Source organism: Miscanthus floridulus, chromosome 2 (assembly GCF_019320115.1).
Source record: "Miscanthus floridulus cultivar M001 chromosome 2, ASM1932011v1, whole genome shotgun sequence".
Classification (NCBI taxonomy): Eukaryota; Viridiplantae; Streptophyta; class Magnoliopsida; order Poales; family Poaceae; genus Miscanthus; species Miscanthus floridulus.
Window position 1 is genome coordinate 18,026,333 of NC_089581.1, and position 71,152 is coordinate 18,097,484.

The 71,152-nt window shown below is 47.4% G+C and overlaps 2 protein-coding genes, 1 long non-coding RNA gene and 3 pseudogenes across 4 annotated transcripts; 3 read left to right on the top strand and 3 right to left on the bottom strand.

The window, feature by feature from the left end:
* Positions 1–25,211: 25,211 nt before the first annotated feature.
* LOC136536168 (uncharacterized) lies at positions 25,212–25,880 on the top strand. Its single transcript, XM_066528548.1, has 3 exons — positions 25,212–25,254; positions 25,504–25,662; positions 25,741–25,880. Exons 1-3 carry the CDS (start codon positions 25,212–25,214, stop codon positions 25,878–25,880), a joined length of 342 nt encoding a protein of 113 aa, XP_066384645.1.
* An 8,964-nt stretch (positions 25,881–34,844) lies between these two features.
* LOC136518768 (auxin-responsive protein IAA13-like) lies at positions 34,845–37,441 on the top strand (annotated as a pseudogene).
* Positions 37,442–37,800: 359 nt separating this feature from the next.
* LOC136518761 (protein transport protein SEC23 G-like) lies at positions 37,801–41,746 on the bottom strand (annotated as a pseudogene).
* Positions 41,747–46,884: 5,138 nt separating this feature from the next.
* Positions 46,885–55,989, top strand: LOC136518775 (magnesium transporter MRS2-I-like; annotated as a pseudogene).
* On the bottom strand, positions 47,855–51,279 carry LOC136518787 (uncharacterized). The gene is made up of 4 exons (XR_010774615.1): positions 50,093–51,279; positions 49,065–49,776; positions 48,844–48,932; positions 47,855–48,424 (listed from the first exon to the last, which is right to left on the bottom strand). It is a non-coding gene; the product is annotated as an uncharacterized lncRNA (long non-coding RNA).
* Positions 55,990–56,314: 325 nt separating the features above from the next.
* On the bottom strand, positions 56,315–58,004 carry LOC136538071 (two-component response regulator ORR41-like). 2 transcript variants are annotated; one of them, XM_066530062.1, is made up of 4 exons: positions 57,543–58,004; positions 57,243–57,401; positions 56,972–57,079; positions 56,315–56,800 (listed from the first exon to the last, which is right to left on the bottom strand). In XM_066530062.1, the coding sequence occupies exons 1-4, from the start codon at positions 57,609–57,611 to the stop codon at positions 56,747–56,749; spliced, it is 390 nt and encodes a 129-aa protein (XP_066386159.1). In that variant the 5' UTR covers positions 57,612–58,004; the 3' UTR covers positions 56,315–56,746. The 2 variants fall into 2 exon arrangements, with proteins under 2 accessions (XP_066386159.1, XP_066386158.1); XM_066530061.1 differs by having other exon boundaries at positions 56,319–56,800; positions 56,972–57,091; positions 57,543–57,988.
* Positions 58,005–71,152: the final 13,148 nt, after the last annotated feature.

The window sequence follows — 71,152 nt, forward strand, 5'->3', positions numbered from 1 at the left end:
CAAAGACAACCAGATCTTGGTAATCACCACTTCATGGACCCAGGTTTTTATTGATTACATCAAAGAAAATAAGTTGCCAGCAGAAAAAGAAGAAGCTACCTGAGTTGTTTGCAGAAGCAAGAACTATGTCCTAGTAGGAGACAAGCTCTACAGAAGAGCCGCATCATCAGGAATACTCCTAAAATGCGTCTTATTTGAAGAGGGCAAAGAGATCTTAGACAAAATACACTCAGATTGCTGTGGAAATCACACCGCCTCAAGAACACTAGTCGAAAAAGCATTCCACACCGGTTACTACTGGCCAACCGTTTTGAAAGACGTAAAAGAACTCGTTAGAAGATGCAAAGGTTATCAAATGTTCACAAGATAGGCTCATGTGCCAGCTCACCACCTCATCTGCATCCCACCTGCTTGGCCTTTCTCCTGCTAGGGGCTAGATCAAATAGGACCCCTCAAGAAAGCAAAAGGCGGCTTCAAGTACATCTTCGTAGCAATCGACAAGTTCACCAAGTGGATCAAATTTAAACCACTCGCAAAATACAGCGTAGCCAAAGCAGTCGAGTTCATCCAAGACATTATGCACCACTTCGGCATGCCCAATCGAATCATCACGGATTTGGGTTCTCCCTTCACAGCCACAGAATTCCAAAGTTGGGCACAAGACTACGGTTTCTGAATAGATTACGCATCAGTAGCACATCCAGAGGCCAATGGACAGGTCAAAAGGGCAAACGGACTCATACTAGCTGGATTAAAACCAAGATTATATGAAGAACTAATAGACTATGGATCAAAATGGATTGAAGAATTACCCAAGGATGTATGGGGGTTACGGACTCAAATAAGCAGAGCCACCGGATACTCACTTTTCTTCCTGGTGTATGGATCAGAAGCAGTACTACCCACAGACTTGATCTGGACGTCACCAAGAATAGAACAATATGACAAAGGAGAAGCAAAACACACCCGAAGATTAGAACTCGACAGTACAGAAGAAGTCAAAGTAAACGCTACCCTTCAATCAGCAAGATACCTCCAAGGACTAAGACGCCACTACAACACGAATACCCAATCTCGATCATTATAAGTCAGAGACCTAGTACTAAGAAGAATACAAAAAACCAACGGACGCCATAAACTACTCAGTCCATGGGAAGGTCCTTTTATCGTCACAAAAGTCACTGGACCAGGTACATACAAGCTGATAACTGAAGATAGAAAAGAAGTCAACAATACATGGCACATCAGTCAGCTATGAAGATTCTACGCATGAAAACAACTCAAGGAAAAATATGTATACAAGACACAAGAGATCAACGTTCATGATCAAACAAAAATAGCGCTCACCAACAACATATGTACCATTGTGACCTATCAATATTCATGATCAATAAAGATGGTTCTTTCTCGACAAACATATGTCTCATTATGGTTCTCCTTGAGTTGTTTCCAAAAAGAACAAAACAAAAAGCAAAATGGCTGAAAAGATGCCTGAGCATACCAGCTGAGAGCAAAATAGCTGAAAACATGCTTAAGCCCGCGGATGAGGGTAGCTAATAAGCTAACACCCGAACAAAAAGCAAAATGGTTGAAAAGACGCCTGAGCATACCGACCGAGAGCAAAATAGCTGAAAACATGCTTGAGCCTACCGATGAGGGTAGCTAATAAGCTAACACCCAAACAAAAAGCAAAATGACTGAAAAGACGCCTGAGCATACCGGCCGAGAGCAAAATAGCTAAAAACATGCTTGAGCCCGCCGATGAGGGTAGCTAATAAGCTAACACCTGAACAAAAAGCAAAATGGCTGAAAAGACGCCTGAGCATACCGGCCAAGAGCAAAATAGCTGAAAACATGCTTGAGCCCGCCGATGAGGGTAGCTAATAAGCTAACACCCGAACAAAAAGCAAAATGGCTGAAAAGACGATTGAGCATACCGACCGAGAGCACAATAGCTAAAAACATGCTTGAGCCCACCAATGAGGGTAGCTAATAAGCTAACACCGAACAAAAAGCAAAATGGCTAAAAAGACCCCTGAGTGTAACAGAACCGACCAAATCATAAGAATGTAAGTACAAAAACAATCACCGAAGTGATCAAATTCCTGTACTTAAGCTCCCATAATCCTGGTAGTCCGAAAATCACGAAGGATTTCAACCAACTCTCGACATACAAACCAAGACCATAGTGATTCAACACAACACATCATTCGTTACAACATTTCACAAGTAGCATTCGGATTACATCCATCAGAGTTCAAATAAAATATTACAAACCAAGTTCAAATTTGCGGAAGCAACATAGTTTAGTACATAACTTCATAGTTTCAAATACATTGCCAGATCTTAGTCATGTCCCACAAAAGCATCTTCAGGTACGAGAACTAGGAGAGACCGCGCCCAATGGTCTAGTCTTCATCCCTAGCCAGGAGAAGGCAATACTTGCAGCAACCAAAGTAGAACTGGTCATCTACAATAGGTGGGAGATAAACCCTGAGTATGAGAAGGTACTCAGCTAGACTTACCTGTCAAAACCAGAAATAAAAGACACCAAGGGTCATGCAAGGCTTATGATGTGGGCTAGCTAGACACAGTTGCATAAAAGAGCTTATGAATATAGTAACCAATTTAAACTTCGCATCAAGTTTATCATCATTTACCTATCCACTAGATTTGCACCTATACTAGAGCACTCACTTATTAGGAGCAAACAATATTAACCATAGCAGGTATAATAAGGCTATCATCATCATATCATCTTTCAAAACCATTATGTTATTTAGTGTATCTACTTTGGAGATAAGACCGTCAAGTTCTCACTAACCGGGAGAGACGGCGACTCGAATCGAATTACAACTCAGCTAGGGGGTATTCCTAACTCTCACCCTAGCATACTTTGCAAGGGTAGCCGTGGGTCACCTTTGGGACAACTCATGATCCAAATTCGTGGGTTCGATCAGCGCCAGCACTCTCAGGGATTACCCTTCTGCCAGGACGATTAGGACTTTTAAATCACCTACCCTTGGACTCACGCCTATGGCTCCCTTCTGAGGCGTACTTTATACTTATCGACTCCCGGCCTGAGGTGAGCTACTCGGCTTCATGGTCGGTCTTTGGACACGGCCAACTAAGAGAGAGGCATGCGTTCAACATGAACAGGAAAGGCTCCAAGATTCAGTCCTTAAGCGACATAGATGGAGTCACTACAAACCGGCAAGCCTCCACCCAGTCTTCATTTCAAATTAAGACAGGTTCTTTTCCACGATAGCAAATATAGCCAACCGTGCCATATGTATATCCCTATATCTCGCTGGTGATAGGAAATCACCTGACTTCTACCACGTTTAAGCAGGGCTAAGCACTACATGAACCTGAGCTACATAGGATTTAGGGTATCAATATCTGGACAAGGATTGGATAACCAATGCAGCAAGTGTTTGCATCCAACACCTAAACTTAATGCAACAATATATATATGTAACAATAATACTTTAACTGCATTTTGGAAATTAGGAGGCTTAATATGCTCTGGGGCTTGCCTTTCACAAAGTTGCATGGATGGTGATCCGGGCACTCAACGGCGACCTCGTCTGGCACTTCTCCCGAGGGCTGCACCTCCTAAACCTCCGGTGTTGGCTGCTGCTGCTCTCCGCTCGGTTCCTCGAATTCTAGCAGTGTCACACCTTCCGGTACACCTATTGCATGCCGATGCACAAGATAAATATCATGGATGCATAAGGAATGACATGATGCTCATGATGAATGGATCACAGTAAGTGTTTAACGAAATATCACTGGACACTCGTTTATCGATTAAGAATAGCTCTATTCAAATCACTTTAAAACATGTATCTAACTTAACTTGAAGAACGAGATCTACTTACCTAACTTGCATAACCTAAGATAAAGATGCTCATCTTTAGTTAAAGGCCTAACACCTAGGAATATTACCACAAGCTTAGGAAATAGTAAAGGCATACTTAAATCAAAGTTAAAGTTTTACATGCAAACGAGTAGTTCCTTAATTCAATCATAACTAGAGTTCTATAAATTCAAATGACTTGCAAGAGGACATTCTGGAAAGCTTATGAAATTATCTACAAATCATTTGTAAACATCAAAGCATGATTCTTACGTTAACCAAATCGAATTAAGGTAAACATAGAATCTGTCCAGAAATGACAGGTTTACTAAATTAATTATTTAGTGATGATGCAAAAGCATGATTGGACCAAACCAAGTTTACCAACTTGTTGTACATACCAGAGGAACATCAGAAAATATAGTGCCAACCTCTAATTAAATTATTTAATGTCCTTTTCTAATTTATTTAGTTAATTAGGTGATTAAAGCAACATATAGTAAAACAGTTCAGAAAAACCTACAAAAATTACAGTGGCTATCTTATGCATCATGTAGACTACCATAAAAATTTCAAAGCAATTGGTCAAGCAGAACTTGCGGTATCAAAAATAACAGATGGCAGGGCTATTTCTTGCATAATTAGGAAACCCTAATGAAAAGTGTCAAGCAATAGATTTCACATTTTTCCTATCATCATTCTAGCATAAGAATAGCACTCACCAAATTTTACCTTTACTAGATCTATAGAAAAATTATGAAAATTCACACAAGATCCATCCATGCAAACAAGAGAATTTCCTAACTCCTACATATAGTGTCCAAAATGTATGAAAATTTAACTACAAGCTATTCATGATATGAGCAGTACACCATAAAAATTTCATGCCATTTGGAGCTACATAGAAAAAGATATAATTACCCCTATTTCCCTCATGATTAAAAGAGATAATTAGCAACTCCATTTTTCATAATAGAACATGGCATAAATTATATTTTTAATATAAACTAGACATTATCATGAACTCAACAAAATTGGAACCACATCATTTGGATGTACCAACTAGGAGATACACATTTTTTAATATATACACAAATCTGTGAAAAGAATAAAACAACCAGAAAATGGAAAACCTAATCCTACGGCTGGGCCAGCCCGGAAGAATACGGCGGCCCACGAAGCACGCGCTGGCGCGGCCCAGAACTCAGCACGGCCCAAGTCAGGCTCCCGCCTCAGCTCAGCGACTAATGCGCGGGTCCCGCACAACAGAGAGACAGACAGGGGAGGAAGAAGGGACGACGGCGTAACTCATCGTCGGTGACAACTCCGGCGAGGCCATTGGTGTCAATGTGTTCACCTCACCCGTGCGCACCTAGAGGTGCCATCAATTTCAGCTATTACTGCAGCTAGAGGAAATGGCGACGGCCATGGCGGCGCACGGCCACGGGTTGGCCGGCTCTGGCAAGGCCCGACCCAGAGGGTGCGGCTAAGCTCGGTACGAGCTTCCGGAGTTCACTACCAAGCTAACCAAGCAAAGAGGAGGGGATGGGAAGGCTGCGGTGGCCGTTGGCTGCGTGGAGTGCCAATTCCGGCGAGGTCCCACCATGGCAGCGGTGGAGGAAACGGCGCATACGCCCTTACCAAGCCCCAATCGACACAGCTGAGAGGTGGAGGAGGTGGAGAGGAACACGGCGCAGCTAAGGATGAACTGGCCGATGCATTTTTGCAGTGGCGAGCACACAAGGCGATGGCAAAGCTCGGTCGGCAATGGAGGAGCTACTGCAGCTCTGTCGCTGCGCGTGGTGGAGGCGAAGGAGATGCAAATGGAGCTAACAACCCAGTCGGGCAGGCGCGCGGGGTGTTGCTCAAGTTGTGGCCGGCCGTGCCAGGGCATCCACAGCATGTGGTAGCATGAGCAGGAGACCTGCGACGAGTGTCACCCATGCGGCGCTCGTTGTCTGATGGCTGTCAGGTACTGTAGCTCGTATTCAGATAACTTGAACCGCCTGACAGTGCAACTTCAACGCGTTAAAACGACTAAACCGTTGATCCATCGCAAAAACCGTGTACATGAAAATTGTAGGCCTACCTTCCATCTCCAACTTCTATTCAAGGGTCATCATCTAATTCACCATGGATCAGAAGTTATATTAAGCCAAAGTTGGCTCGATCTAACTAGAATGGCATCTATGACTTAGAAAAATTCTTAAGTATGAAATCAGTAGGGAATTATGACTTGTGGGCCTTGTTTGAACATGTTCTAGCCATTTTCATGAGATGGTCATATTAATACTTTTGTTCCTTGATAAATTGGCTACAACTTTGGTAAAGAGTGCATAGCCATGCAAGGTCTCTAGGTTAGTCTTTTGAATCAGTCAAACAGTGGCACTTTATAGGTCATTCTAAGTCAAACCTCCACTAGAGGGCATTTTAGTCATTTTGTTCCACATGAATAATGTCCCATCAATTACCCTAAGTGTAGTTAAGGTGTATTAGACCATGATTAACCACTCTACACAAGTGCTACCCCAACTTCTAATGATCACATGTGATGAAGCAACAAAACACTTCAATTTTACTCAAATGTTGCAATTCCATGTTTCACATGTTTCATGCCTTTGTTGCAATTTTAACTTGCCACATTCCTACCATGTTGCCATGTTTTAAGGTATGAGAAACTCTTGTTGCATTCACATGTTTCACTACTACCATTCACAAGCAATCAAGTATGAAACAAACATAATTGTGAATGTTGCATATGCATGTTTCAGTGACAATGGCATGATGAGATAGATGATGCATATGTTTATAAAATGAAATGCACTTTTGTGGGAGCCAAACACCTAGGGTGTTACACTGAGCATACCGCCCGAGAGCAAAATAGCTGAAAACATGCTTGAGCCCGCTGATGAGGGTAGCTAATAAGCTAACACCCGAACTAAAAAAGAAAAATGACTGAGAATAAGCCTGAACATAAATCAGAGCAATTTCAAGACAAGACCCTCTAGCTCAGAAGATTCTAAGAAGCGCTACATAGTTTTGCTCAAGAAAGCACTCGAACAACGCTTGTTCCCGCTCAACAAGACTTGAAAAATATATATATATCAGACAAGGCTTCCAGAGCTCTACCATAAAGTGCTTGGGGGCTTACCGGTCCGAGGATACTTTCGCAACCAGAGATAGGACCAGATGCTGACCACACTTTGAGCTAAGACAAGAAGAAGAAGCTGGAGATATCCTAAATATTTTTAGTACTAACAAGAACACAAAGTTTGTCGACACAACAGGCTATACCAAGTTGTTTACAAGTCATAGACAAAAGCCAGACAAGTACTCGACAAATCAAGAAAATTTATCAAAATACAACGATCTACATACAGCGAGTGGTTTATACAACGCAGACAAGAATCAGAACAGATAGCTACCTAGGGAAAATTCTGATCAATTGGACAACACATTTAAAGAGTAAGCAAGGATTAGACATCCAGACAAAGAAGACATAGACAAAGATAAAGGATCTTCATTCAAGAAAGAGTATAACTATTCTATTACAAAAGCTGGAGTATAGAGGTCGATTACATTCAAGCATTATCATCAGGAGTAGAAACATCAATATTGAGATTATCTATAATCTTCCTGGCTAAGTCATCGACCTCGGGCTCTAACCTCTCAACAGCATCAAGGTACTCTTGGCTTTGGCTTCATCAACCACCTTGGACAAAGGAAAGTCCAGAGAAAGAACCTGGACCTGGGCAAGGACATTCCTGGTACACAGATGGGCACACCTCTTCACAAACCCCCAGAAACGAGTTGGCACTTGGGGAATAAATTGAGCCCAAGATTGACCATCATCCGCTGGAGTTTGAAGAAGGCTGGCTATTGACCAAAAAGACTTCCATAAAGCATTCCAGTTATCAGTAGCCATTGCCAACCTACTGGTCAAGTCTTGAATAGTCTTTTGGGCCTACATAAGATCCCTGTCAGCTCCACGCCTAATCAACTTAGCAAGCGCGAGTTCTTCTTTAGCTCAAGTAATTACCTCCTCAGCTTTGTTGTGGTTAGTGCAGACGAGTGTCTTCACCTCTTCGATACCCTTTGAGAGCTTCTGCTTTTCAACTCAAAGAGCTAGGTGAAGCAACAAAAATAAGTCAGCAAAAAAGGAAGTCAAAATATGAAAGGAAACAAGCAGAACCCGCAATACCTTTGCACTCATTCTTCATGGACTCCACCGCAACATCCTTCTACTTCTCTGCCTCTACCACCTGGGCATGAAGGGCCTTCTCCTCCTCTTGGTGCGTTTGGCGCTCAGTCTCCAACTCAGCCTGGAGGCGGTCAAGATCGGCCTTCAGGGCGCTCACCTCAGAAAACAACTTTTTCTCATTTTCAGACGAGAAAAAGAAGCCAGTGTGATCATGAGAAAAGGACTAAGCAAAAAGAGACAAAGAAAAACATGACATAAAGATAGAAGAAAAATGAACATCCAAAGAAGGAATGGCAGAAAAACTTACCTGGAGCTTTTCCCCAAAAGAAGTCGCAAGGGCCGATAAGCTTCCCCAGGCGACAGTTAACTCTGATAGCCGATGAGTGGCATCAAACTGCTGCACCACGTCATCAGCTAAGGACGAACCACCAGAGGTAAGAGAAGGAGAAGGAGAAGCCAGCTGAGGCGAAGAAGGCACAACCAGAGCAATCTCCTAGGAAGCCAAGGCCAATCCCTCAGATGGACCCACCGCTATGGCCACGGTCACTTCGAGAACTAGCAAATCAGCAGCTATAGACTCTGTCCCCCTCACGGCCACCTCGGCGCTCATGCGTTTCGAGCCTTGAGACTCAACACGCAAGGGTGCACTAGAAGTTTGACAAGAAGTCGACTAGAGGCTCGGGGAAGATGAAGGCCTAAAAGATGACAAAGAAACCCGTCAAGAAAAGAATAAGAAAAAAGAAGAACAGAAGCAGAGAAATAAAACCAGAGTTCACTCACCCAGCTATCTTCTTCCTCATTAAACCAAAAGAAGACCTCGCTAGGGGAACCAAGGCAGCAAAAACATCCCCGCCACTCAGTGGCAGGAGCGGCGTAGCGGGAACCGGAGCCCTAGAAGAACTCGGTACTAGAGCTATGGAAGAACTCGGTACTAGAGCTACGGAAGAACCCGGTGCAGAAGCTTCAGAAAAACTAATATCTGACGATCGCTTACTACAAAGAGATCAAGACCAATGTCAAAACAAAAAGAAGGTTTCAAGTATAGGGAAATAAGAAAACAACTCACCGCCGCATGATAAGGGGCACATCATCAACCTCTTCTTCCTCAGTCTCGACCAAGGCCACCATAGCGCCAGCTAAAAAAGGACAAAAGTACTCAGTTAAGGATGAAAACAAGCAATAGAAGGACAATGCATATTAATGTGCTTACCTAAGAGCATGCTAGCTATAACTTGAGTACCTGGAGAAGTACTCAACTGGCGAGCTTTCTTGGCAATGGGCACACCAGAAGAAGAACCAGCCACTCACCCTCTCTTGCCAACGCTACGAGTAGCTCGGGGAACTAAACGAGGAACGTACTCTTCATATACGTTAGAAAATGTGGAAGAAACACCAGGGAGCATTATGGTGGTTTGCGACTTACTGGTTAAAGAAGCCCCAGCAAGACTACTCCTAGCCCCAGATGCCTACGAAAAGAATAAGACAAGGAAGATTAAGCGAAAGTAGATACAGCAAAAATAAACACAAAAAGTACCCACACAAAGAGAAAACAACTTACAGCTGGAGGTGGGTTCTTTGCACAGTACTCAGAGATGGTAAGCGAGACGATGCTTGCTCCCTTCAGCGTCTTCTGAAGGCACTCGAGTACCTCTTTGTCAGTCAACTCAAGGGTAGGGACCATGCGTGAAGGATCCTCAGCCCTAGAGTACTCGAAGCCAAAGTTCTCTCACTCCTTCAGAGGCTAAACACGACGGCGAAGAAAACTAGAGATGATTCCAAAACTGGTCAAGCCCTGCTGCTTTAGAGTGCTTATCTGCTCAAGGAACGGCTGGATCACCTAGAGCTCGTCTAGCGTTAGGGAGTTCTTTTCCCACCGGTCGTTAACTGAGGGACAAGATCCAGAATGTACAGCAAGAGAAGGAATCAAATTGGTGGCATAGAACCAATCAGCACGCCAATCCCTTACAGAATCAACTAGGTCATAGTCAAAGAACTTGCTTTTAAGACCCTGGCGAAATTGAATCCCGCAGCCGCCAAGAACATTGGTGTCTTCACGGCAGGGTTGAGGCTTTAAATGAAAGAAGTGACGAAAAAGAGAAAGAGAAGGAGGAATTCTAAGGAAAGCTTCATAGAGATGTACGAAAACAGAAAGATGGAGGATGGCACTGGGAGTAAGATGGTTCAGACTAACCCCAAAATAACCAAAAAATTGATGAAGGAAGGCGAAAGCAGGAAGGCAAAGTCCGACATGGATGAAGGAGATAAAAAGGATAATCTCACCAGGACCTAGAGTAGGGACCTGATGCTCGCTTAGAACTCTCCATTCAGTAATGCCCTTGCTCTAGATTAGACCATCGCTGGCAAGCTCGCGAAGCTGGTCTTCAGTTGTTGTCAGAGCCGACCAAGCTTTCTAGACAGCCCTCATGGACACGAACTTCTGGTTCTCAATCATGGAAAGAGATGACTCCTCATCCACGAAGGTTGCCTAGGACTTGCTCGCAGCTTTCTTCCTACCCATGTACTAACGGAAGCAAAAAGAACTAGGAAAAGAGAAGGCTCTGACGGCGGTGCTCAGATGGCGGCGGCAATGGCAACGGCGGAGTTGCAAAGGCTAGGGTCTTTTCAAGGCGAAGGCAGGGTACCAAAGAAAAGGAGGACAAAGGCCTTTAAATAGATTTTACACCGGTAAAAATGGGGCCCACTAGGCCCTATTAAAACATGGTGTGAGAACGCAACGGTCCATTTACTAACACAGCTAAAATAATGGAAGGCACAAATCCACACAATAGTACAGTTCAACGGGCAGATTTTGGACTTATCCATCCAGCAAAATGGTAGAGTTACCATAAGCCAGCAGAAAGAACTCATCAGCCATGAAGTAACAGGAGGTTACCTCATAAGGAACATAACAACCCGGTTCTAACATAAAGAACTCAGGAATCTCATAAACAACCAGAAAATCAGCAGAATAAAGAATGACAACTCAGAAGACAAGATTCTCTCTATTACAAATGACTTCGAAGGATACAAGATTACACATCTTACAAGACCCAACGAACTCGAAACTACGATAGGCAAGTAGCGAAAAGGAACTCGGAAACAACTAGGCTCTAGAACAACTACGTGTTCCAAATCACTACTTGGTAGAACAAACCGCATTCGGCTACACTATTTTCTTCAAAGGACGGATGTAGTGCACCCAAGGCAGAAATTAGTAGAATGGTAGGACAACATGGAGCAGAGAAGGCCAGCAGGCATCTGCCTACCCAAGTCCGATGTGATGCGTGATATGGTGTTGATCTGCACCGGACAGTCTCAAGACAAGCGGCGAGGATCAACCCAAAACTGCCAGATGAAGAAACGAAGCCCACATCACAAGACTCCCTCCAACTACTGCTATGTATATCCTAGTACATTGCTACTGTGGGATTAGCCTACCTCTAATCCCTATCACAAGACTCCCTCCAGCTACGGTAAGACACACAAGAACTGCAAAATAAACCCGAGGGCTGCTCTACCTCACAAACTACCATATTCATGACTATAGAGACTTCAGAACAAGCAACAAAATGCCTAATAAATCAAAACAACACTCTAGGAGGGTATTTATAGACCGAAAGAGCGGTGCATATGGACTAGGAGCACCAATGGAACAAGCCTAACAAAGGACATAGTAAAAAGACAGAACTCAATAATAAAAGGGAACTCAGGCATGAAGGAATAGTACTCAACAACAAGCATATTCAGGAGAATATACCAACACAGTACAACCCATGAACAAAAGGCATTTACACTCAACCACCACCATACAACTACATCTGACAACAGCAGACTACCAGCGAATATGCCAAGATCCTGTATCCGAGCTCTTTTTGAACAATGCTCGAGGGCTGCATCAGGGGAAGTTTTTCAATTCGTTGAACAACTCAAAGTCAAGACCCTAGCAAGAGGCTCGAGGGCTACACTCAAAAAGGAATTTTCAAACAGCACAAAGATTCAAGACCCTCCAACTTTTTGTTCCAAATAGCAAGAGGCTCAGGGGCTACACTCAGTGAGTGCACTTTTTTAAAAAAAGCGCACATCACTCAGAAGACTTCTTCAAGATAGACAACTTCAAGGCCACATGATGAAAAGAACCCAGAAAAAGCTATATTCGAGCTCTTCTCGACAAAGAACCTGGATACACGCTCGGGAGCCCTTCAACAAAGAATCAAGGCGATCTTAAGAAAAGACCCTCAAGCTTCTTGTGCCAAACAGCAAGAGGCTCGGGGGCTACACCTAGATGGATGTCCTTTTTCTTCAAAAAAGCACTCACCACTCGAAGATCCCAAGAAGTGCTACATGGTTTCACTCAAGAAAGCACTCGGACGATGCTTGTTCCTACTCGATAAGACCTGAAGGAACAAAACGAGGCTTCCAGAGCTCAACCATGAAGTGCTTGGGGGCTTGTTAGTGCAGGACCCATGGGATACCCTGCACGAAAGGGAGAACTAGTCTAACTAGGATTCTTTCCCTGTAATCTTAGTAGTAGTATTACTCTGTAATCCTACTAGGAACTCTCATTGTAAACCAACTAGGACTTTGGCCTCCTGACTATATAAAGGAGGGCATGGCTCCTTGGATCAGGCGATAGAGATAACAATTGTACAATACAACACTTTATAATCAATCCAACGCAAAGGCAAACACCGACTAGACGTAGGGCTATTACTCGATCAAAGATCGAGGGTCTGAACCAGGATAAATCGACTGTCTCTTGCATTTATCGTCGAGTTCCACATACGCTGAAACCCGAACATACTGCCTCAGGGACCCTGTGGTAGGCTATCGGTGGTCAAACATCGACAGCCTCATCGTGGTCATGGTAGGACCATAGGGGGTAGCAACAGTGCAGTAGGCAAAGATGTTGCTAGAGATAAGGGGAGGAGAGATTAGATGATCCAGGATGAGGAGTACCTAGAGAGGGCTGGCCGCACCATTTCTCCAGGTGCTTGCCCACATACTCCACCTCATCTTGAGGAATTTCATAGGAGCTACATCAAAGAGTATTCTGAGGATGCAGTCATAAGGCATCCTATTGACACACGTGCTCATTCCATGCTCAGCTATGCAGGAAAGCTGAAGATGGTGGAGGAAGCACATGAGAACAATCCCTATGAGTAGCCAAAGGATTTGGAGATAGACTACAGTTTTAGAATGAGTTTCATTCCAACTTCTATGCATCTATGAACTTCAACTCCAAGAAATCCAAAGTTGTCAAGATGCAGTATGTTGATTGGGAGGAGATGAAGGCAAAGAATGAGCCAGAATTCAATAAGGTGATCAAGGCTTGTGAGTCATTTAGCCTCACTGATATTATGAGCTTTAGATATAATTGCAATGAGGAAGTGCTAGCCCAGTTCCATGCCACTTTTTTCTATAGCATCTATACTAATGAGATTCATTGGATGACTGAGGGACGACATTATAGAGTTGATTTTATGACTTTTAGTTGGATCCTTGGTTTTGGAGACGAGCAGCGAGGCTTCACTTATATACATGATGAGGCTAGAGCTGACATCAGTGATATTGCCTATATGTGGATTGATAGGAGAAGTGCAGATGGGAAGGTTAGTGGCTTGAAGAGCTATTATTACATTATGAATAATTTGATCAGGCACACTATCAATCCTAAGGACGGACCAGCTTCTGATCTTAATGGATATGTGAGGAATGTGCTTGCTAGATGTGCTCCTGGAGGTGACAAATTTAATGTCCCTCGCTTCATGTGGCGTGAGCTGAGGAACGCCATGGAGGATGGGAGAAAGGGGATACCCTATGCCCCATATCTCATGTTTATGATTGAGAGGGTCTTTGGCTATAGATTTGAGAAAGATGGTCTTCACACCGTCTACAAAATTGAGAAGACCCAAGGGGCAGGTGCTAGCAGGGCAGTGAGACGCTCTCCATCAGTTGAGGACATGCTTGAGTCATCCCGATCTAGGCCTCGCAAGGAAAAGAAGATGGAGAAGTTTGGGAGATGGATTAAGGCTATTTTCACCACATGCACCTATGCAGCAAGGACTACATATCAGGACCAATTGGAGAACCATGAAGCCAACTGGGAGGCTAGAGAGCATGTAGGGCTACCACCTCTTTCTCTAGTTCAGTCACCACCAAGGTTTGATGACCTCCCTAGCCTTTCTAAGATAGATTCAGAGGAGGAGGAGGAGCAGGAGCAGCCAGAGCTTGATCCTCACATGAGTTTGAGGTCCACCTTGTAGTCCATGAGGAGGAGCACCAGGCATGAACGCCACACTTCAACCACTCATTGCCAAGGGAGGGCAGTGGTGTCTTCTTCTTCCTCCTCCTCCGACGACAATGATGATGATGGTGGAGAGGAGGATGTTGCAGGTGCTAGTGGAGCTGCTGGTGGGGATGATGATGATTGAGACACCATCCAAGAGGATGAGGAGTGAGTGTTGGTCTTTCTTTTTTATTCTCTTTTTGGTGCTTTATGCCAAAGGGGGAGAAAATTAGAGGGGTCAACAATTTTTTCAACACCATGGAGAGGAGGTTACTACAGTTAGAGTCATGTTCGTATCCATTTAGAGTAGTCTTCGTTAGGTGAGAGTTTGAGAGTCCATTAGAAACTCTATTTATATAATAATGCTACTTAAGTACTTTTTTATATGTGTAGGATATGGACATATATTAATCTATGCTATCGCTTATGACACAATTGTGCTAGAATGTATATCTTTATATGTATCACATGTTGTGTGATGTCTGTTCTGATCTGTACTATTATAGCAAGTGCGGCAGTGCCGCACCCAGCTGCAACAGCAAACCATATTGTGCATAAACTGTCATTTGCATCACGTTTTACATACCTGACATAGTATGCAGCACCCCACAGGAACATGGATGTAGGGGGAGCTCCATCACTTTCACTAAAATGTGAATCTTGGCTTCTTATGCCAATTTGAGAATTCAATTCTCTATTCACACATTTAGAAGGAGGCTCTACACCCATGGCTTAAAAATCTCAATATTTATTTTATATCATTTGTAAGCTCTAATTGGGTTGTCATCAATCACCAAAAAGGGGGAGATTGAAAGTGCAATCAAGCCCTAATTGTGGGTTTTGATGATAATGACCACACAATTAGAGAACTAATGAGATTTATCGAGATGACAAGCAGGGAATTTATATTCAAGAATGCTACACGAAACAGAGGAGCCCCTAATTGCAAATGTTGATGGCTTCAAACTCAAAGGAGGTTTAAATTCTTTTATATTTTAAATTTGAGTATAAGAAAAGCCATACTATAAAGGGGGACACAATGCTTAAGCTAATATGTGCTACCAAGTGCTCAAACATACACATGCATCCTTAGATTTATAGCCAAGATAGTCTATAATTCACTCTTACCCTTGTTATCTTGCATGGTGTGGCACTGCCGTACTTGAAGAGAGGCACTGTCGTAGTGCGGCACTGCCACACTTGAGCCATGGCACTACCGCGACTTAAGTGACCATTGGGGGCTGGGGGTATTTATATCCTTCCCCTTCCTTCCCAACGGCTCTCTGCCTCTTCTTCCTCACTCCATCTCATCCAAAACAGAAAGGAGCCTCTCTCTCTCCCTCCATTGTTGACCTTGAGTCCTCAAGCAAATCCATTGATTTTCCCATCAATCCTTGAGAGAAAAGGGTCCAAAACTCGATTAGAGAGCAGCTCTGTTGATTCCTCAACTCAAAAGAGCACTTGGTTCACGTTTTGGTCGGTGATTGTGTTTGTTACTCTTGGAGCTTGGCTCCTAGCCGGCTAGAGCGTCACCCGTGGAGCTTGCCAACTTGTGTGGCAGCCCCGGGAGGTTTGTAATCATCTCTTGAAGCTAGTAAACTCACCCCTCATCTCAAGAGTTAAGTCTCCTGACTTGAGAATAAGGAAGAGTTGGAAAACCCTAAGCCTTAGTGGCTAACCTCAACAACGTGGACGTAGGCAAGCCTTGGTGGCGAGTCGAACCACAGGATAAATCATTGTGTCTCTTTCGCTTGATTTACATTACTTGTATGTCATATTGTTGTTGAGGTAATTTCTAGGGTTTCTAGTCGATCTACTTGTGTGTGATGTTCCTACAACTTCTAGCTTTTGATCCGTGACTATCATACCTGCAGTAGGCTGAGAAATTTCTTTGATCTAAGTTACATGTATGAATTAAGGACAAAATTATAGATGCTAACCTGCTAGGGTTTAGGGTTTAGGCGTGTGGTCGTTCACTGCGCTGCCTCTGTCGTGGTCGATCGCTCACCGCCAACGTCCTCCGGTCCCGGCCACGGTGTCATCTAGGTCGATCTCCTTCGGCCCTGTCCGCTCACCACCAACATCCTCTGGCCTCAGTGCCGTTGAGGCCGTGAGGAAAGCCGAACTAGCACGATCTTGGCCGCGCCATCGTGAGGAAGACTGATCTCGACCGCGCCATCGTGAAGAAGACCTAGCCACGCGTGGTCCAAGACTCAAAGAGATGTACACGAGAAACTGAGTCGGACGTCGTGCGGCGTGCATGCGAGCCGCGAGTGCGAGGATGCCACGGGCGTGAGGGGGTACTGCACATCCAAACAAGGAGGACCGTCAGATATGGTTGAGTAAGGAGAGAGAATGTGTGGGAGTTAATCTGGTGCAGCCATTTTTAGTGACTTCTATTTCTGTGTGCGTTTTATGGGGTGGATATAGTTTAGGTGATGACTATGAAGGTGGTATTTGTTGGGTGGATGTAGGATAATTTGAAGTGATGTATTATAGGGGTAGAGATAGAGATAGAGATAGAGATAGAGATAGAGATAGAGATAGAGATAGAGATGATATAATAATACTAGAATGGGAAGCACTTTCTAGATATTAGTTTCAACGCATGCGACCCAAACAAGCTCTAAGAGATTATTTCTACTAATTAGGGCTGTAACATTTTTTTAGAATTAGTACGAGTAGCTTAATGCTCGTGCATTTGAAAGTATAAGTCGTTTTAGCTTTATACATACTAAGTTATTTTTTTCGGAAATGCTATATAACACCCGTGTGTTTTAGCTCCCGGGCACACATGAATTTTATTTTGCAGCAGAACCGCTCGTCTGCCAGCGCACGAGCCGCTGCCTCGCCCGCGCCCGCACCCGCCTGTCCCCGGCCCGCCCCGCTGTTGCGTCCGGCATCAGAAACCAACTCCGATGAGCTTCTTCTTCCTCAACTCCAGCACCACCCCAAATTTTATCGTTGTTCTTTCATAGGAAAAAAATTATTACTTATGATTTGTGCCAAGAAGGAAGATGAACAGTAACCAGAGATAAGAGGAAGGTGAACAGCAACCGTGTGGAAAAAATTTGGGCGTGGTTGGGTGCTAAAGCACACGGTTGTTAGATAGACAGACTCTATTTTTTTTACTTTTAACTAGATTTATAGAAAAGCACAAAACAATAGAACATCAAACAAGATTCATTGACACACTATGAAATATATTTTGATAATGTGTTTTTATTTAATATTATACTTTCTCCGTACCTAAATAATTGTCGTTGTCGCTTTCTAAGAAATAACTTTAACTAATTTTATATAAAAAATATTAATATTTATGATACATAATTAATATCATCAGATAGATCATTGATTCTATTTTAATAATAAATTTATTTAGAGATATAAATCATGTACACATTTTCTACAAATCTAATTAAAATTGCGGTGCAGAAAAAAAACGATAGTTATTTAGAGACAAAGGGAGTATATGTCAAAATTGAACAAAATCCACAAACAACTTACAATTTAAAAGGAATTAGCCGTGCACAACTAAACTCAGAAATTCGTCCAAATTCCCTTCTTCATAGTAATCCAGAATCAACCGACCTATTCCTGGAGCTGATTCGGACGGAGAAAAAGGGACGAGGTAGATCCTGCTGCGCTGTGGGCCCTGACGGGTGGACAGATCGTCATCACCGAGGGGGCCACATGCCGGCTGGCCCACCAACTCACGCCCGTGGGGGCGGCGTTGAAAAACCATCCAATTTCTGCAGGGAAGGACGGTGACGTCAGGCATCACGCAAGGGGAGCGGAGGAGGCACAGGTACCGGGCACCGGCAAAATCGGCGCAGTCCAGCTCACCATGCGACACGTGTCGGCACCCCAGCATGCAGGGTGGCCCGGGCTGCGTTCACTAGCCACTAGCCAGCCGTGCGTGCCAGTGTCTACGGTAATAACATCTAAAATATAAGATCCATTTAACGTTTGGTAGCGTTATAGTCAAAAGGTTTGATACCCATTCGATGTCTTCTTCAACAATAGAATCCAAAAGAGAATTATTTCTATAAATGGATTTTTAGGAGAGAGAATACTCATATTTAGATTATGCCTCTCAGACAATTTAAAATGAGTCTCCTAACTATTTTAGGTTTGGATGTCTATATGAGTCATCCATTGGAGACTGTTTGATGCCCCTCTGTATCCTCCCCTGTTTTCTGGGGAACCTCTCGTCATCTTTTGCTCATATAAACCGTGCATTAGCATATGTTTTTGCAAGAGTGCTTTAGCATTCATTGGATCGGTTGGTATTTAGTTTATGGGTTTAATGTAAGCTTAAAATTAGGCTAATGTCTTGTAAGTTTGTGACAAAGATATTTTATACGACGGTTAGTTATACTATGTGATATTGAATGCAAACTCATCTCTCCCAACACAAGGAATGCGCCTTGATGGATGAAAAGCTGGGAACATGATTCTTGGCACATGCAAGCTATTAGAATTGATAGTATCGGTGTTTCGGGCCGGTCGGCCCTCAACCACTGCGTGTTCCTAGTCCTAGATGGTGATAAAAAAGACACAAGGTTTATACTGGTTCGGATAATGAACACCCTATGTCCAGTTTGAGAGGTCGATCTTGTATTCCTTGCACCGAAGTGCTCGTAGTAGGGGTTACAAGCAGGGCGAGAGAGGGAACTAGTCCCAGGTCTCTACGTGGAGTAGCGTGGATTGCTTGAGATGTTGATCTCAGGCGGCGGAGAAGCTCGAGCGTTCGTCTGTGTGTTCATGCGTGAGTTCGTTGTGTGGGCATAGGCCTAATCGTTTGTCTCCTATCCTGGAAACGGCCCTGGTCCCTCCCTTTTATAGTGGAGGGGGGGACAAGGGTGATACATGCGCTAGCTATGCGGCGTCGTACGAACGGAGGCGTCATGTCCGAGTACTGTAGCATGTTACTGTGGTGGCGTGGGTGACGGAGTGGTCTCGTCCTTGAAGTACTGGGGCGATGCGCCGGTCACATCCAATCCTGTGCGTCGTGGGAGCTCCAGTGTTACCTCGAAGCGGACGTGATGGTCGGCGTGCGGGTCACTATGCATTGACTGCGTGAGAAACCAAGGCTCAGTCGGTGCTGAGGCCAAACCATCGTGGGGGTCTCGGCAGACGTGAATCCCGAGATTGCCGAGACCCTGATGTAGATTGCCTAGGCTTGGAGGGAACAGTTGATCTCGTACGCTGATTCTGAGGCTATGGTGACCCGGACTAGACTCCCCATGCCGCGTTGTCTCCGGGGGTTACACGGCACAGTGTAGTGCAGGCGCTGATCGTGGGCACAGCACCGGAACACAGCGGCCGGTAACCCCAGCCGCGCCCGGTCCTGGTCAGTATGGTGTTGATGTGACTTCCTGTCTCGTCGACCATTCTTCGGTGTCAAGCCATCATTCGGCTGAGATTGCAGGAGTGGTTGACGCATTAATGGGACATGACGCGCTGTCGGGAAGACTGGTCGAGGCGGAAGTGACGGGTTGCTGCCGAGCTGACTTCGAGCGAGGTGGAGAACCGCCATCTCATCTGAGGCTTTACGCGCGGGGCCTCGGGCGGGACGAAGAATCGGTTCCCCGTCGAGGCCCTCTGTGCGAGGCCTCGCGCGAGGCAGAGGTTTGGCAGGCCGCCGAGACCTCCAGTGCGAGGCCAGGAACGGGGCAGAGAGCTGGCAGGCTCGGACGAGGCTGGGGTTTAACAAATGGCTTACCCTTTGGCTCTGTTATTGATGGAGTTTAAGTGATTCTTTTAGTATATGCTCGGGGTACCCCGTTTTATGGTACCCGACAGTAGCCCCCGAGCCTCAAGGAGAGAGTGAGCGCTCTTCTTGAGGTTTTGACTTGTGGTAGCTCCTGGCGGAATAGTGTTTCGTACTTCGAGGTTTTGGTGGGTGCGCGCGAGCGCACCCGCCGGGTGTAGCCCCCGAAGCCCTGGGGGAGTGGATTCATTCCTCCAGGGTCTTTTTCTCACGCTGACCGAGGAATGTTATCGTATTTGCCGAGCCCACAAGTGCGAGTTCGGGTCGCGGGGTCTCGACAAGATCGTAGGAAGAACCCCCGAGCCTCTTGACGGAGCGAGAGGGTGATCAGGAGTCCTCCTGACTTTTTGTGCGACCCTCGCGCTTCCTTTTCGCTCGAAAGGAGGGGTGGAATATGCCAGGCTACCCTCGGTGGGCGCGAACGGTGATATTTCTGGTGAGCTGTTATCGGGTGAGTCCGAGTGGAGGCCCATGCCCCATTCGCTAGGGGTCGGCTAGCAGTCCAGAGACGCACTCCAAGAGTACCAAAGGGTTTCTCTAGTGGGTGCCAAGGCCGTTCGCTGGGCCCCGGTGGCTTGGTGCCTCCCTACGGTGGGATCCCATCCGGAGACCTCCCTGTCGGTCTCAAACATGACTTAGGGCATCCTAAGTGTTTTGCTCGCTTGGGCCTTGGCCCCATACGGGCTCGCCCATAGTCGTCCTTGACTCTATTGCCCTGGGGCGGCTGTCGAAACCCTTAGGGGCCTAGCCTTCGAACCCCTGGACCGTAATGGGCTCGATGCCCTTTGTTGTGTTTTCTTGAATTTTCAAGTGCTGGCTTGGGTCGCTTGTCTTTGTCTTGGGTGTAGGAGGAGCCCCCGAGCCTCTGTACGGAGCGAGAGGGCAGTCGGGGGTCCCCCCAACTTTTTTGTTCGACGCTCGCACATCCTTTTCATTTGGACGAAGGGGTTTTTTGCCGAGCCCACTCGTGTGCGAGCCTAGGTCGCTAGGTCTCGACAAAATTGCAGGGAGAGCCCCCGAGCCTCTACACGGAGCAAGAGGGCGATCCAGAGTTCCCCTAGCTTTTTGTACGCCCCTCGCACATGAGGGTTTGTTTGCCGAGCCCCCCTTGGGTGCGAGTCTGGGTCGCAGGGTCTCAGCATATCTGCAGAAAGAGCTCCCTAGCCTCTACACAGAGCGAGAGGGTCATTAGGAGTTCCCCTGGCTTTTTGAACGACCCTCGCGTGTCCTTTTCGCTCAGAAGGAGGGGTTATTTTGCCGAGCCCCCTCAAATGCGAACCTGGGTCACTGGGTCTCGGCAAGGTTGTAGGAGGAGCCTCTTAGCCTCTGCACGGAGCAAGAGGGCCGTTAGGGGTTCTCCTGGCTTTTCGTACGACCCTCGCGCTTCCTTTTCATTCGAAAGGAGGGGTGGAATATGCCAAGCTACCCTCAATGGATGTGAGTGGTGGCATTTCCGGTTAGCTATTATTAGGTGAGTCCGAGTGGAGGCCCATGCCTCGTTCGCTATGGGTCGGCTAGCGGTCTAGAGACACACTCCAAGAGTACCAGAGGGTTTCTCTAGTGGGTGCCGAGGCCGTTCGCTAGGCCCCGGTGGCTCGGTGCCTCCCTATGGTGCGATCCCATTCGGAGACCTCCCTACCAGTCTCGGACACAACTTAGGGCATCCCAAGCGTTTCGCTTGCTTGGGCCTCAGCCCCGTGTGGGCTCGCCCGCTGTCATCCCTGACTCTATTGCCCTGGGGCAGCTGTCGAAACCCTTAGGGGCCTAGCCTTTGAACCCCTGGACCGTAATGGGTTCGATGCCTAGTTCATTCATCTGAAAGGAATAGGGTGGGGGGATATCTCCCCCATCGGCTCAACAACGGCTGGCGCGCCTTTTGAGGCGATTTTCTCGGGGAGGCGGAACGACGCCTGCTGCTGCAGTGGTCGGACACGACGTGGTGTTAGCGGATGGGACGTAACTGTTCCTACGATTAATGAGGAAAAGGTGGGCACATGGGTGTAAAATCAGATCAGGATTAACTACGCCGGATCTGAGAGAAACTTCCCCGATTTTGTCGCCTGTCTGTTTCGCCTTCATCCTACATAAATACGCAATGAGCCTCTTGCCTGCATTAGCTTTGCCGCCTTTGAGCCATCGCTAGAGCAGAGAGCCCTAGGAGGAAGAAGGGAGAGAAACAAGGTGGAGAGAGAGAGGGAGAGAGGGACTCACCACCGTAGTCGAACCCTCCACTACACTCATGGCCGGCGACATCGTTGTCATCGAGGCGGACCCTTGGGGTCCATCCGACGTCACCGTGGAGATGCTTTAGTCACTCATCGACGGCGGGCTTCTTCGTCCGGTCACCGACCCCAATAGGCCAGAGTGGATCGCTCCATTGGGCGAGCCAGAGCCGAGGCCTTGCGACAGTTATGTCATGAGCTTTGTGTCTTTTCATGAGCGTGGACTTGGCCTTCTAGAGGACCGGTTCATGCGGGCGCTCCCGCACTACTATGGCGTGGAGCTCCACAACTTCAACCCCAATTCCATCGCGCAGGCAGCGATCTTTGTTGCTGTCTGCGAGGGGTATCTAGGAATTGCTTCCCATTGGGAGCTATGGCTCCACCTCTTTTAGGTGGGGCACACCACCAAGCCGATGGGTACGTCGGGCACAAGGAAGGCGGTAAGGGCCGACGACTGCACTCTCTAAGCGCGCCAGGACCGTCAGCACCTCTATATACCGGCCCAACTCGTGTCAACCAATCACCGATGGTACACGAGCTGGTCCTATCTTTGTAATGACGACGGTGGACTTCCCCCCTACACCGAGCGGATCGTGGGGAGCTTCCCGGAAAGGTGGAAGTATGGCGTCCCAAGGGAGGATCAGCCCAAGCTGTAGCCGCTCCTGGAGGGGCTAGAGAGGCTGCGAGACCACAGCCTTACTGTAGCTGTGGTCATGGCCACCTTCCACCACCGGATGGTGTTACCGCTGATGGCTCAGCGGCGGTGCCTGTTTGAGATGAGGCCGGACGAGCCAATCGAGGGCATCCGGATGGCTGCCTTCGCCCTTTCCGATGAGGAAATTCTTCGCCGGGTGAGGGAGATGGTGGAGGCGAAGCTGAGGGGTGGTGGCCTGACCCCCTTCGCGATGCGCCCGTCATGGAGGTTCCTCTCGCTGGTAAGTCATGTGCCTCTGCAGCGCCTGAGGCCTCCCCGTTTCTCATTGTTTCTTGTTCCCTTACCCATGTTTGCTGTTCCTACAGGGGATGAGGGATGTGCGAGCCTCCCTGCCGCCCATTCCCGAGGATGCGAGGTGGTGGGTGGTCAACCGAGCACACGCCGAGGCACAAAAAAGGCAGAAGGACGCCAAGGTGGTGAAGTGCACGAAGAAGATCCTTGCACGCGAGGAGCTAGATAAGCGCCATCGGCAGCAAAGGAAGGATGGTCTCCTGTTGGAGTCCCCATCCCCATCGCTATCGACGGATGCCTCGGACGGAGATGACGAGGGCAAGATGGGGTGGGGTCCCCTAGACCATCTTCCCGACATTGAGGAGACGGTGCCGGGGGCATCGGTAAGCAGCCCGGCGCTCCCAGGAGGAGGAGGAGCTACCCCGGGGTCAGCGATTGCCCGCCTTGGGGCCAAGGCCGATACGCCCGAGGCGTGGGCGCTGGGAAAGCATGTCGTTAGCCTGGTGGGCTCGATGGTAGCGGTGGAGCAGGTGGCGGTGGGGGCGACGCAACTGCCCCCGCAGAGGACCGAGGGGGCACCAGGGTCCATCGAGGACCAGCCGGCGCCGACGGATATAGAGGCCGTGCCTCTGCCACTACCACCACCTTTGCAAACAAGGGTCGTCGTGCCGAAGCGGTTGCAGCCCCGCTCGAGGTAAGCGTATTTTTGGTGGAGCCGCAGAGTTTTCCGTTCGTTCCTTTGTCTTATGCTGACCCTATAAATGTTTTGTCCTTAGCCGGAAGCGTCCTATGGAGGTGCCCACCTTGGTGCCCTTAAGGTGCTCAAGGTGAACCCTGGCTCCACCGCCCACTGGGTGGCGGAGGCACAGGCCGCCCTATAACGTGGCGCGGCGTCGGCGAGGGCTAACCTGATGGAGCCGACCACCCAAGGAGGGGCTGCCAAGGTGGCCCCGACACAGATGGGGGAGGGAGGGCCTCCGCCCTATGATGGCAAGGCCCATGAGTCGGATGGGGCCGAGGTGCTCTTAGTTGCCGAGGCCACCAAGATTGAGGTCCCCGGGGTCTCAAAGGCCGAGGCGACAGAGGCCGGGGCGCCTAGGACCGCCAAGGCCACAGCGGCGGTGCCCGGAGCCCCCGGGACCACCGAGGCCACGATGGCGGAGGCCGGAGCCCCCAGGACTACCGAGGCCGACGTGATTGCGGCGAGGCTGTCGGCCCAAGAAGTGGAGATGAAGGTGGCGAAGGCCTCGATGGCACCCTTGGTTCAAGGCCCGTCGTCATCGTGGGAGGGCGCCCGGGAGGCGGAGGTCCATCAGATCTCCTCCGACGATACTTCCCGGGCATAGGAGGTGGTCGATGCCGAGGTGGTCGACGCCGTGGAGCAGCTAATTCCGACCCCGGGCGAGGGAAGTTCAGCCCTCGTGCGGGTTCGACTCGAGCCCCATGGGTGGGATCCCCCGCATGTCCTATGGTAGAGCTGGGACAACCCTAAGGGGGAGCCCCTGTTTGCCCTCGAAGACACGTCCGAGGGCGGGCGCTGGGACACCTTCGAGCAATACCGCTAGCTGGTGGAGCGGTCACTATGGATGGCGCTGTCTATGGTGGCCGACGATCTGCCTAGAGTCGCCCAGGTTCGCACTTTCTTTTCTCATGCAGTGTTGTCTTTTTCTGAGTTTTCTTATAGTGAATGCCCTCAGTTCTGCTTACCCAGGAGCTCGAGACCCAGTCCCTTGGGAAGTTGGTCTTTCTCCGGTGGGAAAGGGATGTCTAGGACCAGCTCCAGCGGCAAAAGGGCCTGCTTGCCGGCGCCAATGAACTTCTGGCAGCGCAGAGCATGGAGGTGGAGGACCTCTGCCTTCGTTGTGCTGATGCAAAGGTCAAGGCAGCCATGGCCTAGGAGCAGGTCGCCCCTCTAGTGATGCGGGTTAAGGAGTTGGAGGAGGAGCTGACCCGCATGGCCGGTGAGCGGGATGCCTTTAGGTCCTGGGCTAGAGAAGCCACGGCCCCGGGCAAGGTCCTTGTTGGGCAGCTAGGGGTGGAGCAGAGTGCACACTAGCTGATGAAAGGCGCCTTGGATGAGGCCCTTATGGTGGCTGAGGCCTCTCGGACCGAGGCTATGGTCTAGAGGGGAAAGGCTGAGGGTGAGTCCTATTTCCCTCGTTTTATTCGCTTTTCTTGTGTTTGCTCCCTAACTCCTTGGTGTAACGTAGAGCTGGGGAGAGAGGCTTCTAGGGTGGTCGAGGCTGCTCGGGTTGAGGACCAGCGCCTGAAGGAGAAGGCTGAGGCGTCTCAGGTCGAGGCCCAGCATTGGAAGGAGAAAGCCGAGGCCTCTCAGGTCGAGGCCCGACGCTGGGGGCAGAAGGCCGAGGGTGAGTTCCATAGACTTTTGCCCTTGTTCTGGCTTGTACTTCTTTGTGCTCAACCTTGTTCCATTGCGTTTGGTGCAGAGCTGGAGAAGGAGGTCACCCAGGCAGCCGAGGCCTCCACCACAGTGCAAGCGGTGCTTGAAACCGAGATCGGGGAGCATGATGCGCTGAAGAGCGCCACCCGTACCGCCTGCGAGGCCCTAGAAGTCGAGGGGGTCTAGTCAGGAAGCTCTCTTGGGAGCCGCTTGATTGCGTTGAGTGGCCAAGTGGGCGAGCAACTCCGAGGGGCGCTACATATGGGCGTCAAGTGCGCGTTGGCCGTCATCGCTTCGCACTACATTGGCGTTGACCTCCAAGCCATCAGCGATGGCTACGTCCTGCCTGATGATGACGAGGAGGCCAACGAGGCGGTCGCAAAGCTAAAGGAGGTGGCAGAGGGCCCTGGCACGGTGCTGGCCAAGCTATTCGAAGAGGAGGTGGTCCCTCCCCCGCCGTGCGCCGATGCTAGAGGCCCTGAGCCTTGACCTGGGCCCAAGAGGTCATGTAAATAAACTAGGGATTAACTTTGTATTGTGACGCTTGTGGCCATCGAGGCCTTTTTTTAAAATAATCGTGCTTCTTAATCATTTTTCTTGTATTTCCGAGCCTCTGTCCTCTGTTGTCTCTGATCAGATGTCTTCTGCAAAAAAAACCTCTTTGGAACCTAAGCTACCCCTTGGGCGAAAGGTGGTGAGGGAGTGTCGTAGCCCGGAGGCGTAGGCCATCTCGCGATTCTACCGACCTTCTGGCCCTGAGATAGACTTTTGGTCCTTGGGTTTTTCACAATCGATTCGTCAGAGTGTGCTAGAGAGTTTTGGCATAGGAATTTTTTTTTCAAAAAATGACTAAAAAATAGTGCGTGGGACTTAGGGGGGAATCCCCCATCTAGCCCTTGAGGGAGGCTTGGTTCTGTAGAAGCGGAGCCGTGTCTCCCTTGTGACGTTATCGTAATGTCAAGGCCTTTGATGGGCTCATAGGGTTTCTCAAAGAATTAGAACAACTAAAGAATGCTTCTTAATTGTATTTCGAGAAACAATGTATACAATGCTTAGAAATTTAAGGGTAAAAGCGACGTAGCTGTTCTATGTTCCAAGCGTTGTTGAGAATTTCGCCCTTCTCGTCGGCTAGCTTGTAGGTCCCGTGCTTCAGCACTTGGGCGATGATGTATGGTCCTTCCCACGGCGGGGTCAGCTTGTGGCAGCCCTTGTTGCTCTGCCTTAGCCTCAACGCTAGGTCGCTTACCTTCAGGTCTCGGCCTTGAATGCGCCAGGCCTGATAGCGCTGTAGGGCTTGCTGGTACTTGGCCGAATGTAGTAGCACCACATCTTGGGCTTCCTCTAGTTGGTCGAGGGCGTCTTCGTAGGTGGTGTGGTTGCTTTGCTCGTTGTAGGCCTGTAGCCTCGGGGAACCATATTCTAAGTCAGTGGGGAGGACAGCCTCGGCTCCATAGACCAGGAAGATAGGTGTGAACCCCGTGGCTCGGCTTGGAGTGTTCCTCAGGCTCCAGATGACCGACGGGAGTTCGACGAGCCATTTATTGCCAAACTTCTTCAACCGGTTGTAAATTCTTGGCTTGAGGCCTTGTAGGATCATGCCGTTGGCGCGTTCTACTTGGCCATTTGTCCTTGGGTGTCCCATGGCCGACCAGGCCACACGGATGTGGTGGTCATCGCAGAATGTTAGAAATTTTTGGCCGGTGAACTGTGTCTTGTTATCGGTGATGATGGTGTTCGGAACCTCGAACAAGTGGATGATGTCAGTGAAGAATAGCACCGCTTGCTGGGATTTGATTTGATAGATCGGGCGAGCCTTGATCCATTTGGAGAACTTATCGATTGCTACCAGTAGATGGGTGTAGCCCCCGGGAGCCTTCTACAGAGGCCCGACCATGTCGAGCCCCCACATGGCAAACGGCCATGTAATGGGGATGCTTTGGAGGGCCTAGGCCGAGAGGTGCGTCTGTCGTGCATAGTACTGGCATCCCTCGTAGGAGCGTACTAACTTGGTGGCATCAGCAACTGCCATCGGCCAGTAGAACCCCTGGTGGAAGGCGTTTCCGACGAGCGTTCGAGGCACCGCATGGTGCCCACAAGCCCCCGCGTGCAAGTCCCAAAGTAGGGCCTAGCCTACCTTGGTGGTGATGCATCGTTGGAGGACACTAGATGGACTTCGTTGGTATAACTCGCTATTGCAGAGGACGTAAGTTTTGGCTTGTCGCGCAAGCCGCCGGGCTTTGGTCCTATCAGTTGGAAGCTCTCCATGAGCGAGCTAATCAAGGAACAGGACCTGTCAGTCCGTGTCCTGGTCGGTCTAGGGAGGCTCTGTGTCGACTTCCATGACCTTGGGCTTGGCCGAGGGAGTCTCGGCGGCAGAAGGGGCATCGAGACCTATGGTGGGTTCGGCCGGTGGGCTCTCCTCGGCTGTCGAGGCATAGTCGATGGAAGGCTTGTGGAGGTCTCTGGCGAAGATGTTTGGGGGGACTAGAGCCCGTGCCGACGCCATCTTTGCTAGTTCATCTGTGGCCTCATTGTATTTTCGCGCGATGTGGTTGAGTTCGAGACCGTCGAACTTGTCTTCTAGGCGACGTATCAACTTGCAGTACGCCTCCATTTTGGGGTCGAGGCAATTTGACTCCTTCATGACTTGATCGACAACAAGCTACAAGTCGCCCCAGACGTTGAGACGCCGTATCCCAAGTTCGATGGCGATTTGCAAGCCGTTGACGAGGGCTTCATACTCGGCTGCATTGTTGGAGGCGGCGAAGTGGAGCCGAACCATGTAGCACATGTGTACTCCGAGGGGTGAGATGAAGAGTAGACCCGCACCTGCCCTGGTCTTCATCAGGGACCCATCGAAGTACATGGTCCAGCACTCCGTCTAAATTTGAGCAGGTGGCAGTTGGGTGTCGGTCCACTCAGCCACAAAATCGGCCAAGGCCTGAGACTTAATCGCTTTCTAAGGCACAAAAGTCAAGGCTTCCCCCATAAGCTCGATGGCCCACTTGGCTATCCTACCTGAGGCTTCCCGGTTATGGATTATCTCTCCCAAGGGGAAAGACGATACCACGGTCACTAGGTGGGACTCAAAGTAGTGACGCAGCTTGCGTCGAGCTAGGACTACGGCATAGACTAGCTTCTAGATATGGGGGTAGCGTGTTTTGGTGTCAAAGAGCACTTCGCTGATGAAGTAAACAGGTCGTTGGATGGGTAGAGCGTGCCCCTCTTCCTGCCTCTCCACTACCACGGCCGCGCTGACCACTTGGGTCATTGCAGCGATGTAGAGTAAGAGGGGCTCATCCCTGGCTGGCGGTACCAGGACAGGAGGATTGGTGAGCAGTGCCTTGAGCTTGGCGAGGGCTTCTTTGGCCTTGGGGGTCCAAGAAAAGTGTTTGGATTTTCTCAAGAGGTGGTACAGAGGCAAGCCCTTTTTGCTAAGGCGCGAGATGAAGCAGCTCAGGGCCGCAAGGCATCCCATGACCCTCTGCACTCCCTTGAGGTCTCGGATTGGTCCCATGCTGGTTACGGCTGAGACCTTCTCTGGGTTGGCCTCGATGCCGCGTTCCAAGACTATAAATCCCAAGAGCATGCCTTGGGGGACCCTGAACACACACTTCTCAGGGAGCTTGATGCCCTTCTCTCTAAGGCATTTGAAGGCTATCTCCAGGTCATCGACGAGATCCTCGGCCTTTCTAGACTTGACCACGATGTCGTCCACGTAGGCCTCGATGGTTCTCCCAATGTGTTCACCAAAGACCTAGGGTCATGCATTGCTGGTATGTGGCCCCTGTGTTTTTGAGGCCAAAAGGCATAGTCACATAGTAGTACATGCCGAACGGTGTGATAAAAGAAGTCACAAGCTGGTCGGGCTCTTTCATCTTGATTTGATGGTAACCAGAATACGCATCAAGGAAAGATAGGGTCTCGCATCCCATAGTGGAGTCAATGATTTGATCGATTCGAGGTAATGGGAAGGGGACTTTCGAACAGGCTTTATTCAAACCGGTGTAGTCTACACACATCCTCCACTTCCCATTTTTCTTCTTGACCAACACTGGGGTTAGCCAACCACTCTAGATGGGATACTTCCTTGATGAATCCGGCTACCAAGAGCTTCTGCACCTCCTCGCTGATGGTCCTACGTTTTTCCTTGTCGAATCGGCGTAGGCGCTGCTTCACCGGCCTGGAGCCAGCCCAGATGTCCAAGGCATGCTCGGTGACCTCCCTCGGTATGCCTAGCATGTCCGAGGGACTCCATGTGAACATATTGGCATTCACACGGAGAAAGTCAACGAGCACGGCTTCCTATTTGATGTTGAGAGTGGCGCTGATCCTCAGCGCCCGGTCATCGGGGCATGCGGGGTCGATTGGGATGAGTTTGACGGCCTCCGCGGGCTCGAAAGTCCTGGCTGGACATTTGGGCTTGGGTAGCTGGCTACTGAGTCGGTCAAGGTCGACGATGAGGGTCTTGGCCTCTATGAGAGCCTCGGCATACTCGATGCACTCGACGTCATAGTCGTATGCATGTTCGTATGTGGACTCAATCATGATGACGCCGTTGGGACCCGACATCTTGAGCTTGAGGTAGGTGTAGTTGGGGACCACCATGAACTTAGTGTAGCACAACCGCCCTAGGACGGCATGGTAGGTTCCCTTGAACCCAACCACCTCGAAGGTAAGGATCTCCTTGCGGTAGTTGGAGGGGGTGCCAAAGCAAATAGGAAGGTCGATGCGCCCAAGGGGTCATGTGCGTTTCCCTGGCACGATGACGTGGAAAGGCACGGCGTCACCCTAGAGCCATGACCGGTCAATCTCTAGGAGCTCCAGGGTGTTAGCGTAGAGGATGTTGAGGCCGCTGCCTCCATCCATCAACACCTTGGTGAGTCAGGTGTTGCTGATGATCGGGTCAACAACGAGTGGGTACTGCCCGGGATTCGGGACATGGTCGGGGTGGTCATCCCGATCAAAGGTGATCGCCTCCCAAGACTAGTCGAGGTATCGGGGAGTGGCCACCCTAACTGAGAAGACCTCTCGGCATTCCCTCTTTCGCTGACGTGCCATAAGGCACGCCGAAGGTCCACCAAAGATCATGAAGGCATTGTGCACCTTGGGGAACCCTTCGTCCTTGTCATCGTCCCGATCGCCGGCGGCCCTCTTCTTAGCGTCGTCGTTGGGGAGCCCAAGCTTGGCATAATAATGCCAGAGCATAGTGCAATCCTCGAGGGCGTGCCTCACCAGGCCCTGGTGGTAAGGGCAGGGCTTCTTTAGCATGTCGTCAAAGAGCCCAGGGCCCCTAGGTCCTTGGGGATTCTTACGCTCCATGGCCGCGACTAGATTAGCCTCGAGGATCTTCTGCTTTCCTTGATGACCCTTTTTCTTTTTCCTGAGGTGGCGGGGAGCTGAGGCCTCGGTGGCCTCGTCCCTCCGCTTCCCCTTGGCATCGTTGTTGGGGAAGATGGCTCCAACTACCTCTTCGCCCGAGGCGAAGTTAGTGGCGATGTCGAGGAGCACAGCAGCCGAGTGCGGCACGTTTTGGCCTAACTCTCAGACCAAGTCTCGGCAGGTGGTGTCGAAGAGGAAAGCCTGGACGATTTCTGAGTCATCGACGCTGGGCAACTCGGTGCATTGTTTGGAGAAGCATCGGATAAAGTCTTAGAGAGACTCGTCCGGCATCTGGCGATAGCTCTTAAGGTCCTAGGAGTTTCTAGGGCGCATGTACATGCCCTAGAAATTCCCGACGAAGATCCTAACCAAGTCGCGCCAATCGTGGATTTGCGAGGGAGGAAGGTGTTCGAGCCAGGCTCATGCCGAGTCTGACAAGAGCAAGGGGAGATTGCGGATGATGAGCAGGTCATCATCTGCGTTGCCTAGCTAACAAGCCAGGCGGTAATCGGCTAGCCAAAGCTCGGGGTTGGTTTTGCCGCTGTATTTCGTGAGGTCATCATCCACTCCGGCCCACGCCTCATCCACCTCCGAGGAGTCGGCGTGGGAGTGAGTCGAAGTCGCGGTACCAAAGTCGAGGGTGAAACATTAGGTGGTGTCCCGAGGGCTCCGCGTGAGTGGAAGCGTAGGCATAAGCATAGGAGACGGCGGCATTTCTCAACCCGAAGGGGTACGGAGATGGTGCCATCGCTGGGTTCTGCTTCGCCTGGAGCTGGCTCCTTAGGAGGTGGCGGGGCATTACCGCATGCCACCAGGCATCTTTCCCTTGTCCTAGGCTCAGGCCTAGATAGGTCCCCAACCATGGACCTTGTGCCAACAGCTGGGCATGGGATACAGGCGGAACAGCGACATATCACCCTGGGTTCGTGTGGTGTCGACGTGACCCCGCTCGCATCGTGCCTAGCGAGCGCGACGAGAGCGGCCGCCCAGGCGCCGCCTACGCCTGGGCTGTGGGTGCGTGACAGTCATCGTCGATAGGCGGGGCTCGGGGTGTGAGGAGTACCATGTCAGTACTCGTGCCCTAGAGACATGAACTCTAGGCTCCCAAACCAGACCACCGTGCCGAGACGTAGTGGTCGTACGGGGTCTGCCATCCGGAACTTGTTGGGATGACGAAGCTGACACGTAGATGTCCCCTACCTGGTACGCTCAACTGTCGGTGTTTCGGACTGGCCGGCCCTCAACCAACTAGTAAATTTGTACTACGTGTTCCTAGTCTCGGATGGTGATGCAAAGAGACACAAGGTTTATACTGGTTCAGGGTAATGAACACCCTATGTCCAGTTTGAGAGGTTGATCTTGTATTCCTTGCATCGAAGTGCTCGTAGTAGGGGGTTACAAGCAGGGCGAGAGAGGGAACTAGTCCCAGGTCTCTACGTGGAGTGGCAGTGGATTGCTTGAGATGTTGATCTCAGGCGGCGGGGAAGCTCGAGCGTTCGTCTATGTGTTCATGCGTGAGTTCAGCTGTGTGGGCATAGGCCTAATCATTTGTCTCCTATCCTAGAAACAGGCCCTAGTCCCTCCCTTTAATAGTGGAAGGGGGGGGACAAGGGTGATACATGCGCTAGCTACACGGCATCGTGTGAACGGAGGCGGCATGTCCGAGCCCTGTAGCCTATTACTGTGGCGGCGTGGGTGACGGAGTGGTCTCGTCCTTGAAGTACTGGGGCGATACGCCAGTCACATCCGATCCTATGCGTCGTGGGAGCTCTAGTGTTACCTCGAAGCGGACATGACGGTCGGTGTGCGGGTCACTGTGCATTGACTGCGCGAGAAACCGAGGCTCAGTCGGTGCCGAGGCCGAACCATCGTGGGGGTCTCGGTAGATGTGAATCCTGAGATTTCCGAGACCCTGATGTAGATTGCCTAGGCTTGGAGGGAACGGTTGATCTCATACGCTGATTCCGAGGCTATGGTGACACGAACTAGACTCCCCATGCCGCGTTGTCTCCGGGGCGGGGGTTACACGGCACAGTGTAGTGCAGGCGCTGATCGTGGGCACATCACCGGAACACAGCGGCCGATAACCCCAGCCGCTGCCCTGGTCCTGGTCAGTATGGCGTTGATGTGACTTCCTGTCCCGTCGGACCATTTCGCGGTGTCGAGCCGTCGTCCGGCTGAGATTGCGGGAGTGGTTGACGCATTAATGGGACGCGACGCGCTGTCGGGGAGACTGGTCGAGGCAGAAGTGACGGGTTGCTGCCGAGCCGACTTCGAGCGAGGCGGAGAACCGTCATCTCGTCTGAGGCTTTACGCGCGGGGCCTCGGGCGGGACGGAGAATCGGTTCCCCGTCGAGGCCCTCTGTGCGAGGCCTCGCGCGAGGTGGAGGTTTGGCAGGCCGCCGAGACCTCCCGTGCGAGGCCAGGAGCGGGGCGGAGAGCTAGCGGGCTCGGACGAGGCCGGGGTTTAACAAATGGCTTACCCTTTGGCTCTGTTATTGATGGGGTTTAAGTGATTCTTTTGGTATACGCTCGGGGTACCCCGTTTTATGGTACCCGACAGATAGCTATGAAGCTCTTAGTGTCGAATGGATAGTCTTTCATTTACCATATGTCTTTAGTTATGAATCTATAATAAATTTAAATGATAGGTGTGTGATTGTAATAAACGTGGATTGATACTTGTTATATTAGAAGGTTGAAGCGGGGTTTTTTTCTATTATCTACAAAGAAGGGCACCTTGAACATTTTTTTGTTTTTTCTAGATATTCAATTTCACTTGTTGTTTTACATGTGTTATGTACGATGTTTGACAGTGGTTCATACACGAGTAGTATCTATCCGCAAGTATAAATAGTTAAAATTATATAAACACCCTAAATAGCAGAAACATTATCATAAATCATATGTTTCCTTTAATTGTCCGCGCTTATCACGATTCCTATACTTACTAAATTTGACATTATATCGTCATGTTGTGAAATCGAGGAAGTTCACTATACTACCTCTGTCTCAAAAGAATGCAACTATGGGTTGCTTGCCGGTTAGAGTGCCCCATGTTTGACTAAGTTTCTACTAAATAGTATTTATATTTATTGTTCCAAATTAATTTATTATAAAAATACATTTCGTAATTTATCTAATAGTATTTATTTGATATTATAGATATTTATATTTTTTTATTTATAATTGGTATATACTAAAACATGACACTGTTCTGGAATTGCATTCTTTTGGGAACGGAGTGAGAAATGCATTGTAATACTACTATTTCAACATTCATCTTGGCGTCCTTAGCTATCTTCCTCGCTCGTTTCATTTGAGGACATGAACTTTCACTAAAAAGCAGTTCGATTCATGGAGGAGCTACAATTCTTTCTCAGATCCAAATTAGGGTTCAATATGTTGCCTTTTGGGCAAGTACTATAAAACAAAGAGAAGCTACTAGATAAATTAAAAAAATTGTAACATCATTTTTTTAGCCTCAGCATCCAATTAAAGTTCTACACATGAACTTGTTTTAAAAAGATAAATAATACACATAACACATGCAGTGCTAACAAGTTGGCCTCTGCCCATGAATAGGGAATCCAAACGGAGGAAACATGGAAACAAAATTTATTATTGGCTCCAACCTCCAACTAGGCTCACTCATGCTCTAACTAACTGCTATCGTAAGTTGCAACCCCACTTCCATCTCCCTCTCTCTCCTCCTGCCATCACCCTAGAATAGGAGTATTTACCTCCACTTTCTCCCTCTCTCTCTCTTCCAATCCTCCTCCCTCCCTCTATATATACACTTCTCCACCCTGTTCCTGGGTCCTCTCTTCCACCCACTGCAACCCCAAATCTCGCCTTCCTCACAGACGCGCAGCAGAGGAGCTGAGACCCAAGAAGAAGAAGAAGAAGAAGCGAGCAAGCAGAAGCTTAGCTAGCGTGGAGGTGCCCAAGGCGAGAGGGACAACGACGGCCGCCGTAACAGGCTAGCCAACCAGCTGCTAGCTCCTGCGGAGCCGAAGCCGATGGCTGGCGCCGACGTCGACGTCGACGTCGGGACGGAGCTCCGGCTCGGCCTGCCGGGAGGAGACGCCGAGGCGGCCAAGGCCACCAAGAGGGGCTTCGAGGACACCATCGACCTCAAGCTGAAGCTGCCCACCGCCGGCATGGAGGAAGCTGCCGCCGCCGCCAAGCGGGAGCCGGCAGCCGAGAAGGCCAAGAGGCCCGCCGAGGCGCCGGCAGCTGATGCCGAGAAGCCACCCGCACCCAAGTACGTGTACATCTGCAAGCATGTTGATTTATCTGTTACCGACTTACCGTGGCTTAAATTGACTGCTAGTAGTAGTATCAGTTACCGACTTACCGTGGCTATTTAATTACCGCGAATCCCCCATGCTAACCTTTTTAAACTAATGATTAGGAACGTTATTAACCATGAAATTCCTGTGAGTGCCATATATGATACACGGGACTATGTTTTTTTCATGTATGGAATAAAAAATAAAAAATAGCGTGATGGCATTTGGTAGAAAGCGTGTGCCTGACTTTATGTGCATGTGCTGGCTGTTGTTCTTTTTTCTCCTTGCTTCCTTTTATTTATTCAGGGTTTTGCATTTATAGTATGCCGAGTAATCTTAGCATATCAACGAGACACACTTTGAGCAGGGCAAAATATCCATAGAACAGATCCTCTGGCAGAAAGTGCATACGGAGAAACTATTGTGTATGTTCCTTGTCGCTCGTAAAGCGCCGCGCGAATTATCATCACCTTTTTAAAATCAAAAACACATACCAGTATGCTCATTTGATGCCTGCCTTTGTCGGTCGATGTCTGAAAAGAATGATGTACTTACTTAACCTTTTGGCAGATTTCATTAGGAAAAAGTGACCTTGAGGTTGTAGCTTTTCCCCCCTTTTATACTGAATAGAATGAACGGTTATGATTAATGGAATATCTTGGATATCAGGAGAACCATACTTGTACCCAAGTCATTTCTGAATAATAATGATGGTCATGATTCATGTGGCCATAACCAAATCACATTGTCATTATACACATTATTAGCAGAAAGCTGAGCTGGTCGCAAACAAGAATTTTAAATTAAACATGCATGATCTGGCTGACTTGAACTCTCGATGTATGTTCCAGTTATCATAGTAAAGAATATCAATTTCAAGCTCTGACTAGAGCAATTGTTATCAACAAAATCAAGTGATTGTTAACTAGAACTCCGTGTTGCATATCAGGGCACAAGCTGTGGGTTGGCCACCAGTTCCGATCATACCGCAGGAACATCATGACCGTCCAGTCTGTGAAGAGCAAGAAGGAAGAGGAACCTGAGAAGCAGCAGTCCGCTGCCAATGCCGGCGGCAACAGCTCCGCCTTCGTGAAGGTCAGCATGGACGGCGCGCCCTACCTGCGCAAGGTGGACCTGAAGATGTACAACAGCTACAAGGACCTCTCCATTGCTCTGAAGAAGATGTTCAGCACCTTCACCACATCTGGTAAATCACCCCGTTGGCATACGAATCTGTAGCATACAGTTTGTGAACTGATACCAATCGCCTTTACAAATTCGGCAAATGCAAAGTTGGCCTGAACTCATAGAAGCTGCATCCATGATCCATCTTACCAGGGAACAACATGAATGAGGGGAAATTGGTTGATCCAGTCAGCGGTGCTGATGTGGTCACTACTTACGAAGACAAGGATGGCGACTGGATGCTTGTTGGCGACGTCCCATGGGAGTATGTTCTCCATTCTAGTGTGCCATCATCTGCTTTCATATTTACTGACCCATAATTAGGATGTGATCAAGCAAATGTTCAGACTTCAGTTTCTTATATGTTGCCTTGTTGATTGTTGTCCCTGCAGGATGTTTGTCGAGTCATGCAAGCGTCTGAGGATCATGAAGAGTTCTGAAGCCATAGGTCTTGGTTAGTGTCTCCAGATAAAATTATCTTCCATAGTTTCATTATAAGATTTACACGTCAACTCTAACAGCCTATGTTTTCTTCATTAAAAAATACAGCACCAAGAACGAAGGACAAGTCCAAGAACAAGAGCTGAAGAAGATGCAGCGTTAAAGATGCTGCCCATTGTGTCAAAAGAATGGTGCCCTTGCAGTGTGCTGCGTTTTTTCTAGAAATATAATGCATTTTAATTACTAGTTGCAGGGAGACCTGTTTTGTTCAATTTGTTCATGGACCAGAAGCAATAATCTATCTGTGTGTAGCTGGATTGGTGTTATGTGATGTCCCCTACCGTGTGTCCCAGGATCTACTTGGTGATTTTATTCCAGTGTTGTTAATCAAGCTTGTGTGATTGTTAAGTAAAGGGCATTAATGAGACTATTATTATTATGGTACCTTGTAAGTTAACCTGTTTGTTAATTGTCAATACAATATTTGGCAACCTGTATGTGGTCAAGTGGGGGGGACAGGCCATGTGCCGAGTGATGGGGAATCCATTAGTATAACCCTAGTCTATCTGTATATTTGAGTTATTGGCTGGGTCTTGAGGCATGATGGCATGATCACAGCATGAAGCTTCCTTGCTCCTGCTAGAGCTGTGGTCATACCAAAGCCAAGTACAGTGCATAAACAAACTAAACCATACTTTATTCAACACACATTTATGAGTACGAAAATGTAACCGGTATATAAGATGGCATACGTGTTTTGGTCTGCACGGTATCTAAAATATGATAATATCTTGAAAACGGTATCAAATAATGGGTGTCCTTTTGGGATCACACAACAATTGAATGCAACCTTCCAATGATTATGTGGAAGTTATGTGGTGAGAACCAGAGGAAGGCTATATTATCTCTGTGTTGTGCTTAAAGGGCATACCAACTAATGAGTCTACAAAACAGCAACTACCCCCCATAAAACAGAACAATGGTGCCATTGGATATCACACAGCCAGAACAGGAAGAATGCACAACAATCATTTCTGGAGAAAAGTCCAGCCTTCCCAGCGGATAATATCACATGCTATACAAAACTAGTAAAATGTAATTGGCTTACATCAAACTGGAGCTTGAGCAATGTACAACTCAGGGAGATCTCACTCCTCCAGGCAGTAGAGCTCCCCAGTATTTGCAAGTGAGCAGAAAATTGCATATAAATAATCCACATGAACACGTTAATCCTGCGCAACCAATTACTGCAAGTGTTCAATAAAAACTTGCAAGTAAACTTCATCTGTGAATATGAAGTCTGGTCCCTCTCAAAGCCATATCTTCAGGATCTTAAATGGACCAAAGTGGAATAGCACAGACATGGTCAGGCTCCATGACTTTCTAGCCCTGAACAGCCAACTCCTGCAAGTGTTCAATAAACACTTGCAAACTAACATCGTCGGTGAAAATGACTTCAGATCCCTCTGAAAGCTGTGTTTTCTGTGTCACAGATGGATTCAACCGAGCGAGCAGGAACCTGGCCTGGCTACCATGCTGGTCACACTTTATGAGTTTTGGCACAGGGAAACGGTCTACCAGTAGTGCCTCCGCATCTACTTCTGGTGCTTCAAGGAGCTTCCGCAAATTTTCATGGTTTGGGTCCTTATGATAGCCAAGCTTCCTCCATTGAGCAATCTTTGAGCCATAATGAATCACGATATAGAAGTATGAATCAAATAGTAAAATGACATCAGGAGAGATGGAGCTGACATCTAACAGCACAGGAATAGGTGGTCCATCGAATGAGTACTGGAATAGAGTAGGCTGTATCATGATTAGAGACCCCACAACTCCCTCCCTATTCAGCATCAACCTGAAGAAAGCAGTTTCATCGGGAGAGCTGTTGAAAACATCAATGAACTGTGATCTCCGCAAGTAGTACATGAACTGCGGATACAAGGAGAAGTTTGTTGACAGCCGAAATGTAGATGGATCTTCAGGAACATAGTTTCCAAACTTAGCAGTAAAGCGGATAAGCATCTTGTCAAGCCATCTTATAACATCTCTAACATGGTATGTCTCTGCCCTGTAAACAGCAAGCCTGGCCATAACAGCTGCAGCAGCTTCCTGATCAAACCCTGCAGCAATTTCAGGAGATCGAGGAGCAGCCCACCTTCTTGCAACGGTCGTTACCCTTAGGCGATAACTACCATCACCATGTCGGTACCTTGTCATGAACTGAATAAAGAAGACAGTCGGGGGCTCAGCTTTATGACTGCAATCAACTCGGAAAAAGAAAGCAATGCTGGTCTTGCTGCTCAATGAACTAGTTTTCCAATAATTTGTCCCACCTTCACCAATTTCCTTATCACTAACTGAGCCATTTTTCCTGTGGAGGGAAATGCAGGGACCAAGGGCACCACAAATCTTCACCTCCTTTGATGTCACTATTTCAATCGTCGCATTAAAGTTCATATTAAGGTAATTGGTGCCTTCACGCTTGAACATATGCCTAAAACAGCTTTTGAACTGCTCAGACTCAAATGACTCTGTATGCACCATTAAACCCCCTGACACTTCAATTGGATTCCTCAGCTCTGCAGTCCCAACCTGATCAAGAGAGCAGGTGAATAGATCAAGAACTAACGCATGGTCTGTCAACCTCTTTGCAACTTTCTTATAGAAATCACGTGCTTTGTACAGTCAGTGGTGCGTTGCTATTGAATATGTCACGATGAGAACGAATTGCTTTCCCAAGATCAGTTTCCACCACACACCCTGGACCAACTGTTGCAGGACCAGATGTAAAGACCATAATCCGACCACCGGTACTGGGTGAGCAGCAACCCTCTAGAAGAGCAATAGCAGTGGAAATCGCTGCGCCAGTTGCTCTTAAAGGGCGATGCCCACGTGGACACGCAGACATGGAGCTCAGGTCCTCTATTGCAGATGTGATGTTAAATTCACATTCAGAAACAGGCAGCAAAAATCGCTGCGCTTCAGTGGACCTTCGCATAGCCAACTTCTTGTACGGTGAACGGTGAACACCTAGTAGTTCTTGTATCTGAAATATAAAAGAAGGCTTATGTGATATACAGTAACCACAATAATTTCTAATACAAGCAATTGCAAAAGCATATCACCAAACTTGAAGACATTCAAAAGATGAGGGAACCAGAGTTTTATATGGCAAGTTTGAACAACAGGAACATAGCAACAAAGTTTTAGACAAAGGGAAAAATTCTCTGGCTACGCAGTTTTCAAGTTTCCACATTCTCTCTAGCACTATATATGGACATGAGCATTTGCGAGAGTGCTATCCTACAGTGCAGAGATATTCAAGTCATACATCCAACAACAACTACCACCTTAGAAGACCAAGGACCTACAGCTCCTATAAAAAAAGGAGTACATTGCAGGGATAAAGTGTTCAGGTCACGAAGAATTTTACAAACCAAGCAGGTTGCTATGTGACCGGAAGGTCCCGGGTTCGAGTCGCGGTCTCCTCGCATTGCACAGGCGAGGGTAAGGCTTGCCACTGACACCCTTCCCGAGACCCCGCACAGAGCGGGAGCTCTGCACTGCACTGGTTACGCCCTTAAGCAGGTTGCTATGTACAATGTACATTTCACTATTTTAGTAGATGTAACAGCACTCAACTTAAGCAATACTATCAGAAGACAAAAATTATGTAACATAAGATCAAAGATGGCATTGCCCCTGCATTTATTGATTGGAAACAGAGTACTTGCTGTATTTGACCAGTTGCCACTGGTAGTGGGGTAGTGGCAAATGTGAGACAGCTGAATGTGAGAGTGATTAGATGGGTCATGCTAATAGTGGCTGAAAGTTAATACATGCCCCAGGGCATTACAACAAGCTACTTACATTCAAATTTCAAACCATCATTACAGGCTTGAGAGATCAGCCAGAAGAGTTTTTAAGTGTGATGAGTAGTAGCAGGCTGGCTGCGGCAGGAACAAATTATGCATACTCAGCGAAACTAGAATGCTGCCTAAGGATCACATTACAAATTCACAAACCTTGTCAGACTCAAGCTCACGCTCGCCATTGAGCACAACCACCCGAGCGCAGCCCTCAAATCCAAGATCGTGCACCCACACGGACGCAGCAAAGGTGACGAGCGCCACCCTGATCCCCTCGGGCAGCCCCTGCACGACCCTGCGCACCTCCTCCTTGAGCACGGCGAGCTCCTCGGCCGCCGTGGCCGCATCGATCACGAACACGAGCGCAGGTGGGCCCGGGCCCCCGGCCTCGGCGGGGTCCGGGGGCAGCGCGTACTCGACGCTGGAGTGGGTGGGGAAGAGCTCGGCGGGGAGCGCGTCGGGGGCCAGGAGGCGCGGGAACGGGTTGGCGGCGGCGCCGCAGAAGGGGCAGGACCAGCGCGCGGAGCCGTGGTGCACGCGCGAGAACGGGTTGAGCGCGGCGCCGCACCCCGGGGTGGCGCAGCGGAGCGGCGCGTAGGGGAGCAGCGGGAGGAGGTCGGGCGCCGTGGGGTGCAGCAGCGGCGAGCAGAGCACGGCGGTGGGCACGACGAGGGACGCGGCCGCGGGGGCCGTCGGCGGCCACGAGTGCCACGGCCACCGGAGGCCCTCCACGGCCTCCAGCTCCGCGAAGTCCATCGGAATCGGAGCCCGATCGGGGTCGTGGGCGCCGCGGTGGAGTAGCGACTAGGGTTTGCCTTCGTCTTCCAGTGTGCAGTTTTTTTTTTTTTTTTGTGCCTTCGGTTCCTTTCTTCCCCGGGGGAATTTTGCCTTTTTGGCTTGGATGCTATGCTTCCCTTTTCTTTCTGCTACTGTGTTACTACGACCTTCGCCAAATGGTGTGCGTTGAACAGCTGATCTTGAGACGGAGACGGAGTTTTGCATTGTCAGGTTGGGCTGGTACTGGCCCAATAGGGAGGTGGATGAAATACGGGCCAGGCCCAATTGAGAGGAATATGCTTGTGCCAATCAGGCTGAATACACTTGGCTGTAGTAGGGTGAGCCTCCCAGTTTATATTCAACCCAAACGGATCGTCTTTTCACCTGTGGCTGTGATATGATATACCGGGGCCAAGTCATCATTCAGACGATGATGTTTTAGATAATATCATTCAGACTATGATAACCGGCAAGTCGGCAACAACGCAAGCTAAAGACTGGCGTGTTTTAGTTTTTTGGTTTGCATACTGAAAATGGTGCCTAGGCCAGGCAAAGATCCTAGGCGTCCACTTTTTCTGTTCCTGTAGCTGACATAACTGCCTGGCCAGGCCTCAACCGAACAGGCAGCGTATTTCTCGTAGAGTCAGCCGGTATTAAAAAGGAAAAAAAAAGAAAAAAAGTCTTCCTAGGTCGTTTTTACACACGAGACACCATTAATTTTTCTTTCACCAGGTCACTGATCCTGTTTTCGTAATTGAAAAAGAAGCAAAAGAGATTGCGTCACAGTAGCGCCATCTTCTTCCTTCATGCACCCATCCTGCCGTGCTGGATCGTACCGGCCGTGTTGCAGCCTCTTGCTCGCGCCTCGTCCCTCCCGCCATACACTATGTTCGATTGGGCTTATACGATTCTAGATTATAAGTTAGAATAATATTTTTCTTTTATACCAAACTAGCTAAATCAAGTCAGCAATAAATAATTCACGGTAACGAAACGAACGGGCTGATACTCGTGGGCAGTGCCGTCAGTTTGTTTTCCGCGTGTTCTATTCTTTAATAATCGCATGGGGACGATGTATCCGGCGCATGCTCGCTCACCTCTCAACCTCCACGAGTCAACGTGCTGCATGTCCGCAGAGCCGAACGTCAACGCCCGCTTGTGTCCGCAGAGCCGAACTTCAACGCCCGCTTGTGTTTTGGTCTCCGAGGCGCCGCACAAGACGACCACTCCTGAGAGCCCTGGGCTGCTCTGCAATTTCTAGACTACCCAGGGTACATGTAGATATATATATAGTACCGTATATCTCCAACGTGAGAAGTGAGATCATCCGATCCGTACGTTTGATGCAGACGTGCACCGGCAATAACACTTGTTTTGAACCACATCAGTCACCACACACGCATGCACACGGTAAATTGCTGTAGGTTCGATTCTGATACATACGGGTGCTTATATTAACTTAGTTAGGCCTGGTTTGAATGCATATGTATTCATCTCAATCTAAATGTGTTGAAATAGATTAAAGTGGAATTAAACTAAGTTTTATTTTATTCTACTCCAACACATGTGGATTAAAGTGAATACACGTGTATCAAACAAGCTCTTAATGCGGTGCACGGACACGATCTTTGTTGGTTTACTATATGTGTTTGCGTGTGAAACTTAGGATTCCTGTTTCCCTTTCCAAACACAGTACCAAAGTACTAAAGTAGGAGTAGATCTAGCCTCTGTCTGTGGAATCTATGCTCAGAGGTGAGAGGAGGGCACCATGAACCCTTGGCTAACAAGCCTGTTAGCTTCATAAAAAAGGTGCAGTACACATAAGCAAGAAGCAAAGGAAACTCTCATCCTTACAACGCAGACATATAACTCTCTTGCAACTTTTAAATAGTCTTGCAGCCTTTTTACATGATGTGCAGGTGCTAAGGATGTCATTCATCCTCTCCAACGCGGGACTGAGCAGTGGCTTTAGCTGTTTTGTCAATGAAGCACTTGCAGCCTCTGCAAGCTGCTCTGTACATCTGCAATACCACTACTTTGGTTTAGTTCAGCTTATCCCATATTTAATTTATTTGACTTATTTTTTTAGTTAAAATAGTGTTTTCAACCAATTTCAATTAAGATTCAGAAGTTATCCGCAAACGTGGCGACCGAGACCTCTAGACACGGTGGCGCGTTGGGCTGCTCTCAGAAAGCTCGAACAGACGTACAGTGCGTCCACACCGGTAGTGCTCCTATACGACCTACAGTAGTAGTAGATGTACTTTATCTGGCTTTGTTCCCGTCACCGGATCTAGTAAGGTCCACCTCTGGACCCCTGTCCTGTCTTCCTTTGGCCAGCGTATCTGTAAAAAACTACGGAATCATGGAGTCTACGAAAAACTCCAGGATGTGACCATACCTGCAAGGTAATTTACCACTGTTTCCGAAAAGACCAAGGCGACAGCAGCCAGTAGTAAGGGGTGTTCAGTTCTTCAGTGACTTTTAAAATTCATGTCACATCAAATATTTAGATATTAATAAAAAATATTAAATATAGATTAATTATAAAATTAATTACATAGATGGGACTAATTTATGAGACGATTTTTTAAGCCTAATTAATATGTTATTAGCATATGTTTACTATAGCACTAAGTTATTAAATCATGAATTAATTAGGTTTAAAAGATTCATCTCGTAATTTAGTCGTAAGTTGTATAATTAGTTTTATAATTAATCTATATTTAATACTTTATGTATGTGTCTAAATATTCAACGTAGAAACCAAACAGGACCTATCCTCTTTGGAGCCGGTCAAATCACAGCTTATCGGATTTGGCGTGCATAATTAAAAGAACCGTGATAATCCAACTGCTAGCTTTACCGAACAATCCTCGCCGCTGAGCTGTGCCTGGAGTCCTGGACGATGAATCATGACGGCTCACATGAGGTCATGTCCACCCGGCGTGCACAGTGACCAAGCCAGAAAAAAAATTAAGAGAGGCTGAACAAAAGAATAGAGGTTTTTTTATCTTCTCTTAACCTTAGCCCCTCCTATCTAACACATGTATGCATAAAATTTTAAAGAAAAACTTAGGGAACAACACGTGCTCAGGATGGGTAGGGGGGTTGAAGCCCCCCTAGCCCCACCGCTGGCTTCGTCCCTGGGCGTGCATGCCCGCCTATTCGCAGGAAAGGGAAGGAGACTACCAAAAGCCTGACAAAATCTTGGTCATCAAAATTGATACCCATAAAGCCGGCTAATAAGTCAGCTAAAACTATTTTGTTGTGAGAGGAAAACACTGTATCTAGCTGATAAGTTCAAACGAACATACCTCTATTCTAGCTATTAATTAAAATAAGCTAAGGTGCTTGAAAAAAAATAAAATGGTGTCAACTCAAAATATGACATCTAACCAAACTTACTAATTCAAATTTTGGCATGCCGATCGAGCTCGTGCACTAAACCAAAACATCCCAAAAACGACGATATTGGAAAGATCTAAGTATCATCCACATGCTAGCGCTAGGATGGATCAATAGCATGATATATCTGCCGTGTCTCTGTCCATCTACTCCTTTGTTTCATAATATTTGACCTTTTAGCTTTCTACACCTATTCCAAAGTAATTATTATTCACACTTTCTAATACATCATTGCCTTTTACTAATCATCTTTATCTCTATCTTTCTCCTCATTTACTACGTACTACATCTTTTTCAATCCTTAATAATTATTGTGTCTAGAGTCTATACTTGTCAAATCATGTAGACACTACACATTAAAATCGTATTCCATAGTTTCTTTAAAATATTTTAATTCACTTGTAGACATATTTTCTTATTATGAAAAGTTATTTCCTTATCTCTCTTTATTAAATTCCAATACTATATCACTATTTTACTTAGCTAATATCTTAATTAATAACGATAAGAATAATATAGTTTCTGAGTTCGGAATGTCTTTTACTGGACTGTTTATGAGAAGGATTGAGTATCTGTCTGACTATATGTTTGTATATGTCTGCCCGTCTGCATAATAACCATGAATAAAGCCGTTGCATTGCATCCCTATCCGACACGAAGTATAGCCTCGAACCGGGCCGGAGTCGCAGGCGTAATCCAACACGCTTACACGATGCGGTGACTCGCGCGGGCCAGCACCGCGGCTAGCGCTATCGGCCGCGGTCTCTCCAGTCTACTCCGTACACGCACTCGCGGCCGGCGCCTGACGTCTCCCACTTCCGGGCTGCTGCTGCTGCTTTCTGGTTCGGCGCCGCGCGCGCGCCTACGAGAAAAGGGATGATGCCCCTGGGTGGCGTGCGGCGCGCGCCTGCCGCCCGGCCCGCCCCTGTCCGCGAGAAAAGCGTGGACCAACCAACCCGGCTCTGGGGCATCCAATTCGGTTCGGAGCAGGCCCCACACGGCGATCCAAATGTGCCCCATGAATAGTTTATAAGTGAAAAATATCAAATCAGATATGTCAACAATGCCCTCGTTTAGTTGCACGGAATTGGCGGCGGCAAAATCACGGTAGTGCACTGTAGCGTCTCGTTTGTATTCGTGCACTATTGTTCGATTATTGACTAATTATGTTCAAAACGTTCGTCTCGCAAAGTACGATCAAATTGTACAATTAGTTTTTGATTTCGTCAACATTTAGTACTCTATGCATATACCACAAATTTGATGTAATGGAAAATCTTCTTTTTACACCGTGCCAAAGTTTGAATTTTGGGGTGAACTAAACGCCCCCAATGTCTAGCCTGTCTGGTTGGGCTAGCTGCACTGCGGCTGCAACCGCCGCAAAAGACGTGTGCAGCTGTGTTGATCATTTTGGAAGTATAACTCCAACGACAATATCCAAAATATAAAATCTATTTATTTTTGGATAGCGCTATCTACAAAAGATTTAATATATATTTGATATTTTCTTCAACAATAAGATCTAAAAAATCTTTTTGCAAATGAGCTTCCAGGAGAGAGGATGTCCATATTTAAGTTATGTCTCTCAGCCAACCTAAAATAGGTCTTCCGTATAGATACTCCATTAAAAACTAATTTTAAGTTTCTCACTGTGTATTTTGGATTTAGATGCACTGTAACGGACCTTAGGGGTTTCACTTAAAAACACCCCGTCAATTCATAAAATCATTGATTATACGTACTGTACAACGCAAGAGCCTTAATTTAAGCAGCGCAAGCATAATTACGATTCCTTTCATCCCGCACCGTTAACAGACTGATTGCTCTTGCTCGTATTCGTAGATCCACCCGTCGCACGAACACACGAACCCTACGACAAGAGAGAGCGAGCGAGCAGCCACGCCCACGCCCCTCTCCTCTGCGCTCCTCTGAAACTCTCCTACGTTTCCCTCTCTCTCTCCCGTCGTCGCCATTTATTACTCCTCCTCGTCGCAAAATTTCTGTCATAAATAAAGGGGTCATCCGTCCACCGTCCACGTGGGCGGCGGTTGCGCGGCGGCGGGCGCCGGAGATGTGAGAGCCCCCGTGCCGTTGGAGATGGCTGTGGCGGGGGCGCCGGGCGCCGGGGGCGTCGAGGGGAATAAGCGGGGCGCGTCGCGGAGCTGGATCCTGCTCGATGCGGCCGGGGAGGAGCGGGTGCTGGACGCCGATAAGTACGCCATCATGCACCGCGTCGACATCAACGCGCGCGACCTCCGCATCCTCGACCCGCTGCTCTCCTACCCCTCCACCATCCTCGGGCGCGAGCGTGCCATCGTCCTCAATCTCGAGGTGCGCACCCCCCCTGGTCCCGTCCCGTCCCGTCCGCCTCGGCAACTCAATTGTGTCGTTTTTCGTTCGGTGGACCGTGGATGGATGGCGTGGAAGGAATCGTGGAACGGCGTATGCGGCCGGGTTTCCTGTGATTTCTCAATTTCGCGTCCCCTTTGCGGATTTTCAGGGTGGTAATTGTGTTGTTTGTGGCTACATATGGTGCTGCGAACAGAGTGTTAGAACCAAATTGTTGTTAGGATGAACTGATCCCCTAGTCGCGGCTGGTTTTTCTTTATGATCCTAACGATTATGTTGGATCGTGCTGTTCTGCTTTTTCGTAGTAAATGGTGCCGAGTACTTGATGCAGCTGCTTCATCTGAAAAGAAAAGTAAAGGAGATTTCTAACGAGTTTTGTTTTTTCTTTTGATGGAATCTTCGTCGGTGGCTCGAGCAGCACATAAAGGCGATCATCACTTCCGACGAGGTGAATTTTACTGCTTAGTATTTCCTCCTCCTGATTGTTTAGCTGCTAGGAGCTTTCAAATTGTTTCCTCCCATAATCTAGAGTAACTAGTCAATATCCCGCTCGTTGCCGCGGGAAAAAGTGTTGCCAGTCACAGTTGAATAAGGAAGAAATAAGAATATGAACAGCATCCCTTCAAATTAAAAATTTAAGTAGATCGAAGAATATGAGCAGTGAACCCATGCCACTTTGGATTGAATTGTCTCGATTGCAAAATATCTGGACATGATATATTTCAGTTATCTCTCTTCAAATCATGATTAGTTCTACAATTGCGGTACGTACCTTTTCATCTTAATTATCAAACAAAAAATGGCATTCTTAAATCATGCAAGAATCATGTGTGTGCAATAGGCAATAGGAAGTATAGACATCTTCAGGCTAAGAACAATATAATGATGGAATCCCATTCAGTGGCTAAAATAGGTAGCCAGGAGATTATTGTCGCCAAAGGCGTAGGCCTTTAGAATGGATAACATAAAGGTAGTCATCAAAGAATGAATGGACGTAGCTGGAACTGGAACAATCATTAACGACCTGCAGAACTCGAAAGCACCAAAAAATGCTATGTATTATGAGTAGAGGATGCATAAATCATTTTAAATCAATCTATTATAGCAAAAGGATATCGGAATTTTATTAGTTTGCAGGACAATACACTACACTGCAGTAGTTCAGTGACATTTATATATGAGATTATGAGTCGTGCACGGTATCACAGAGTTATGGAATCACAGTAATGTCATAGTAGATAAAAGATCTGTAAACACAGTATGTACGGTACCCCTAATCAAAGAAGCATTACAATTCTATTTCCATGACGTAATGCAATTCAGTGAAGCACCGTAAATTAAATCATATATAGGGGGTGGTGGGGGGGGGGGGGGGGGGTGGCATCAGCAAGATAGCAGATAACTGAAGTAGGAGTGTCAGGTATTTCAGATGAGAGCACTTACCTGCAAGCCATGGACTCTCAATCGGTCCTAGCCTCCCAGCAATCGACGGAGAAGGCCGATAGTGCGTAGCAGGCATGAAAGCCCAAAGCCTAGAATAACAATAGTAAACCCATAATTTTTTTGGGGGGAAATCAGAGAGGCAGAGTGCTTTCTAAAATTAATTTTTACTATCAAAATATAGGTCCAATATTAGCTTGAATTGACCGATATCTTAGAAATACCTTTCCTGACTTGTCATTCATTGCTGAATACAGAATATGAATGAGATAACATGCACCAAACATTTGAATCTGATACAACTCTGGGAGGTTCAAGCTGGTATAAATGGGAAAATAAATATGCCCAAAAAACAGTAAGTGATGGATACATTATAGGTACTGCTAGAAAATGGTGAAGCTAATATATTTCTACTATTAATAAATCATGCTGGGCTTGAATCCAAAATGAACTGGAGAAGCTTACCTTCATGAGAGAAGAGCCACCATCAGCTAAAAGAATGAGAAGAGGCCACAGTGACGCAAGTACATACATTTATGGAAGTAACATGAAGGTAATAGGGTGCTAGAAAATCCGTATGGTAATAATTGGATACAGACTAACATGAACATGAGAGAAGAGCCACCATTAGCCAAAAAAATGAGAAGAGCCACAGTGATGCAAGTACATACATTTATGAGAGTAACAGGGAGGTAACAGGGTGCTAGAAAATCTGTATGATAATCATTGGATACGGACTAACATGAAGGGCTTCCAATTTTTGTAACCCATAATCAAAGATGCTTAGGCTCTATCTTGTTTCAAATTAGAAAATTATGCGAAGAACTTACAGTTATGCAAAACTCCGCAGCGAGACCTGGGTGAACACAGCGAAACGGGTAGTAGGAGCAGGTGGCTGCTTAACTTTAAAATGTTTGCACCGGCTCAATCATGCATCTGTAAAATAACATCGGCAAAAATGTTACAATATGTTTTGTATTCAGTGTGCATACACAGTAGCCTGAAGTTGGAAGTTCTCAGGCATATAAATTTAGGTTTGGTGGGCACAGGCAGACATGTGCAATGAACTGTAAAGAAATAAGGAAACAAGTGTGTGGAACATATTTTTGGGGCAACATTTAAAGAATCCCAGTATGCAGCTAGCAAAGAATAACAATGACGGTTAGGTAATATATGACAATGTTTCCATCCAAAGCGAAGACATCATGGTCTAAATCTGATGGAATGTATAAATCAAATTAAAATGATGTACCTTGTTGGTATAAAGAGGATTGGAAGTCCCTGAAATTGTTGGATTGGAAAATGTATCCGTATTTGATGCTGCTGTGAACTTGAGCCGCAGATAAACCATTATGTCCAGTTTCCTTAGCCTGTGAATTATATAAGTGGGGCCAAAAACAGCAAAACATAAATCTGGTCATACCAAAGATGTCTGCATCTTCCCTCAATTGGAAGCAGCTGCTCTTGATTCCCCATGCCATCTGTCAGTGAACATGCGGCATCCTCCCTTTCACTTTGACGATCCTATCCAGTTCATCTCACATTGAATGAACCTAATCAATACGTGAGAAATGTCTGTCTCGCACACACGTAGAGAGAGAGCATGGAGACTATACCTTCATTGGATGATGCTGGATGCAGAGGACATGAGGATGGAGCTGGGCAGAGCACGGAGGGAGGACCAGACGCCTGGATGCTGGGGGCGACGAACAGGAGGTGAGGGCGAAGACGGAGGTCCAAGGAAAGGAGAGACGGCACTACCTAGAGCTGCTGACGCCGGAGGCCTCGCGCGCACCAGCTTCTGGGCTGCGCCGCTAGGGTTTGCCCACGCCGGGGATCCCATGGTAGGGCGACACAGCGTCGGACCGCCAGAGGCAGGAAGATGGAGGGGTGGAAAGCGCGTCGCTGGAAGAGGCGGAGCACGTCGCGAATCGGATCAGGTGAGGGCGGAGTGGCGGTTTGGCGGCGTCGCAACCTCGAGGGAGGGAGGGGGGTGGCGGACGGCACAGCTTCGACGGGAGCTGTGGGACGACGCGCGCGGATGGGAGGCGGCGGCGTGCTCTCCTACGGCGCGGTTTCTGGAGGGGTCTTTTCTTTTTATTTCTTTTCCGTGGTGGAGGCTGGGAGGGCATGCGGGAGGCCTGTGGAAGCTTCGAGTTAGAGGCCGAGGGAGCGAAGCACGGACGGACGGACGCAATGAAGGTGTGGCTGCATCGGACAGACATAGTTAAGCGATGATGTGGCCGCAGGAGGGAGCTCTAAATGGTATACAAAAATAAGGGTATATGTTAGGTCACAGTTCTCTGCAGGTTATATATATGCACCTTCACTTATGCAAACCTGGATTAGTTATCCGTATAAAATTTTGAAGAGAAAGTGATATTTTTTTTCCGAATACATAGCTTCATTCTGCTCTCGAATCCTCGATTTTAAATAGGAGCTCGCTATAACTAGTTCTCAGGTCATGCTGCTATAAAATAATCGGAAAGCCGTAGTTTATTTGATTGAATTGAGGATCTTAAATATCCCTTTCTTAGCTGTCGCAAATGTGGTTACTCACAACTGTTGTATTTGGATTGGCTCAGGTTTTGCTTAGGGATCCTTCTGATGAGAATGTAATCCCTGTAGTAGAGGAGCTCCGGAGGCGGTTAGCTCCATCAAATGCCTACTCAGCATGATGGAAAAGAGAACTTAAATGGACATCATGATGTGGAAGGGGCAGAAGAAGATGGTAAGTTGGGCTCTGCTATTATCTATCAACTGCTTATGATAGGAGGACACTAATATATTTGTGTAATGTTGATGTGGTTACTTTGTTTGACATTTGTCCCTCTTGTATGGCCAAGAATTGGAACAAACAAGCAAGGAAATCTTTAGATAAAGTACAGGAAGAATGGACATAAAAGTTTGATTGAGATATGGTCACACCATTTTGTTTCTTTCTTTCTTTTTAATTTCTATGTCCTTAACTCCTTATCATGGGACATTCTTTTGGGAGAAATACGTTATGTTAGTCCAAAGTATGTATCCATGGCACTTAACTTTGATATCTGATGCCCTATCTGTGTCTCCTTGCACTTGCCCAATAATGTTGTATGAGTCTGCAAACATTCATTTAACTTCCCCTACGAACTTTGGATAAATGAACATAACTTGAGATATTCAAACTATGATTTGGTTGTGACGTGTGCCTGTCCTCGCTTGCGTGTCCATCCCTTTTATTTTCTCTAACAAAGATAATAATTATGTAGCCAGAGCACAGCAACATATTTCTAAGTGTTGTACCTAAATCAATACTTGATATATATATGAACCTCTGTGATTCATCTCGGTAAACTGCTCCTGGATTTTTTTAAAACTTTTCTATTGTATAAAACAAACTATTATTGACATGCCATTTGTAGCCAGATCCTCTTGTGTCAATTGACTTGCAAACAATATATTTGTGTGGTTCATGCTAGATTGAGAAAGGGCGGGTCTGGTGCGAGCGGTAGAGTCTTACCGCCTGTGACCGGAAGGTCCCGGGTTCGAGTCGCGGTCTCCTCGCATTGCACAGGCGAGGGTAAGGCTTGCCACTGACACCCTTCCCCAGACCCCGCACAGAGCGGGAGCTCTCTGCACTGGGTACGCCCTTTTTCATGCTAGATTGAAGTATAACAAAGCCCTCGCTATTGTTTCACATATATTTATTCTTTTATTTGTCTTGGTGGATTCCCATGATAGCTATACACAATTCATTAACACTGCTATCTGATTTCATGAACTCCACAGAATCTCCTTTTGAGTTCCGGGCATTGGAGGTTACTCTGGAAGCAATCTGCAGTTTCCTTGATGCGCGCACTACTGAGCTTGAGACCGATGCTTACCCAGCTCTGGATGAGTTGACATCCAAGGCGAGTGGACATGCTCGTATACTGTGTTCCATTAGTATGCACTTGATTTGAACATCCTAGCGTGTTTTAATGAAGTTTGAGTATCCTAGAAACATGATATGAGTTATTTTAAATAACATTCAATAGACGTGCTAATTGCATGATGCAGAAATGTGCTACTTTACTCTTTTTCCATAAGTGAAATTTAAATATATATTTGGATATTGGATAAAGTAATCTTGCGCAATCACATTTTAGTCACTTATGTGTAGGGGACTAGGTAGAGTTATCATTATTCAGTAGGAATTGCTACACAGAATTACAATGAAAGATTGCAACAACATTGACCTTTATTTTATTTATCTTACCTCCCTTCTGATCAGAGATATTTTTGCATCAATTTAGTACTCCCTCCGTTCCGTTGCCAAAAAAGTCAAAGCGACTTGGCCCCGTTCGGCTTGCTGAAACTTGGCTGAATTGGCTGAAAAACACTGTTCTGGCTGAATTGTTGTGAGAGAAAAACACTGTTTCGGCTGAAAAATAAGCTGAATAGTGTGGATTATAAGGTAAGCCGAACGGGGCTAATTTGGAACGGAGGGAGTAGCAATCAAATTTACATGCTGGTTTGCAAGTAAGGCTAAAATATACTAACAATGTTACTTTTGTCGGCATGCTAGTCTGAAAACATGGGCTATAGTATAAGTCATGATTGTTGAACACAGTTTTCAGTTCAGTCTAACAGATAATCTGCTGTAATGATAAGCTTCATTCAGTTCGAACATAATATTAGCTATGTTGCATGGAGGGCCCTAGAATAAACTAAACTTGCATTGGTAAATAGTATTGGCAAAGCCTGCAGATCTATCTCCTTGCCAACATCATATGTTTCCAACTTTCCATACACTCATGAAGGAATGTCAGGCTAAGATCTTTCTAATTCCTTGTTACATCATCTTCATACATTCTGTGTAGCAATTTCTCCATATTAAGCCGAGCTGTTGTGGACATCGCAGATCAGCAGCCGCAACTTGGATAGGGTACGTAAGTTAAAAAGTGGCATGACAAGATTGACTGCAAGGGTTCAGAAGGTCTGGTTCCTGTTTGTCATACCTCATTTGGTTTGCTACCTGATACTTTTCTGTACAGTTTTTTTGGGGTATTTTCTTTAGAATGTGGATAATTTGTGTTGTTCACTGTGTTCTGAATGTCATGTTGCAATCTCAGTTCCCCTGCTTTGTGCAAGCTTAGTTCTGATCATGAGCCATGCCACTGTGAGAGGCTAGATAGTTGTGATACAAAGTGCTTTCTCTCTTTTTGGTCTTTTGGGATTGACATGCTTACAATTGACTTCAGGGGGCATGAATTTTTTTTCCTAGTAGGTTCAATTTATTCATTTCAATAACAGAAGTTAACATGTAGATGTTGTTAGTTAGTTATCATGAAAGTGACTTGCTTTGAATTATCTTAGTTTTGTACTATATTGTTTGCCTTAAAATGCTTAATAGGATTGAATCTTTTAGTTTCCTGAAAAATATATTCTTTAAAATTGAACCAACAGAAATTGGTTGAGCCCTCTGAATAAGATGTTCACAATGTAGCCATGTATGAGCTAATTGTTTATGATGTATGCCTTCTATTCATGTGTTAGGTATATTTTCATCTGTACCGCCATTTGAGGTGCACTTTTATTTATACCACCAGTCCGTGTCAATGATATGTAGAACCAGACCCCACATGTAATTGACTATCTTGATAGTGGTATAAATAAAAAGTGCCTCCCAAGTGATGGTATGAATAAAAATTCCCCTTAGTGTTATTTTATTTCATGACATTAGTATTCTTGGTGAATAGTGATAGATTGCCAGCACTGTTTCTCTTTGTGGTTTAGGAATCACAAAATGTTCTCTATTTGCCAGGTGAGAGATGAGCTTGAACAATTATTGGATGATGATGACGACATGGCTGATCTTTACTTGTCTAGAAAGTTGGCTGGGGCATCTTCCCCTGTCAGTGGTTCTGGTGGACCAAATTGGTTCCCTGCATCCCCAACTATTGGTTCAAAAATATCAAGAGCAAGCAGAGCCAGTGTTGCTACTGTGCACGGAAATGAGAATGACGTTGAAGAGCTAGAGATGTTGCTAGAGGTTTGTATTTTGTTCCTTTACCTGACGGACATAACTTATCAGTTGTCATTATCTTGGTTTAGTACTTAAAGTTATTATAATCTGCAGGCATATTTCATGCAAATTGATGGCACATTGAACAAATTGACAACGGTAAGTAGGCGCAGCTGATTTTAAGTTTTACAGCATCACAATACTAGCAAAGCCTGCCCTTATGCTGCTGTTCACATGGGTATTGTTTAAATTCTAATGCTGTAAGAGAACTTTTAGGATTTAGCTCTGTGTTGACGTTGTATTTGTTTGCAACACCTTTTCAGCTGAGAGAGTATATCGATGACACGGAAGATTACATCAATATCCAGGTAATGTTGCCCTGTATAGATGCATACTGCCTTTTATGTTTCGACCATTCAGTTTCTAAATACATTTTGTTTTTTCTTCTTTTGCCATGCAGCTTGATAACCACCGTAATCAGTTGATTCAGGTATAAATTACAATAAACTGGACCTCATCATGTTACTCTTTGCTAGAGATGTAGAAATTTCAGAATTACAGATTGATTTCAACCAGGTGTCACTTTTAGTAGTTTGATGTGTAATCACTTGGTGCTGAATGTGCCCAAGCAAAGTCCTGAGTAATACTTGTTGCATTTTTGCACTCTTTTAGAATAACATATTTTTCGTTTGGTCCCTGCAGCTAGAATTATTCTTGAGTTCCGGGACCGTCTGCCTGTCGCTGTACTCGTTAGTTGCTGGAGTCTTTGGTATGAATATTCCGTATACCTGGAATGACGGCCATGGATACATCTTCAAATGGGTAAGTCTCTACTCGCAATACGGCACATATAATGATGCGTTGCTTCGTGTAACTTATTCCTCCCGTGACAGGTGGTTCTTGTATCAGGGCTTTTTTGTGCCTTTATGTTTGTCTCCATTGTTGCGTATGCGAGACACAAGGGTCTCGTCGGATCCTGAATAGCTGAAATAACCGCAACTTGCTTCCCTCAACTGTAAATTTGAGCCAGTGAGCATCGACTTTGCGGGGTGATTCATCTCTTGTACCAAATTCGGTAGTATCAAATTGGGGATGTTGAATAGGAACTACAATAGGGAAAAGTTAATGCAAAAGAAATATATTATGATTGCCCCTGGTTTCATGATGTTTTCATCGAAAGATTCAAGAAATTATGCTATTAGCTAGGTATCTCTTTCTGAAACGATTTTTCATAACTATGCACAAGTGCCCGCATTATCTTTTTCCTTTTTTATTTTCTTTTTTTTTTTTTGAAAATTTGCCTGCATTATCTTTGAATTTTCGTTTGGCACGTGCTAGCAGAGCTCACTTACATTGCATTTTATATGCACTTGTGCCTCTTACGAGACGATGGTTTTTCTCAAGCATTTTTACTGCTGCTTCTGGATGATGTATATTTCGTAATATTGAAGCTCCATTTTCCATGTGGAATCTAAATCCCTGCTCGTTACATTTTCGAATTAGTGGTAGCACGAAGGCACTACCAAACATGACAACATATTCTCTTGTGGTTAGAGGTCTAGAGTCGTCTGCCACAGGGCAGAAAACCTCTAGTTTTCATGTAATGCCAGTACCAAGAAACATACAGATTACTGAGTAGGTGTGAATTGTATACGTGAAGGACAAACACGAGCTGATACAAGGCCCAAGGTCCAGAGTGGAAGATAGCACATCCGATGTATACTTCTTCGAGAGCCTTTATTTATCCCCTCATTGAGATTTGCACAAACGGAGAGCTAAGGTTGTATATTTGCCGATTTGGTAAGAAAATACGGATGAGCTTCTCCTTGGACAGCAAACGGAGGGCTAAGCGAGATTGTGTTTGCCAATTTGGCAAGAAAATACGGATGAGCTTCTCCTTGGACAGCAAATGGAGAGCTAAGCGAGATTGAATTTGGCCAGAATACGGACGAGCTTCTCCTTGGACAGCGGCTGCAAACACACAGGTACAGACGTTATCAGGAAATGGTCACTGAGTCTTCTTCAAAGGAATGACCATTCATCAGAGCCGCTCAAATTTACACTGCCAACCTATCCCCTCCCTTTGTTCCTTTTTTTTGAAAAAATTCTACAAGAGTGAAATACTGAGTAGTGTCAGTGCACCTTGGGCGTGAAGTCGTCTGCCCCGGCCTTGATGAACGTGTCGACGTCTGGCGGGAGGGTGTCGCTGGACAGCCCGACGATCGGCGTCGTTACACCCATGGCCCTAATCTGCCGCGTCGCCTGCGCGCAGGCACGCCGGCGCCGGCGGGGGCAGAGCAAGTCAGCTCGGCGCACCAGTTAAATGGCAAAGCGCACGCGCTGCAGTTAGCGGAACATCGATCGATGTGAATTGTGGGTTAGCGCGCGCGCTCGCGCATATGGCATGACGCACCTCGTGTCCGTCCATGACGGGCATCTTCCCGTCGGTGATGATGAGGTCGTAGGCGCCGGCGCCGCCATCCCGAACGCGCCGCACCGCCTCGGCGCCGGTCCCCGCCTCGTCCAGCTCCACGCCGCCGACGGCGGACCTCAGCAGCGCCCTCGCCAGAACCTGCAGCAGCCAACAGGCGTTGCACGCCGGCCCGGCGACTTAGCTACTGCCTACTGGCTAGTGACCATCGAACATATATAAAAACATCAAGTTTGCGCGCGGACCACGATGCGTGGACGCGCACTGCGCACACGTACGTACCCTGTGGATCTCCTCGTCCTCGACGAGGAGGACCCTGATCACCTTGCGCTCCGCCGCCGCGCCGGCCATTGCAGGTCGCTCGACGCCTTGACCGACCAGACCAGACCTCAATGCCCGGGCGAATCAAGTGCGGTGCGGATGCGGTGGCAGTTAGGCCGGCGGGCAAACGGCAGTAGCAAGCGTTTTAAGTAGCCGGTGGAAGATCCACCGCGCAGATGGCTCTGCCTGCCTGCCGGGGCAAGAAACATTGCACGGAGAGGCTCATGGCTGCCGCCTCTACGCAATCTACCGGCGCCCGGCTCGTTTCGGCAAAGCCGTAAAGGCTCCATGTGCTCATGACCTGATTCGGTTCGTCGTCGCGCTGTGCGTGTGCCGTGTGGCTCCCAGGGCTCAGAGCCTCAGAGGCGTACGCGATCGGGGAGGGGACGGTACTACATGCCCGATCCATCAATGGACGCGATGCGAGCTGGGTGTTCCAAACCACACGCGACATGGCGTGGTTACTGCGATCGGCAAGGCCTACCGCTTTGAGGGGGGCAGTGGCGATCCAAGCCGCGGGTCACCGGCCTCGGCTGTTTGCCCGGACAAATGCTAAATCTGGCGGTACCTGGATGCGCGAATAATTGGGCGGCCTGCCTGCTCCGCGTCTGCCGTGGCCGGTGGCCGCTAGCCGCTAGCAACGGCAAGTGGCGTGCCTAACCCCCTACGGCGCCCGAAGATCTTTCGGGGGATCGTGTGTGTCGTCAGCGCCTGCTTGATCCGACGGCGGCGTGCGGCGTTACGATCGGCGACAGCCGCAGATGCGTGAGTGCCCAGCGTAGGAAATCACCAAATCGGCGGCGTCTCTGCTTGCTATGTGTCGCGTACTCGCACCACCACACGCGTCAGACTACAACAGGCCCTACTGCCGGAGGCGGACGAACGACACAGAGAGAGCGTCTTTATTCGGTGCGAGGTTTTGGGCCGCTACGCATGGTTGACAGGAAAGAGGCCCACTCGTCCTCCTTCACTCCAGCAAGGAAAGCCCAATAGCCGCCCACGGCTAGTTCTCGCGGCCGCACGCCCGCACCTCACCACTGCGAATGCCAACCAGCTGCCAACGCAATCGGCCGGCAACAAGCCAACAACCACCAGACCCAGGAGTCGCTGAACGCCTCCCGGAACCGGAAGGGACCCCGAGCAACGCGCTCGGCAGGAGCCCAAAAGGACGCCGTCAGTTGATACGCCTGTCCCCGCCGTCCAGGCGCACAGCTGCCGCGCCGCACGGCCGCGCCGCTACTGTACCTGCTCTCGGCGGTGCGCCTACACGGAAGCCGCAGGTGAGGTGGCCGCCGCGGCGCCGCCAGCTTGGTCCCGCGAGCGCGCGCGACTCGGCTGGTGCTGTGCATCTTAAGGCCCTCTACAGCGTTGTTCCAGAGTGATGCGGGAAGATGAGAGAGCGTTGTTCCAGAGTGATGCGGGAAGATGAGAGAGGTCTTGTTCGGCTTATTATATATTCGACTTGTTCAGTTTCTTTTTTCAGCCGGAACATTATTTTTTTCTCACAACAATTCAGCTAGAACAGTATTTTTCAGCCAGTTTTAGTCAAGTTTCAGACCAGCGAACGGGGTCAGAGTATTTTAGCACCACTCCTCATACAACAGCCATCGGTGCCAGAACTAAAAAAAACTAGGAGCGAATCAAGTAGAGGAATCGGTGCTCAGTTAATAAATAAAGAAGAAAAGTGAAGTCGCATAGTCCTTCACTCTCTCCTCCGTTCAATATACTGTTTATCGGTGCGGAAAGTAACCAACAAGTAAATATTCGTAGTTTTATTGTACGTTGTGATCGGAGCTGGCCTAGCACTCAATGACATAGGGTTTATACTGGTCCAGGCAACGTGTCCTACGTCCAGTTTGAATCGGTCAGTGACTTTATTCCTGAGCCCAGATGCTTGAAGTTTACAGTGAGGTTACAATCGAGAAGGAGAAAGATAGGGTATACGAAAGGTCCGGTCGGAAAGGTCGAGAGTGACGGGAGCTCCGCTATGAGCTAAGTGTTGAACGTACAGCGTCTTCCCCATGGACGACGTCAACTGTCGGTGCAGAAAGTGACCAACAAGTATGAAGGGACCATGACGTCTAAGAGGGGGGTGAATTAGACAACTTAAAATACTAACTCTAAACTATGACATCTTTTTCTCACCTTAGCAAAAACCTATATAAAAGATAAACTATCTAGATGTGCAACTAAGATTTTGCTAGTGTATTGCTATCTCTACCGCAAACTTAATAAAGTAATCAATGTAAATGTGAAAGCTAAAAAGCAAGGTAAAGATATGCAAACTCCCGTCGACGACTTTGGTATTTTTACCGAGGTATCGAGAAGCGCGCAAGCTTTCCCCTAGTCTTCGTTGGAGCCCCTCGCAAGGAATCCCTCACAAGGGCCAAGCTTCCGGTCGGGTAACTTCGTGGATAGTCTCGGACCTTCCCCACGCGCAAGTGGGTCTCCGATGTGCCTCTCGGCAAGATCTCTCGGATGCTCCCCGCCGTCTTCACTATCAAGCTTCTGGCCGAAACGCCGTGAGCCTTGTTCCCTCCAGTATACGGTGGCGGCCACACCACAAACGCGGTTGATGTGATCTCGCAAGACTTCAAGCTCCTCCGATGTACAACACTTGTGCTCGCAAGCACGGGGTGGCAAGAGGTATATAAACCTCACTAAACACTAGACAAACACCTAGAGTAAGCGCATAAGCGATGGTCTAATCAACCTAAGCACTTCGCAAAGCACTTATGCTAATCACCTAATAAAACACTAAGCACTATGCAAGTAGAGATCAGTAAATGGTGTATCAACACCCTTGGTATGTTTCCTCAGCTCCACACATCTCAAATGGCCGGTTGGAGGTTGTATTTATAAGCCCCACTGAGAAAGTAGCCGTTGGAGTTGAATTTCCGCGAAACTACTACCGACCGGACGCTGAATCGTCCTGACCGGACGCGTCCGGTCGTCCCGACCGTTGAGCCAGCAATATGCTGATCGGACGCTAGCCAGCGTCTGGTCGCCTACCACCGGACGCGTTCGGTCACAGATGTGTCGCTCTGGAACCTTACTGTAATCGATCGGACGCTGCTGTCCTGCGTCCGGTCGGTTGCCGCCAGCGTCTGGTCCTTGTGTCCGGTTGCCTGTCTACCGAGCCACCGGTCCAGCGTCCGGTCGCGCTTCCAGCGTCCGGTCGTGCTTCCAGCGTCCGGTCCTTGCGTCCAGTCGCATCTGCAAGCTCGTTTCTTCGTGATCTTGCGTACGGCTTGGTTCCTATCTTCATGCTTGGACTTTGCTTGATATCTTGGGTCTTTTCTTGTGCTCCTAAGATCTTGCTTAAGGTGTTGATCATCGGATCATCACGTCGCCTTCGTCCAAGTCACGTCTTACACCCTGTTGGACTACAAAACAAACACTTATAAACTCATTAGTCCAATTTGATTGTGTTGGTCATCAAACACCAAAATCCAAAGTAAATGGACCAAGGATCTATTTTTCTTACAATCTCCCCATTTTTTATGATTGATGCCAACACGACCAAAACAAGCAAATAATAAGAATTTTGGAAGTTAAAAACTACCTACTTGCTAGAATGCAATGCAAAGGGCAAGGTTATATGATGCTAGAAAATCCCACTTAGATACCAATTGAAGACCATCTTGCCCTTACAAACGTCCCTATGTGTCATTATGGATTCCTACAAATTTTACCATTACTTAGTATAATCCATAATCCACTTTTCTCCCTTTCTTGGACCATTACCACTTGTAGACATCAACTTGATGCTTGCCTTTGGTCCTTCAAATTCTCCCCCTTTGTGTATAGAAAAATGGATCACAAAATTTGACTCTCACATTATATAGACTAAGCTCCCCCTAAATATATGCATACATATGGTAGAAAGCAAAGCATATGCATAATTAGCAATTTATTGTACATGAGAGTTTAATCTATATAATGCATGGAGAAAGCATATACATATGAAATAAAATCAACATGATTATGCCAATTGAAGAATGATGCTTAACTCCGGGGACTCCAATTTCCTTACAATAAGACTATTACATATGTGATAGGTTTGAAAAATTAATACCATTTAAAAAAGTGTTAGTCTCAAAGCATCTAAGTTGTAGAATAGGCTCTCCCTAAATTTGTGCACACAAGTGTTGAATACTTGTAAAATTTGTGCATATTGATTTAAAGTATCAAAATACCATTTGAAAGATGATATTTGGGAGAGATTATCTATAATTTAGACTTTAGCATATATTAGATAAATAATTGTAAAACAAGCTATGTGCCATGCTCCTAAACAATTTTAAACCATGTAGGTTTGCTTCAAGGGTTGATCATGAAACCGAGCAAACCTACCATATGATATACCTATTGAATGCATGACAAAAGATTTAAGCATGTAGATGCAAACATAGGTATGAAAGATAACTAGATGCTTTAAGAGTAAATCAATTGAAAAACAATACTAATTAAAATGAAAACTAATTGAAAGTAATGACATCTAGTTACCTAACATGGGAAGAAAAATTTGGGTCCATAGTATTCACTAACCCACTTGGCAATGACTTTGTCCATCATGATACACCCCATGAAATGCACCTAAACTTTGCTAAGTCTCCAAATTCCCCGATTTCCAACGGACTCCTCACTTCCCTTTCGGGATCCAAACCTTCTTGGTGCTCTTCATGTTTGAGATGATATCCTTTGGCACCCAAAAGCGTTTGACCCCATTGTTGACTTGCTTGTTCACCTTGATGGCCATCACTTTGTTATTTTTCTTCTTCTTCAAGAGATAAGGTGTGGAGGACTTCTTGTCCACCATGTTGGTGTAGGTGTTGGAGAACTTGCTTGTTTGCTTTTTCTCCTTCTTCTTTGCTCCTCCCCCATTCTCCACCTTGCACTCATAGGACTTGTGACCTTCCTTGTGGTATACGTAACAAACCACGGTTTGTCCTTCATCAAGCTTCTTCACTCCCTTGACGGTGTTATCTTGATGAAGTTGGGTTTGCTTCGCCTTGCCTTTCACTTGAGTAAGTCCTTGGTGAGGCGAGCTACTTCTTGCTTGAGTTGCTCATTTTCCTTTGCAACCTCTTGTGTGCATGTATCTACAACAACTTTCTCAACATAAACTTGGTTGCATAAAGATGAGTCTAAACATAAATCATTACAAGAAGTAGAGACATCCTTTTTAATGATAGAACTTTTTTTAGATGCCTTGGTGGGGTTTGTGCTAACGGCTTCAAAATTAGCAACTTTATTAATTAGCTCATCACAATGTTTGCACATGGTTTCCATTTTTGCAAGCAAAACATTATATGCTTCTTGTGAGCTAGCTAATTTTTATTTTAATTTTTTATTTTTCTTTTCAAGTTGCTTATCATTGATTGTGCATTCATTTGTTGTTGCACTAGCCTCAAGTTGCTCAATTTTAGTTGATAGTTCAACATTGAGATTTGCAAAGTTTTCATATTGTTCAAGCAAATTCTTGTATGCTTCTTGTGAACTACCTAGCTCTTCTTTTAAATTTTTGAGCTTCTTTTGTTGACTAGTGCAAACTTTAGCATATTTAAGATTTTGTTGCACAATTGTATTATGAAAAGGCAAATCATTATCACTGTCGCTCTCACTGGAGGATGAGCTTTCGTTACCTCGTGCCATAAGGCACATACGAGAAGAGCTTGATGATGAGTGCTTGCGCCCTCGTCTCTTGTGATGATCTTCTTCACTTGAAGAATGATCCCATGACCTTATTGATGTGAGGGCTTTGTTCTTGCATGCCTTCTTCTTTGCCTTGGGTGTGAACTTGTTTGGACAAACTTCCACAAAGTGCCCCAACTCGCCGCATCCATAGCATCATCTCTTTCTTTGCTCGTTTCTTTGATTGATGAAAACGAGGTCTTGAATTTGGATGGGCACACCCTTGACATTGAGCTTTACGATCATCTTCACCACCTTTTTAATAAGTTTGATTGATTCTTCATCAAGGTCGGAGGTGGAGGAGGAAGATTGATCATCATCACTTGATTCTTGTTCATCATCATCATCGTCCTCATCTTCTTCTTCTTCACTTGAGGAGCTTGAGCTTGAGCTTGACTCAACTTTCTTGCCCTTCATCTTTTTCTTTTCACTACAAGCGAGAGCTTTGCCTTTGCTTGATGAAGATGCTTCTCCTTGACCCATCTTACATGATATTTCAAATGCCACTAGCTTGCCAATAACAATGCTCGGGGTAATGGTGCTCGAGGTCTCCATGTTGTGAAGGATGGTGATGATGCTTGCATATTTCTTTTGTGGTAGAACAGAGATGATCTTCCTCACGATGTCCGCATCATCTAGCTTTAATAATCCTATTGAATGGAGCTCATTGATAATTAGATTTAATCGAGAATATATATCATGAACAAGCTCATCATCATTCATAGCAAAGGAATCATAATTTTGCTTAGCTAGACAATGTTTTTGCTCATGGACATTACTTGTGCCATCATAGAGCTCTTGGAGTTTTAACTAAATTTCATGTGTCATATTTAAGGTGAACACTTGGTTAAACACATCCATGCTAAATGATTCAAACAAGCAATTCTTAGCTCTAGCATTAAAATACATTTCTTTTTCATCACTCTTTGTGGGCTTTTCGGGATTCTTAATGGGTTTCATCCTATCATGAGTGACTCTCCATACACCTAAATCAACAGCCTCAAGGTGGCAAGCCATTCTAGCTTTATAGTATGGGAAGTTAGTGCCATCAAAATGTGGAGACCTAGCGGTATCCATCCCAACCATTCTACAATAGCGTCGGCTCAACAGCGGTTAAGCCAAAGGTCCAAATGTGAGCCAACCGGCTTTGATACCAATTGAAGGGACCGTGACGCCTAAGAGGGGGGTGAATTAGGCAACTTAAAATACTAACTCTAAACTATGGCCTCTTTTTCTTACCTTAGCAAAAACCTATGCAAAAGATAAACTATCTAGATGTGCAACTAAGGTTTTGCTAGTGTATTGCTATCTCTACCGCAAACTTAATAAAGTAATCAATGTAAATGCGGAAGCTAAAAAGCAAGGTAGAGATATACAAACTCCCATCGATGACTCTGGTATTTTTACCGAGATATCGAGAAGCGCACAAGCTTTCCCCTAGTCCTCGTTGGAGCCCCTCGCAAGGAATCCCTCATAAGGGCCAAGCTCCCGATCGGGTAACTCCGTGGATAGCCTCGGGCCTTCCCCACGCACAAGTGGGTCTTCGATGTGCCTCTCAGTAAGCCTCTCCCGGATGCTCCCCGCCGTCTTCACTATCAAGCTTCTGGCCAAAACGCCGCGGGCCTTGTTCCCTCTAGTACACGGTGGCGGCCACACCACAAACGCGGTTGGTGTGATCTCACAAGACTTCAAGCCCCTCTGATGTACAACACTTGTGCTCGCAAGCACGGGGTGGCAAGAGGTGTATAAACCTCACTAAACACTAGGCAAACACCTAGAGCAAGCACATAAGCGGTGGTCTAATCAACATAAGCACTTCGCAAAGCACTTATTCTAATCACCTAATAAAACACTAAGCACTATGCAAGTGGAGATCACTAAAATGGTGTATCAACACCCTTGGTATGTTCTCTTAGCTCCACACATCTCAAATGGCCGGTTAGGGGTTGTATTTATAAGCCCCATTAAGAAAGTAGCCGTTGGGGTCGAATTCCCGTGAAACTGCTACTGACCGGATGTGTTCAGTCGTCCCGACTGTTGAGCCAGCAATATGCTGATCGGACGCTAGCCAGCATCCGGTCGCCTGCCACTAGATGCGTCTGGTCGCAGATGTGCCGCTCTGGAACCTTACTGTAATCGATCGGACGCTGCTGTCCTACGTCCGGTCGGTTGCCGCCAGTGTCCGGTCCTTGTGTCCGGTTGCCTGTCTGCTGAGCCACCAGTCCAGCGTTCGATCACGCTTCCAGCGTTCGATCCTTGCGTCCGGTCGCATCTGCAAGCTCATTTCTTTGTGATCTTACGTACAGCTTGGTTCCTATCTTCATGCTTGGACTTTGCTTGATATCTTGGGTCTTTTCTTGTGCTCCTAAGGTCTTGCTTAAGGTGTTGATCATCGGATCATCACGTCACCTTCGTTCAAGTCATGTCTTACACCCTGTTGGACTACAAAACAAACACTTGCAAACTCATTAGTCCAATTTGATTATGTTGGTCATCAAACACCAAAATCCAAAGTAAATGGGCCAATGGTCTATTTTTCTTACAAAGTAAATATTTAAAGTTTTGCCGTACGTTATGATCGGAGATGGCCTAGCACTTAATGACACAGGGTTTATACTGGTTCAGACAACGTGCCCTATGCCTAGTTTGAGTCGGTCAGTGACTTTATTCCTATGCCCAGGTGCTCGAAGTTTTCAGTAGGGTTACAAACAAGAAGGAGAAAGATGGGGTGTACGAGAGGTCCGGTCGAACTCCTGTCGGAAGGGCCGAGAGTGACGGGAGCTCCACTATGAGCTAAGTGTTCAAGTGTGTACTTGAGGTTCGAACCTGACAGTTCTGTGGTTGTGAACCAGTGAACTTGATCGATCTAATCAATCTGGACTCACTTGAATGTTGGAAGAGAGCACACCCCCTTTTATAGATGAAGGGGATGGCCTTACAAGTGAGAGGGAGAAAGTATGTATACTTCTAAGTCTTGTTGTCCACGCCGACGGGTACAGAATGATGATAGATGCCCACAACACTATTGGATGTCGAATGCACGTGGGAGGTTGCGTTGTTTTGTTCGAGTATGGTAGATGTTGGTACCTGCTATACTGTTGATGCTCAGAGGCATGTGAGGGGTTTCACCATGTTCACTTGGTATGATAAATGCTGGCGCCCACAACACTATCGATGCCCAAAGGGATGTGGGGGGAGCCTTACCGTATGGGAGTTAATGGCGCCCACAATATTGTAGGAAAAATATCGACGCCTACAACACTATTTGTGTCTAAGAGGTTGCAGAGTACTATTTCTATAGGTGTACAGGGTACGGTCCCTAGTATCATGGTTTGACTTGTGCGCCTTGCTTTGCTTTCTCCGTTCGTTCCCTGGTCCTTTCCGAGCGTGCGTTCCCAATCGGTTGGTCCTAGTCGGCTCTGGTTGCGCTAGTTGGAGAAGAGTAGTGAGCAGAGTTTTTGTGTACCCCGGTTGAAGATGTGGGGTTGGAGTCGAAAGTAGTGCTTTTGCCAAGCCTTTCGGTTAGAGAGGCCGTCCGGAGGCGGGCTGGAGACCGAAGTGAGCCATCTGATCGGAAAGGTGGACCGGAGTCAGAAAACGGGCACCGCTCCTCCTCGACTAGACCTTCCGGTCGGTGATTGGATTGTCCTTCCGACCTGTTGTTTAGATACCTAGGCCGGCCCATGAGTTTGCGTGTTGTCTGCTTGGGCCGAGCCTTTGTTGGGAAGCCAGTCCGTGAGGGACTCTAGGTTTATGAACCCGATAGGAGCCCCTAAGCCCCCAGACAATTCAGGTAGAATCGTCTGGGGGATTTTTTGTCTTTATGGTGGGTGCGCGCGAGCGCACCCGTGGGTGCAGCCCCTGAGCCCTCGGGCAATTCAGGCAGAATCGTCTAGAGGTTTTTTTATGTTGCCAGCGGGGGAGGTTTTTGTTTCGTCAGCAGGTGCGCATGAGCGCTCGCGGGTGTAGCCCCTGAGCCCTCGGGTGATTCGGGCAGAATCATCCGAGGCTGTTTGTTAGCATGAGTGTGTGCGTGTTTTTTTAGTCGAGATGGAATTGTCAACCAAGACGTCGTTGCACAGCCGAGGCGTTTAGTTTTGGAATCAGGAGAGGTAGAGCTCGTGGATCCTAGCGTCGGTGCGCGCCGTGGGATCAGGCAAGGCAGTTAGTCTAGGGATCGGGCAAGACGGAGCTCATGGGTCCTGATGTCGGTACGCACCATGGGATCGAGGAGTCAGAGTTGTGGATCCTGGCCTTGGTGCAGCCCACGCAGCCGAGGTAGTTTAGTTAGTTTAGTTTTAGGGATCGGGCGAGCTAGAGCTCGTGGATAGTGATGGGGCGAGTACGAGGTCATAGACCAGGCATTTTTTGGTGTGCAGTCGAAGGGTAGCTGAGTGGATGGGGCGAGTTCGGGGTCATAGACCCAGGCATTTGGTGTGCAGTCGAAGCGTAGCTGATGGATGGGATGAGTTTGGGGTCACAGACCCAGGCGTTTGGTGTCTTGAGCCCCCGAGCCTCGTTGGGCTCTAGTAGGGATTAGTTTGAGTTGTGTGTGTTACTCTATCCTGGGTTTTTCACAATCAAAGGGGCTGAGTTTTGTCCCTTGCCCCGATCGCTTGGGCTCGAGTGATGTGCTCGGTGAGTTCGCTAATGGGTATGATCGAGTGGAATCTAGGTGCATCGTTCATGACGGGGTCCGCATAACCTTCTTATGACATTCCACTGCTCCTTTACCTACAACCCAGTAGATGCCTGGGTCATTCCAGAGACCAACCCGGGTGGCCTGATGGCCTCCCCTCGATGGAGATTTTGTGGGCTTGGCAAGAGGTTCAGGATCGAACGAGAAAGTTAAGATGACCCTATCTGCTTTGGGGCAGACAGGGCAAGGCTCACATGAGGCTCATTTGCGTTTTCTCCCCTAGCTCTATTTGACGTGGGGCGGCCTCGAGCCCTTCGTGGGTCGACCTTCGAACCCCGATCGTTCATTGCTCATGTCAAATAAGGCAATTGCTGCTCCATGACGTAACACGGAGCATTCTGATGCATTTCATTGCACGTGCGATGGCTTAGTTCTTGAGCCCCTAGATGGTTCAGGGCCTGAATCGTCCTAATGGCATGGGCGTATGGAATGAATGCGTGTTTGGATGTATGAAATAATTATAAAGAAATGGCGAGGGTCGACAGTGTTACCTTGATGACTCGAGTGATGGGGTTCGAAGAGCTCCAATCAGAAATGTCCGACCAGGACCCATGCTCGTCATTTGTGATGGAGTTAGCATGGCCTATATAGGGTGTCCTTTCACTCCTTACCTGTCTCTCGGTGTTTTCTTGAGCTATTCAATCGACTTAGGAAGCCCGATGGTTTCTCCTTTCGGAGATCCCGTCGTTTGGGTTTTTCCAAGTCTCGCCTGGTGAGGCGGAGAGCTACCTATGCATGGTGATGCTTTGGTTTTCATGGCCGGCGTGCGATAGTGGTGGGCCATACCTAGGCCATGTCCCATCTTACCAGGTGGCATTCTGTCTGACCAGGCGTTGTTCCATCGGTCATTGTGCGTCCCATCATTTCCCATCCACATTGAATGTAGGAAGGGAGAGAGTTTTTTGCTCTGATCTTTTGCCCCTCTTTAGCTATCGTGTTTTCTCCTTAAATAGGGGGAGGGAGAGGGCTTTTCATCGTAGTCCTTTGCCTATTCTCCAACTATTGTCTTTCCTCCTTCCTCCTCACTGAGAGTGCCTGTATGTCGCGGCGATTCCTAAGTGAGAGAGAGGGTAAGCGAGGGGAAGGACTTATAGATCCTTTCATGAATCCAGAGCGCAATGTCGAGCTAGAGGCTGCTCGAGGCAGTGCTGGCCGTCTTTGCCTAAAAAGGGGTGGCTTCCATCGAAGGGGGTGGCGTGCTGGATTCATCTGCAAGGCCTTTTTCAGGATGGATCCGTGTGAGGGTTTTCTCCGGTGGATCTTCACCGGGCGAGCCTTGTCGGAGGGGAAGTTGCTCAGGATCATGCCGGTGGAGGGTTCCACGCCTGTAGCTACTTAGGTTGGCTAGTTTATAAAGTTTGATGAGATCTCTTCCAGCCATGGCGACCATACCTCAGTAGCAGCATCCTTGCCTAGGAGCTGCCTTGACTGCATGAGAAGTTCAGGAGCTCCATGCTCTTCTGCTAAGCATCTATGGGTGCGACGCTCTTGAGGTACCTGTTGTGCTCGCTAAAGTCGAGGGGATGAAACTGGGTGGGTCCCTTGAGGTACCCAGTGCGCTCATCGAAGTCAAGGGAACAGAATCGGGCGGGGCCCCTATAGCGATGGTTATGTCTAGCGGTGTGTGCCGTGGTCTCTCCTTTGGCATCAGGCGATGTTGTTGAAGGGCCATAGTAGTATTTGGATTAGAAGTAGTTAAAAATGTAATAGTTATAGGTGAGCACCTATGTGAATAGTTTTTGTATCAATGAATCCATCAGTTCTGTTCTTGTGATAGAACCACTATCCGTTCCTTGTTTTTTATCCTGGCATAACTTTTGTTTTTATCCTTTTTTCACACCTGCCTATTAGTTCCGTAGGCTACAGCTGTTAAGAACCTGGGCATGGCCCATGGGGCTCAGCTATTTGTAACCGTAGGTCGTGGCGGGGTGTGTTCGGTTGGGAGTAAGAACAGAGTCATGTAGGTCAATCAAAGGAATGGAATGTGCTTTTGTTCGGGGACAAAGTTGTTTACCATGTGATTGTAAAAAAGAGAGGTAATATTTAGTATTGTACCCTCATAGAGCCCCCGAGTGACCCAGGCTGAAAATGTTCGGGCTAGGGTGCTTTTATAGGAGCAAGAGTTGACTAAAAAGCGGTAAGACCAAATTTAGGGGAAAGAACGATGTAGATGTTCAATGTTCCAAGTGTTGGTGAGAACATTGCCGTTGTTGTCCTCTAGTTAGTAGGTGCCCGGTTGGATTACTTTGATCACCGTATAGGGCCCTTCCCATGGTGGAGAGAGTTTGTGTTTTTCCTTCGTTGATTGGGTCCTTCGGAGTACGAGATCGCCGACTTCGAGTATCCTCCCCTGATCTTCCTTTCATGGTACCTACGCAGGGTTTGTTGTTAGCAAGTGGAGTGGATGACAATTGTCTCGTGGGCCTCTTCGAGCAGGTCGACTATGTCTTGCTGAGCCTCCGTGGCTGAGTCGTGGTCAAAAGCCTTCACTCTTGGGGCACCATGGTCGAGGTCAGAGGGCAGCATTACCTCAGCTCTGTAGGCTAGGAAGAAGGGCGTGAACCCTGTGGATTAGTTTGGGGTCATTCTTAGGCTCTAGAGGATCGCTAGGACCTCTACAACCCATCGCCTGCTGTACTTGTTGAGTCGGTCGAAAATGCATGACTTAAGTCCTTGGAGGACCATGCCATTGGCACGCTCGACCTGACCGTTAGGTCATGGATGTCCCATCGAGGCCCAGTCGATCCTGATGTCATATCCATCACTAAAGTCTAGGAACTTCTTTCTAGTGAAGTTAGTCCCGTGGTCAGTGATGATACAGTTAGGAACACCGAACCGGTAGATGATGTTGAGGAAGAATTTGACTACCTCTTCTGAGTAGATGTTGGTGATGGGCTTGGCCTCTATCCACTTGGAGAACTTGTCAACTGCTGCGAGTAGATGAGTGAAGCCACCTGGGCCCTTTTTGAGGGGTCCCACCATGTCAAGGCCCCAGGTCACGAATGGCCAGGTGATGGGGATGGTTTGGAGTTCCTGTACCGGCAAATGGGTTTATCGAGCGTAAAACTGGCATCATTCACACCTACGGACGACCTCCTCTGCATCTCGTAGCGCAGTGGGCCAGTAAAAACCTTGGTGAAAGGCTTTTTGGACCAGTGACCTTAGGGTCACATGA

What these genes read in the sequence shown, in the direction of transcription:
- LOC136536168 (XM_066528548.1), top strand. Translation starts at nt 25,212, where the DNA reads ATGCGGGTTAAGGAGTTGGAGGAGGAGCTGACCCGCATGGCCG. An exon ending in GGAGCTGACCCGCATGGCCG is followed by an intron (nt 25,255 to 25,503) that starts GTGAGCGGGATG and finishes GGTGTAACGTAG; the next exon opens with AGCTGGGGAGAGAGGCTTCT. An exon ending in CTGGGGGCAGAAGGCCGAGG is followed by an intron (nt 25,663 to 25,740) that starts GTGAGTTCCATA and finishes CGTTTGGTGCAG; the next exon opens with AGCTGGAGAAGGAGGTCACC.
- LOC136538071 (XM_066530061.1), bottom strand. Translation starts at nt 57,611, where the DNA reads ATGGCCGGCGCGGCGGCGGAGCGCAAGGTGATCAGGGTCCTCCTCGTC. An exon ending in AGGACGAGGAGATCCACAGG is followed by an intron (nt 57,402 to 57,542) that starts GTACGTACGTGT and finishes TGGCTGCTGCAG; the next exon opens with GTTCTGGCGAGGGCGCTGCT. An exon ending in CAGACGACTTCACGCCCAAG is followed by an intron (nt 56,801 to 56,971) that starts GTGCACTGACAC and finishes GTGTGTTTGCAG; the next exon opens with CCGCTGTCCAAGGAGAAGCT.